The sequence below is a fragment of the Agelaius tricolor genome, unplaced genomic scaffold (genome assembly GCF_023055355.1).
Source record: "Agelaius tricolor isolate 1412-34295 unplaced genomic scaffold, bAgeTri1.0.p SCAF_8, whole genome shotgun sequence".
Taxonomy (NCBI): Eukaryota; Metazoa; Chordata; class Aves; order Passeriformes; family Icteridae; genus Agelaius; species Agelaius tricolor.
This window is the reverse complement of record NW_027269268.1, coordinates 36,749,892-36,821,980: the sequence shown is the minus strand read 5'-3', so window position 1 is coordinate 36,821,980 and position 72,089 is coordinate 36,749,892. Positions and strand designations below refer to the sequence as shown.

The 72,089-nt window shown below is 42.3% G+C and overlaps 1 protein-coding gene across 1 annotated transcript; it reads right to left on the bottom strand.

Moving 5' to 3' along the window:
• Positions 1–38,737: 38,737 nt before the first annotated feature.
• KDR (kinase insert domain receptor) lies at positions 38,738–69,175 on the bottom strand. Its single transcript, XM_071432376.1, has 30 exons — positions 68,975–69,175; positions 67,631–67,721; positions 66,939–67,135; positions 65,649–65,773; positions 65,197–65,365; positions 63,882–64,021; positions 63,514–63,682; positions 62,001–62,112; positions 61,745–61,908; positions 60,785–60,941; positions 59,565–59,685; positions 58,869–58,977; positions 57,749–58,093; positions 56,702–56,848; positions 56,427–56,558; positions 54,647–54,753; positions 54,084–54,219; positions 53,716–53,820; positions 52,988–53,101; positions 51,644–51,732; positions 49,750–49,906; positions 48,187–48,287; positions 46,709–46,831; positions 46,457–46,568; positions 45,969–46,068; positions 45,747–45,852; positions 44,547–44,698; positions 41,307–41,403; positions 41,120–41,208; positions 38,738–40,271 (listed from the first exon to the last, which is right to left on the bottom strand). The coding sequence occupies exons 1-30, from the start codon at positions 69,024–69,026 to the stop codon at positions 40,067–40,069; spliced, it is 4,023 nt and encodes a 1,340-aa protein (XP_071288477.1). The 5' UTR covers positions 69,027–69,175; the 3' UTR covers positions 38,738–40,066.
• Between the last annotated feature and the right edge of the window lie 2,914 nt (positions 69,176–72,089).

The window sequence follows — 72,089 nt, the reverse complement described above, 5'->3', positions numbered from 1 at the left end:
CTCAAGACGGTGTGAGCCACACTCTCACTGTTTTTTTCTGTTGAGATGTGAAATCTTAAAATGAGATCTTAATAGAGTTAAAAAATCTGTTAGCTATTCTTTTTCACTTGTGTCTACTTCTCGCATGGCACAGTAGCTACACTAAGGTTTCTGTGCTGCCTTACACTACCAGCTATCTCAGTGGTTATGGGGATGATGGAGAGTGATGGAAGAAGTGCTGAAATTTAATTCCTGAAAGAAAGTTTTGGTTGTTCTTATGGGAAGACAATCAGTCCAGTTTGCAGGCAAAGTGAGATGGATTTACCTCACTCTTCCAAAGTGCCTTTCTAGTGATGAGTCAGTCATGTCATGCAGAGCAGTGGATGCCCAATGCCCTTGAACCCAACTGTGTGGTGTAATTGTCTCCAAACACTTTGGGTGTGCCACATAACAGCCACGGTTGCACAGGTGACAAAGCAGGAAGCTAATCAGGGAAAGGGAGAAGTGTTGGGTGACAGCCTTGTTCTGCTAGAGGGCAGGAATGATTTGCAGAGGGATCTGGGGAGGCTGGATTGATGGACTGAGGCCAATGCTATGAGGTTCAACAAGGCCAAGTGTTAGGTCAGTCTTGGGGCAGAGTGGCTGGAAAGCTGCCTGTCAGAAAAGTACCTGTGGGTGCTGGTCCACAGGGGCTGAACATGAGCCAGCATTGCCCAGGGGGTCAGGAAGGCTCTTCTACCCTCATGTGGGATCTGAAATTCCTAACCTGCTTCTGGGAGGTGTTTTCTAACCTGTCCTTAAATGCTCCAGGATAGCATTTCCACAGCCTCCCACATTAATACAACAGTACTTGACTCATAGGCAGAAAGTGAAGAAAAAAGTTTCCTGTTTCCTTTGCTACTGCTTCTTGTTCTAATCACAAGGCATCTGGAAATAGTAGGTTTTTGGTACCTTTTGAAATGATCATTTATTTGGCTTTTGTTTGCCATTTAACCAAGATCAGCAAAAAGTCCTCTGTGAAGGAGTACAGTCAAAACCAGTGTGCACATGCAGCCGTACAGTCCTGAAGGCAGAGGGTTTGCTGCTTTTTAAAATCTGAGTTCTGTCTCAGAGTGAAGTTCCTGCCATTTCTGCATTAACTTGTGTGCTCTGGGTTTGCTATTCAGACTGGTGATCAGTCTGAGACTGCTTTTGGAGGAAAAAACAGGCATGTGACCACTGAACCCCTCCTGTGCAGCAGCAATTCCTGCTCAGCTGACAGGTTGGTGGTGAGCTGGGAGTGCAGAGGAAGGGGGAGAATATCTCACCACTGGTTGCAGCGCCTGCTCCTTGTCTAAAGAAGAAAATTATGGAGAGCATAGGAGCCAAAGGACTCTGAAGCTGTGGGCTTTCAGGATGCATTGAAGGAGCCTGTAACCAAGGCCTGACTCTCCTCAGACTATCACCAATGTGAATCTAAAATGACTTTGAAATAAATTTTACTTTGCTATGATCCAGGTCTTATAATACTGAACGTCCTTACTGGTAAATGGACATCTTGTGATTTCACAATAAATGGAGACACATGATGGTCTAATACTACTGGATATTCATAAGAATAATGAAAAGGGATGTCCAGTGCATTGCAGAAGAAAAGATAGAAGCTTCTCTTCCTCTATTTCAGTATTTATCACTAAATCAGATGTGTTTGAGTCATGTGAAAGCAACTTGCTGGGCAAGATGTAGCGTCTACAAAGAAATATCACATGACCCTGTACACAGGGTCAACATCATAACAAGCAAAGAACCCCCCCAGAATATATGTTGATATAGTTCTGGCATTTCTGACCTTTCACATGAGTGGCATGAGGCAGGAGATTGCCATCTTTATAATGCCATTTAAATATGGCAGGGTTACATGTGTAAGCTGTCATTTCAAAGCATGAGGGCAATAGGTTTTATTGAGGGACATCATCTTTTTGCAGTAAGACAAGCAAACAATTTCTCTCTTCCTCCAGACTGTTCAGGGAAAGTGACTCCCACATTGGAAAATAGCATCCCTAAGCTCATTGAAATCCAACAGTCCTTAAAACTACTGAAAACAGACATTAAAAATATACTTCTTGAATAGCCCCAGTAAAAACTTACACTATGGGCTAGAATGAATTTAGAGACTAAAATCAAGATTTCAAATTTTGGAAGAGTGGAAAAAAATCACCTTGTAACATAAGTATCATGTAAATTGGTAATTATGGCAAGAAGTCAATGCAGGTGGAACAGGAAAACCTAAAAAGGCACTAGTAAGTGAATTCACTAATGAGTTCCTTTTTCCTAGGAACTAAAACTCCACGATAAAGAAAAGTAACTCATGTACTAGGAGATTCACAATAAAATTGGTGGGGTTTTTTACATTACTTATGATGGTGGATATCTGCACTTTAGACTCCACTACACACTGGAGTAAATTGATTTTTAATAACCATCTCCTGTTTACCCCCAATCCTCATATACTCATGTGACAGGAGCATTAAAACAGCAATATCTTGTTATATTCCACCTCACACTCTGCTGAAGCAGAGCTTGCAGTTGGAGCTGTTTGGGAAGTGCTGCACAAAATTAAGCCTCTGGGCTGTTTGTTGTACACAAGCCTCCCAAAGCTGATATAATGGTTCCAAGCTTGAGAGAGGGAGCCAAGAGGGATATGCAGTGTCTTCATAAATATTTCAGTTCATGTTTACATAGTATACAACTTTGCAAATAACACATAAAACATTTTTGAAAAATCTTTGAAACAGAAACCTTCAGGTTGTATGCATTGATTTTTTCTTCATGACAACCTCCTCCTCCTCCTCCCCTCTGCTGAGATCACAGATGCCAAATACAAGATCTTAATACACTATTTACATTCCTGTGCTTTAGCACAGAGACACAGACTTTTCCAGGCACTGAGTTCCTTAGCTTCCTGAGTCTCAGACAACATGCCCATCCAAGGATCCTGTTCATGTGCCTTTCCAGAGGACATCCTTCTTACCAGGGGCTGCAGGGCAGGGTCTTCCAGGGGAGTTTTTGCTGGAGACTTGAGAATGCTGAGTGAGCCATCAGGCACAAGTGCCTGCATTGGGATTTTGCAAGGACAATTTAACTCCTTCGGGTCTTTTCTGAATTCCTGAAACAAAGGAAAGAGAAAATGTGAAGAGTTGCTGTCTTGGCCCGTCATCTGAAGAACCATCTTCAGGCAGGGTGAAGATCTATTAATGACACCATGAGGTAGAAACACAGAAAACTCTGCTCTCAACCCTTCTGATCATGAGTAAGAAATCTGAATCAAAGCCACACAGAAGTCCTAAGCCCTGTCCTGCATATTTTCACAGATTTTTTTAATGTGCTGATGCTATTAGCTAAAAGAGGAGAAGGCACATTAATAGGAGTTAGAAAGGCTCTGTTCTACTTGGGTCCTGGCCTGTAGCAGAGATGTGAATAAGCTATGTGCTACAGGAAAGCTACTGACCATTTTTAATTCCTGCTTTTCCTCTTCAGACCATGCCTTACATTTGGCTATTTTTATAAAACCCTGTTTTAAAAATAGCTGGTTTCCTTCCTGACCAGGACACATAAATGACATTTATTGGCAATCCTGTGTGGTTTACATTTTGTTTCTCTAGTCACATTATCATCAGGTAGATGTGGATGTACAGGGTGGCAGGGCAGTGACTTCCAAAGAGAGCATGCTTGGGTTTCTGAGAACCCATTTGTTCAGGTGTCCATACATTCACTTCTCTGTTAACAATACCTATTCATAAGTAAAGGACTGCTCACAAATACCTATACAAACAATTGCATTAAGGTAGATGAAAAGAATGTAAGCATGGTTGATTGAATTGTGAATCCCTGGGAAAACAATTTTCCATCCATCACCTAATTCTATGTGCTCAATACTTTGAAAGCATTTATCAGTGGACATGGTAGTGCTACACAACTTGCCCTCCTGTCACATGCTGCACTGTCAGCACCCTCTGACCACCATTCCCCAGCCTGATTTAGCAGTATCCATGCAGCAGGCTATGAGCAAGCTCCAGTACAATCCTACCCCAGGTATGAGCACCAACTGACCTCTGTCCAGGACCACCCAGGCTCATTTGTTTCATGGTCACAGGAGGATGCACTCACTATGTCACTTACAGTGTGCTCCTCAGCTTTACAGGGCTGGTTTGAAATAGGGGCTTCTCTCTGAATGCCAGACTCCCTGAGGTACAGCTCCATTTAGCTGCTCAGGATCACCCAAGTGTTCAATGTTTGATGTCTCTGTGCAGAACTGGAGCCATCCATTCTGCATGGTCCCAGCACCACCAGCTGTGGGCTCAATGGGAACTCCTACAGGGATGTCCTGACTGTCCTGTTAGGAAGCTCTACGTTTTCTCTAGACTGGAAGGCTTGTTCAGTCTGAGCACATGTAAACTCCATGATTTTAAATTCCCATACAGTGGTCTCAGCCAGAAGGGATTATTAAAACCACTCATCTTGATTCTTTGTCACTGTGGTTACTTTGCCCTTTTTGACCCTCAAATGAAGTGTGCACAGTATGCCTGTGTTCATACCCAGCTGTTAGCTGTTGTATGACATCTGGGATGGTAAGATAGTTAAGAAAGAGGATGAACTGAACGATAGCACCGAGGTCAGCAGTGAGGTGTCACTTTGGTTTTGATTAACTTGCAGAGTGACACAAGCTTGGTGCCCTGACCCAAAGAGCTTGTCACCAACGTAAGTTCAGCCCAGACACAAACCATGCTTAAAATTTGAGAGAAGGGAAAACAAGTGTAGCTGTTCCTTAAACTTGTGTATATACCTTTGATAGTTTCTAAAGTAAAATTTCCATCACAGAATAGACTCTCTATAACCTAAGATCTGTGAAAAGGCAGCATCTACCCTTGGCAGAGCAGTGCAAATCTGCACTATTCCAACATCAGATTTCTCATTAAAAAACTGACACATACCAAGAAATTTAAGCATTTACAATGGATATTGTTTACTTGTTTTTAGCATTTTAGGAGCAACAGGGAATTGTGATGGATTCAGTACAATTTGAATTAAAAAGCTAGATGAAGCCTCATAGGCCTTTCAGACTGATAGCTAATCCCTGTGAAAAGGGCTGTGAAATGAAATGATAGTTTCAGGGCTAGTTCTATTTGCTTACTTAACCCAAAAGCCTTGTTAATGCCTATTAAAATGAAATCCAGTGAACAACAGCCTCTCATGTTTATGGGCTGTCAAGTTAATTTCCATAGAGCTGAGCTGTCTTCGTTGTCATTGTTGACCAAGGGTTAATTCACTGCAGGAAAAAGTGCGACAAAATACATCACTTTAATCCCTTTCTTCTTCTAAGATGAAGCAGTAGGAAAGGAAAAGTAACAACTGGGAAAATGTTAAGATCCGGAATTTTTTATATAAACTTGTCAGCCATTCCTGACGTCTTCTGTAATAAACACTCGACAATAAACAGTGAGGACTTTTCTTAAATCTCCATAACAGAACAACTTTCAGAGGAAAAAGAAGACCTGTTCAAAGAGTTCTTCTGAATGCATTTGCATTTCCAGGCTTTGTTTGTTATCTACCTAAAATGAAGCAGTTCTCTTTCACCATTAACTCTTTACAGAATACTCCCCTGCACCAAAGCAGAGTCCTGCGCTGGGCATATCAGAATTTGGAAACTACGGTATTAGACTGGTAAAATTCAAATGTTTTTGGAAGCTTTGTACCTTAATCATCCAAACTGATTTCTTTCACCCCTGCAATCTTTCTTTCCAACGTTGCTGTACTTTTTACTGAACTGAGGCTCTCCATAAACCAGTATTTGTGATACTCCTGGAGTTCCTTATCCATTCCATAGTCCTAGCATTACACACCCAGCCATCCTCCCCTATACCAAACCTCATCATACACTATATAGCCCTGGCCACTGAGTGGTTTTCCAAGTCCATTTCCTACCAAATAAAAGGCAAAGGCTCTCTACACCAATATTTACTTTTTCTATATTATCTGAGACAGACAGCTAATGCTCGCCTAGCTTTTGCACCAAATAAACGAAATGAATGAATGAAAGGTTCAGAGGCACAGATGTTTTCAGAATAAGATGGGGCACTTGGTTCACACAATTGTTCTGCCTTTTTTTTTTTTGTTTTCCTGCATGGTTGTTTCCTGTGGAGTGTAGGATATATTAACTTGCAGCCACAGAGTACTTGAAACGCATCTACTGGATCAGCCTAGTGCATCAGTGAAAGATGGCTAACAGTCTTCCTTTTCCTGTGCAGCTGTTGTTTGCAGAAAGGGATCATTTTTAAGTTGATTTATTTACCTTAGCCTTTTTCCCCCCTTCTCTTCTTAATCAGTGATCATCAGCACGCTAATTGTTACTAGTAGCTTTGAAACAATGAGTAAACCTCATTGAGACAATTAGGAATTTAATAGAAAAACATCCTTGAAATGCAGGTGGAAAGCTAAGGACTTTGTCTTCAGAAATGTTGATATCACAGAGTTCCCAATAAAAAAAAAATTTAAAAAAAGGGACCAAGAAAAAAGTAACAAAGGTCCATATATTCAGTTAGAAAAACCTAGGAAGTCCTCTTCTTGGTCTTTTAATATAATGGACAAAATTTTGTATGGTTTTCATGGTTTTAGTAAATGCCCATTTGCTGTAAATTATTCCTGCTCTGATTTGACACTCCACTGTGCTAGGATAGAGTGGGCTCCACCAGCAAGGTCGCTTGGTTGCAGAAGGTGGGCTCAGGAATCCCCCGGCTGTCCAGAGAGGGCACAGAATCCATCAGGATAGGTGTCACTGCTGCCCCGGTCCTGAGAGACAGCAGCTGCAAAGACAGCACTGTCATTTCACACCAGATCAAACTTTTTGCCTTCACAGGTCAGGAACGCTTAACCTTGCTACTGTGTGTGAGCCACCTGGCTCAGACACTGCCTCCAGCCGCTGTACAAAGCGCAGGGGTGCCTCGGGAGGCCAGGCACAGCCCCACATCCCGCCTGTACAGCCCCTATTTTCCATTTACTGATGCTTCCTGCGAAGCTCCTCTTTCACATTCACTGCTTTGTTTTTAGGGTTGGTTTTTTTTTTCTTTCTGTCTTACTGGTGGAGGCTGCCTCTCTGTGGCAAGAGCCTGCATGGAAGGTGGTTCTGCACAATCCCCCTGGCTGTAGCTTGTGAAATGTGCAAGGACATCGGTGCACTCTTGGGACAGCTTTCATGAGATCCCAACAAAACACTGAAAAGCACCTAGGAAACTCCTTGTTGTGCTTTGAGGAGCTGAGGGCTTGCATGTTTCCTGGTTATTAACTCTTCTGCCCTGCAGTGTCATAGAAATCAGAGAAATCTGAGAAATCTGAGAAATCTGAGAAAGTATTGGCTTGGAAGGGACCTTAAAGATCGCTTAGTTCCAACCCCCGTACCATGGGGAATATAAAACTGGTAAGAAGGTTTTTTGGCAGCCTGAGATCACAAAACACATTTGTGCTCTGAGGAGGGATGGGGTTTCTTCAGATGTGGGTTTCTTCACCCACCACTGCTCATTTCACTAGCAGAAAATTTCAGAAGTAGACCATCCAAGGCCAACATTTTGTTATTGCAATAAAAACCCTCTCCTCGAACCAAAGCATTTTTTGCTTTTAACAGAAAAACATTTAACATTTGGCCTTACAGGACTGAATTTGGCTATAAACAGATATGAATCAGCTTTCCTCTGAAGTGTCTTGCATGGGAAAGTGCCCAGCAGTGAAGATGAAAGGGCTTCTGAGGAAAGGCACATGTTCTGACATCTTACTCTCTCAGTGCTACACCGCTTCTTGACCACTGGCCTCAGGGGCTTCTGGGGAGAGCAGGGTACCATGACCCATGGCTCCTGGCCAGGCCATGCACTTTCTCTCTAGAACATTAATTATCAAACTGCTGATTGTTATAGACACTGATAGTTATTGGGTTGGGGCAGGGGGGAGGTGAGAGAGAAGGCTCAGACAAGAAAATTGTATTTCTGCTGCTGCTTTTTAATGCTGCTGGTTGACCATTATTGGCACGATACAGCAACCCAAAACGTTAGCTTCTTCCACAAGCCAGATTTTGTAATTTCAAAAGGAAAAAATAAATTGGAATTAAGTTGACTTTCTTCTAATAATAGTGGTCACCACTCTGTGGCCCATAAAAAGCAGGGCTATCTGCAGCACAGCAGGCTCAAGGACTTGGCAGGAGCCACCAGGGCCCTTTATCTGTTTTCCCCTCTCAGAAGGAAAGCTGCTGTTTTTCCTTTTCCTGTTTCTTTGCTTGGGGAAATCTGTTACTTCCCTCAAGATTTACATCCTGACCTATGTAAATCTTTGAACTGCTCTCTTTAGCATTTCCCTTAGGGAGGCTCCTTGCTGAGAAACAAGGCTTCAGGAGCATGGGATAGCATTATTTATACATCTGACATTAGTAACCTACGAGGCAGTTTTCATCAAAGAATTCCTAAGGTTTGTCCGTGCTACAGGCACGCAATGTTGCTCACAATATGGGGTGATTTCCCTTAATTAAATCTCTTGCTACTCTTTAGAACAACAGCCTAAATATGCTAATATTGTCTATCTGATTCCACTTGTTTTTTAAAACAGGATTCATCCAGAACTGAATATTGGTTTAGATATACTTCTTATTGTATGATTTTTTTTTGTATGTTTGTTTGTTTTAAAGCAGGGCAGAAATTCCCTATATGTAAGAAAAAATGCAAAAAAGAAGCTTTGTTATTAGCCTGTGACCATGGAGTATCCCTGCTTCAGGTCTTGTACAGGTCCTGCAATCAATAGCAGCAGAAAGAAAAAGGACTCTTGAGAAAGGACAGCAAAGATTTCTGCTTACCTCTAAAAGCCATGTGAAAGGAAGGTGCAAAGAAGGGTGAGCTTCAATCACTAAGGAACTAAGATTCCTAATCCTGTCAGTCAGCAGTGGAGAAATAATCTCTTTCTGAAAATCTTTTGCTTTGGCACTGTTTTGGTTATTTCTAATAGCATCTTCTTAATTACTCTGGCAGCAGTTGTACCTGGTCATCTTGAGGAAGCTGAATTAGATATCTGGACCACATTCATCTTGCCCAACATTAACCATCCACCACAGCAGCAGCTGTCTGCATCTGCACTTCATGTTGAGGTGCCCATCCTGCCAGAGAGTTTTTCAGCTGAGGTGTTGTAATCCACCTGGGCACATCTAGTCAACTGCTTTAGGCAAGAGTAATTGCTTTCTACATGTCATTAACTCTGATGACTCCAAAGGGTGCTTAGCTGCCAAGCTGAAATGTAGATGTGCCTCAGAGGCACATAAAGTCAGGATAAGAGTCATCTCTCTCTCATTACACCGTTGTATACAACAACCACCTGATTGCTGACCCAAGCATTTTAAAATCTGAGCCTCTGGTCTGCTGTATTTACTGAAGTTCATTTGAATGCTTGAGGATTGTTTGTTTGCTAAAAAATGCTCAAGGACAGCACAAAACTCACCAAACAGCTCCAGCTGGCAATGTAGGAGAGGCAGTGGTGTGCAGAGTAGAGGCAGAATGCCTCACTGCCAGTTTCAACAGTTCTATTTTAGAGCTACAAAATATGCTACAGCATGGAGGAAGGTTGTGAAGGTATCCTAGGGCTTGTGTTTATCACCTTGCTGCAGAGTGGCAGCTGAAAAGCTCCAGAAGAATGGCAGTGAAACACACTTCCAATAATTCTCTATTAGTTCAGAGAGACTCAGGGCTCTGGTTAGCCATGCTTATTCAGAAACAATCAATTCAGTGTCTTGGAAGAAGGGAACTCCCACTCTGTGGGGCTGTTGGCACTGCTTGAAAGACAAAAGACGGTGTTTCCCATGTGCTGGGATTTTTACTAAAAATGAGCAATGATCTGCCACCATGTCCTCTCTCTTGCTATCAACCCTGAACCCCAAAGAGAGCAAGGGCACAAGACTATAGTCCATTGTTTCCTTTTCATGGGAAACAGGACTTTTCCATCAGTTAAACAGCATTTGAACATCTCACATGACCTACTGAGACTTCCTTGCATCGTGTGGCTGTGACCCAGCCTTCAGGTGCAGAGAAAAGAGAGCAATCTGTACCTTGGGAACATATCCAGAGGACCAAATTGCCATCCTGGTTGCACCAGCTCAGGTCTCTCTGCAGAGATTAACAACTCTGGAATGAAAATGTGTCTCAGTGAGAAGAGATGAAGGGAGATCACTCACTGCCACTGGTGGTTCTCTAAGGACATCAAGTGGAACAACAGTTTTTGCTTGCAAACCAAATGTGATTCCCAGGAAATTCCGGCGCCCACTGTGGTGAGACCAGGCTCTTAGTGCCTGGTAGGAACAGCAGACAGATCAAGCACAGCCTGACCTTTAGCAGAGGTAGGAACTTGGCCCTAGATAGAGTGAATGGTGGTTATATTACCACTATAATCTCAGTATCTTCTTCCAGCTCCTGCTTATGTTTTGACAGGTATCTTCTCTATTAATTCCTGAATAAATTTCATTCATCTCTTCATCTAACCACTGTTGCTGAAAAGAAAAATGTTACACACACCTCTTTGCTGCACATGAATTGATGGGTTAGTCTAGCCAGCAATGGCAGTAAGACTCCTTAGTGCTACCTGCCTCTATTTTATAGACAAATCCAATCCTGTCCTCATGTCAGGCTATGATACTGGTGGAGATTTTTTAGGATGAATCAGTTCCTGTTTATGACCAAAGGTGCTAGTAATTACTGAGGAATATCCCAGATGAAAAACCCTATTGTTTATAAGAGGGCTGATGACTGGTACTGGCCTGAGTTCAGGCATTTTACCCTGCTAAGATCTGCCACTTGGTAGGAGGAAGCTGTAATTCAAGACATAAAGGAAAGCTACAGACAGGGAAAAGGCAGTGTGGGTTCATTGAAAGGTAGACAGTGCCACACTCATTCAGTGTCTTCCTTTGACAAGACAGATGACATTCCCAGCAGATTTGCTCTGTTATGGTTTCAATAAAGCATCCACCATGGTGCCAAACAAGAAGCATCAATTAAGAGAGGAGCTATATCAGAGCTGTGACCTGCCAGAACTAAAGGGCAATGAGACACAGGCTGCTGAGATGGGGAAGCACAAGATCACAGAGCAGTCACTAGAAAGTCTCATCAAGGATTGGTCTTTAATTAGTGGTTGCACATTCCATCAGTGTGGGAAGGCCACTGCCAGTGCCATCAAGAACTCCAGAGCTTTGAGCTTTGTTAAGATGGGAGGTAGGCAAGGATTTGGAACTGACCAACAACGTGTTCACAGAGGCATCTGCTGTGCCACCAGTTCCTGCACCACCTGTGCTGGGCAGAGCATCCAGTGAATGTAACTGCACTGTCAGACCACTGCAGACATTCTGTATGTTGATCCAAATACCTTTTCCACTGTGGATACCACAAAAGCTTCCAGCTTCATCAGCATGGGAAGATACCAGTGAGCCAAGAGCTGACAGTGCTGCTGGCTGCAGAGATCTCCCAGCCCCTGGCTTGCCCAACAGCTGTGTCTTGGAAGATGGAGAAGGACCTACTGTCTTCTTTGAAAGTTGGGAATGCTCAGGTGATCACATAGGGCATTACATGGTTACATCATAAACACAGAGAACCAAAGAAGGCCCAAGGAGTTTAAATGTGTGTTTGCTATACACAATGTGCAGAAATGGAGGTTTTACATTGATAAATTGCCTTTCCCCTCATGTATGTCACAGCACTAAGGATAGGAAAGAGTAAGAAGGAAAAAAACCACATTGGTTGTGAGGCAAATGAGTAGGTTTTTTCTTCTTAAAGTAATCTCCAGTTAATATAGTTGTTGATTGCTGGATAGCTAACACAAATAAAAGCTAGACAAATGTTTTATTTAAACAAATTATATCTTTTTGTAGAATAGCAGAGAAAGAAACAGATGTTTTATGTACTGGAGAGGATCTAGTATCTTCCACTCACCAGCAATAATAAGTATAGCTCATACTCTATGAGTAAGAGCTCCCCTTTGCAGTGTCACCATCTGTTTCATATTTCCACTTTTCCCCTGGGACACCCCATTATGTCCTACCAGCTGGACACAATAGAGTCCCAAAAGACAGCAGGCAGTGCTCTGCTGTGCCTGGTTTTGCAGTGTGTGTGCATGTATTTACTTACAGACTACTCAGTATCTACTTTGGTAGACCAAACTGTACCAAGAACAGCTGACTTCATTAGATGACTTGTCTCTCTACAGAGATATTCATTCATGTCTCTTTCCATCTCCCAATGACTGATTTTCATGGGGCATACAGAAATTTCATATCCTTGAGACTGCTAGTCTTCCACCCAACCTGCCTAGCAGGTTCAGAAATTACTAGTGGGAGACAGACAGTGTGATCACACACGCTATCTTTCTTAACAAACCAGCCTAAAAATAAACCATTTCAATGGAAATCCAAGGTTGCCCATCTCTTGTTGAGTGCTTTTGAAATTCTGTTGGGCTTGTTATTTTCAGATCCTAAACAGAAGCATGGATGATAAATGCCTTTCTTTTTCTAACATGGATATTCACATGTTTAGGTAGCAATATTCCTCCTATCATCAGTCCCTTTCAGGCTGTCATTTACATTTGCCTCTGTTCTTGGATAGCAGCTTGTCTAACATTTATTTCTTCATAATTTTCAAAGTAGATCACTGAAATCTGCTCTAGCTGGACTTGAGTATCCTCAAGGATACTCAAGGACATCCCTTTGAGGCCGTGTCCTGTGTGGGATAGACCAGCCTATCTTTTGTGGGTCACATTGGATAACACATACCACCACAAATATAAATGAAACACGGATTAGTAGCCAAATCCTATACAGTCAAATCTAGTTTTGAAATAAGGAAACTTTCTGGTTGCAAAGTTTTATTTCTTTTTTTAATTGTTAATTAATGGACCCAGAACAGACATCTACATAAACACTTTCTGTTGATTTAGAGAAGGATTTTGGTCACAAACTAAAAGTGCACCTACATTTAGCTGACCTGTTCTTCAGCTAATCTGCAAATTACACAGTTTTCATTGACCTCTAAAATAGTTGTTATCTTGTATCCAGTGACCTGGAATTTTTAGTAGAAAATGTGCATGTTTATACACAATTTACATATAGTACTCCTGACCCAGAGGGCCAGCAGTGTTCATTAGCCAGCTGGAACTGAAGATTATATTTCCCATTAGACCCTTGAGTCCTCTTTTTCTGAGCATCCTGCACTCAGATGTTCCTTTGCTTGCTGTGCTCTGGGTTGTCTGCAGCCCTTCAGACTGTGTCTGCCCTACCTGAGGTGGTCACCCAAGCTCATTTGTAAGGCACAGGCTGCCCTAAAGCTGCACTAACACAGCCTTGGCTGAAGCAGTATCCAGTCCTGCCACATCTCTGGGGGTAAGAGGTAAGATACAGAGACAGGTCAGGAGGCAGCAAGAAAGCATGGCAGAGAGGTCCCACAAACAGCCCCAGACACGGAAGCCTGTGAGAAAGACACTTGCTTTGCACAGAGAAAAAGCAGAAGAGGAAGCACATCCACCAACAGGCAAATGATACAATAAAGACAGCATCAATCAAGTGGCTCCTTTCTTTCCAACAAAGGACAAAAAGAAGCCACCGAAACTTGCAAGAAACAGCCTGAACCTAGAGTTGAGAGCAAACTTCCCTAATGAAAATGAGCAACCACAGGGGAAAGGCTGGCCAGAGAGAATATAAATTCCTACCTTTGGAATTTTGTGGATGTTTTTAGGGATGGGACAGATGAACATCCACAGGCTAGGGCTAGCTAAGGCATAATTGACCCTTAGGTATTGCAAAGGACTCAATAAAAGAATCCTTGGTGAGGTCCATCCCTATATTCCCTCGGTTTGTGTTCCTTCATCTTTTCTACCCTAGGGAAGAAACAAATACAGGAAGTTGGATGTGCCATAATTTGTGTCCAGGTATAGCATAGTCCTTTCATGCTGAATTTCTAAAGACTGAAAAGAAAAGGAAAAGAAAAGAAGGTAATGCAGAGAACTAAAAGAGGCCTGAGAAACAGTGATAAAATCTTCAAGATATGGAATGACAACATATTCAAGGAATTAAATAATAAATGGAAAGAAATTATTTATGTGAGAACCTTGTCCATCCGACACTAGATGGCTCTGCAACCCCGAGGAAGGCTTGCCTTGCTGGATATCACTCCTTTAACTCGGGGAAATAAAAGCAGCAAAGGGAAGCAATGGTGGTGAGAATGCTTCCAGTCTGTCTTTACAGTAAAAAGGAGCAACACAGCAACTGTAGATCTTCTAGATTAAGGAGTTCAATTATGCCATTCTTTGATTGTATATGCTTTGTGCTTCCTAACAGCCTTTAAATTACTTACTTTGATGTTATTGGATGCAGTGTGTAAAAGTATACATTGCATTGCTACATAAGCAATATAAAGCCGGCTTAGTTAAAGTATGTGAGAAAATAGGGTTTAACTATTTGGGCTCCTAACATAAGGATATGGACCTGCTGGAGCAATCCCAGAAGAGGCCACAAAGATGAACAGAGGACTGGAGCACCTTTCTATTAAGGCAGGCTGAGAGAGTTGGGGTTATTCATCCTGGAGAGGAGAAGACTCCAAAAAGATCCAGTAGCAGCCTTCCAGTACTTAAAGGGAGCCTACAAGAAAAATAGAGAGGGACATTTGACAAGAACATGCAGGAGTAAGATGAGGGGTAATGGCTTCAATAGGAAGAAGGCAAGCTTAGATTAGATATTAGAGAGAAGTTCACTGTGAGGGTGGTGATTCACTGACATAGGTTGCTCAGAGATCATGTGGATGCCCCATCCATGGAAGTGTTCAAGGGCAGGGCAGCCTGATCTAGTGGAAAATGTTCCTTACCACAGCAACGGGGGTTTGAACCAGATGATTTTTTAAGTCCCTTCTAATCCAAACCATTCTGTGATTCTGTGATTTTATGGCCATGTGGATCTTATAGCATGGTTCCTTATAGTACTGGCACATTGAAACATTTTAGTTAGAATCAGTAATTTAATATCAGTAATATCAGTAATTTAATATCAGTAATGGCCAATTTTACAGAAGGACAGTGAGCAAGCAGTTGTTGAGTAGTACAAGAACACCAGGAGATCTGAAAGAAGTTTGGGTTTAAGGAAGTTAAAAACCTGTCTTTGATACAAAATTTTTAAACAACAAACAATGCAAAATAAACATGTTAATTACAAAATAAATATGTTAATTACAAAATATTTATATGCTTTTTCTTAGTAATCTTTTTATCAGAGCTGTAGAAGAAGATCCACTGAAACCAGGGTTTTCTATAATATGTTGTAAAGCATCAGTACTCAAAAAAAGCATTGGCAGGAAGGTAATTTAATTTATAAGGATTTGGTTTCACTTGGCACAGAGTCTGTCCTTATTTTAGCATGCTATATTAAGCTACTAAAAATTCCTTAGAATTTTGTCACTTTGAGCGTATTTTTCTTGGTCTCCTAGTAAGGAACTACACCTTTATCAATCAATCCAAAGCACTGCTTCTGGGGAAGGTCACCTTCCTTTTCTTCTGTTCTCCCTTTATTACTTCACTCTGGAAGCTGTCATTGGCTTCCTGTCAATTGGTGCATCATACATATATATCTTCATTTTCTAATTTTTAGGGGTGTATCCACTGTTTTCTCTATGCATCCAAGTTATTAAGAGAAATTACACAACCCTGCATAAATGGCTTATTTTTAGAAGCTTATTAAAGCTCATAATGAAAATATTTGCTAATAACGTGAATTACATGCATGAGTGGCACCTGAACATGGGGGTTTTTTATATTGTGACTTACAAACCAAAGTTGTTTCATTGCACTCCTTTGGCATCTGGTTGAGAGAAAAACATTTCTTCAGACTGTGAGGTTTGAAATCTCTATGATAACCATATCCAAGTGGAGTTTATCTTAGTTTCACTCTCATTACCTGTTGCATTCTGAAATATGTATTAGTAATGGCTTAATTTAAAAAGACTTTTGATGCTGTGTAGCAGAGTGAAGAAATGCGAAATAAAAGTCGAGGAGGAATCTCTGTGAAGGTGTTTCTGAGAGGGCAGAAGGCACTGGAGGTGAGGCAGGAGATGAGTGTTTGTGTTGGTATGAGACTGTTATGACTTCTCCAGAGTTCCTTCACACATCTGAATATGTATATTTGAGCGTACAGACCCAGAGATCGAAGCCAGTGCCTTTTTTCCATGGGCTGAACACAGCCCAACAGACAAGAGGAAGGAAAGGTGCTGCTTTACTGCCTTGAGCTCAGATGGTTCAGTACCCTGGAGTACCATAGTAATTATTGTGCATGAAAAATAATCCTGATCTGAAGCAACCCCATAGGTTCAGTGTGAAGTCTGAAGTCATATGTGAGGGAGAAGGAGCAGAGACCATTTCTTCCTGTGCAAGGCAGAGATGGGCAATGTACAGGTCTGTGTTCACATTTTATGAGAGATATTGCAGCTCATGAGAAAAGTGCAGAAGAGGGAGAATAGAAAAATGAAAAGTGGTTTGATTACACTGAATTTACCTTGACAAGGAAAAATATTTAAGGTCTAGAGACAGAGCAAGAGCAGCTGGAAGCCAAAGTCATACGTGTCTGATCTCAGTGCTTGATCAAGGGCAATTCTCTAGTGAATTCTCCACCTCTTGTTGATTCCATAGTGTGCTGGACCTCTTCCAGAAAATGCTGAGACAGGAGCACTCTCAGGAGAATAAATGGTGATGCAGAAAGAATGGAGGTGAACATGCTTCATGACAGATCCTTGTTTGTCTGAGCTGTGCCAAGGGATGCTGTGGGTGAAAGGGAGAACCCCAGCAGTCCCCAGAGGCAGATGGCACATCATATCCCACCTGCATGGGTGCCTAAGTCCTCACATAGGTCATCCCAACTCCATCCAAACACCCCTCAGTGAAACCTGAGGTTCTCATACATGTATCAAACCATTATAGTGAAATAATGACCCTCTCTGGATGAGCAGGAAAGCCAGGCTGTTTACAAAAGAGTTGTGGAAGGTCCTTGAGGCATGCCAGCCCCTGCCTCCTGCAGAGCAGGCAGGAGAGCCAGCCGGACAGAGGTGACATGTGTGTGTGACAAGAGCCTGAGCTGGTGTGTGTGGTGCTGGGCTGGCCCTCTCCCCGCTGCTGGCACAGTGCACAGCACACTCACTCACTCACTCACTCTGTGTGCTGAAGGAGCCTCAGCCCAACAGGAAAGGTAGTTTAAAATTTTCTTTTGAGTATGTAGAAGTTGTTACTAACTGTTTGGTTTTTTTTCTCCTCTTGGGCTTTTTTTTGAATAAAAACTCTCCAGCAACTCTGCATTTGAGAGCTGAGCCAGCTGCAGGTCCAGCTGAAATGGCCAGGACAGACCTCATTCTGTGCTGAGAGCTGAGGGAAAAGAAACGCAGCAGGTTTGTTCCGAGCCAGGCTGTTCAAATAAAGCTGCATGAGCTTTCACACTTTATGCTATTTGTTATGGTGTTTTCCAAAATGAACCACAGCTGTTTTACTTTGCTGAGTTTTTTATCCCTGGTTGAGTCACCTATTATCCAGGCCACATCTGGGCAGCTCAAACAGGAGTCTCAATGAAGAAGTCTCAGAAAGAAAGTCAATACTTTATTTGATTTTTGGATAATCCTCTGCATATACCTAAAAACATAATGAAATAAACATAATTTCTACTAATGACATGGTGTAAAATATTGGGAACAATGAATCTTATTCAAACTGCTGGTGCTTCCCATCACTTAAATTGAATCAACGAGGATGAGTTAGGATTAAATTTTGTCTTTAGCTTGCAGCTTTTCTTTCAATTTTCTTCTCTAATTACAACATTAGTTGGAGTACAGCATTAGTAGGAGTAGAGGAGATTGAAAAGTTTCTGAGAAACCTTAGATCTTAACTGTATATCTTCAGCTCTCTTGAGCAAATGGGATCCAATGAATGGATGTAAAATGTCAATATGTTGGCAAATGACCAAGGTCGTCTTCTGAAAAATGCCAACTGTCACAGCAGGGCATGGAAAATGCCCTTATTTCTCCTTTTGAAAAAAAAAAATTAATCATATCTCTTCTAACAAAACATGTCAACAGGTTATGGCAATATCCTTTGGAGTTGATACTGATGTGCAGGAATAAAAGATTATCTGGCAAGAATTAATGTAACTCAGTCAGTAGTCTCCTGAGTCCTTCCTAGAAAGGAGAACAGAGACCTGACTGTAGAGAACATTTTGAGAGTAGATGTCAATCCATTTGAAACAAATGTTCCCTTCTAAACACATCCCTGTGATTTTTTACTGAGTGCTTCATTTGGTTTATTGTTTTCAAAGAGTTGTGTAATAATACATTCATATCCTCAGAATACATGTTATAGTTTTAACAGAGCATTGTCCTTGGAAAGTTTTCAAAGTGGTTCTGTATATTTGCAATATCTGTAGTTAGCACACTCAAGTCAGAGTGATTCATTTCCTATCCAGTGGCCAGTTGTCATTTTATGCTGCTTTTTTTTGGTTGTTTTTTTTTTTTTTCCCCTGGCTATATCTTTACAAATATAATGGAAAAATCACTACTTGCAGATAATGAAAGTGAAGGAATTAAAAAATTAAGACATACAGCAGAGAACGTCAGCCACAGAAACTTGTTTCCAAATGCCAGTGCAGAGCAGTATTTTGTATTAAACAGCTGTGGTAAGTGCCTACATGCTTGCAGTTTGAGAGTCAGTAGTTTGAAATCTGCTAGAGCCTTGGGTTACTTCTCCAGTGTAAGTCCCTGACTGGTGAAGAGAAAAAAAAAGTCCATTTTAGTATCCCTAGTATCTCATCAATCATTTTTCTTTGAAGGTGCAGTCTCTCTAGAGATTGTCAGATATTATTCCAATAGGTGAGGTCTGAGGAATAGAGCTTCACTTCTGACATATTTTTTGGATCACCAAGTCCAGAGTGTGCCAAAACCAGGTCCATGATAATGAAGTAAACCTTATTATATGTTGGATTACCTCCCTAAATTTGGTCTATTTTTACTGAAGAAAAACATAAAGAATCCTTTGGGCTCCTCTTGTCAGTCAGGTCAAAGCAGCTGCTGGCAGAACAGGACTCCACAGAAGGCTTTAACCAAAGCATTCATGTATTTCTATGGCTCACATCCTATGTTCTTTGTTTGTCCTAGGAAGTGACCTAGCAACGCCAAGGGCCACTGGGAGAAAATGAGCAGAAAGGCAAAAGATTATTAATTAATACTGGTACACTACACTATTAGGTACTAATTAATGAAGATACACTGGCAGTAGATGCTGAAGTGTCACTGCCTTCAGAAGGAGTTGACTGGAAGAATCATATACTTGTGGAAGGACTTTTGGGTACAAAATCTGATCTCTTTTTTATTTGAATTCAAGAAAACCCAGAAAAAAGAGGAAATGCATCTCTGAGAGAGTCCAAGATTATATCTGAATCCTGATTCTATCCCCTGATTTTATCTTCTTGGGAAGATATGATCTTCAAATAGCATGAGCTAGTGTCAAGGACTTTGACTGGTTTAATGTGGAAAGAGAACTCCTGAAACGTGAACAAACAGATAGTAGAGGTTCTCACATACCTTAAAGTTGGTCCATGATGTATGAATTTAAATAATCTGTTTAGCACAGTTTCAAACAGAATTTTAAGGCTTCACAAAAATAGCACATGAAAGGTATTTTGCCTGGGATGCACTTTTTTAAAGCATGAATAAAATCAACCAACTCCTAGGGAAATGGGAACTTTGCAACACTCACAGTGTTGCACCTTGCAACACTCACAGCTTAGAAAAACAAGGACAGCAGCCCATCTGACATGGAGTAGAAATTTAGAGGCACCAGGAAGCCTCTGCCCAACTTGGCTCTTGCTAGCAGAAAGGAGCTCCTACAAGGACTCAGGAAACAAACACAGATATTTCCCAAAAGCACCAGATACTTTGCAGGATACTGTAGAAGTCATCCACAACAATAAAGGGTCAGATCAGGTTTTTTATCATTATGACTGGTTTTTAATCTGTTTCTAACCATGGAAAGGGGAGAGACTGAATCATCCAGCTCCAGATACTGCAAAGATCAGAGAATCACAGGATGGGCAAGGCTGGCAGGAACCTCTGGAGTTCACCCAGTCTAACTCTTCTGCTCGGGCTATTTTGTTCACAGCCATGCCCAGTCAGGTTTTGCATATCTCCAAAGATAGAGAGTCCACAGGTTCTGTGGGCAACCTGTACAAGTGTACAGTCACCCTTGCAATAGAAAGTGCTTCCAGTGTTTCAGTTTGTGTTCTCTCCCCACTGGGTACCACTGAGAAATGCCTGATTCCCTCTTGTTTACTCCCTCCCCTCAGGTATGTACACACAGAGCTAAGACTCCACCAAGACTTCTCTTCTCTGGGCTGAATGAAGAGTCTCAGCTCTCTCAGCTTTTCCTCATTTGAGAGATGCTCCAGTTCCGTAATTGTCTTTGTAGCCCTTTGGCAGACTCACTCCAGTATGTCCATGTGCTTTTTGAACTGGTGAGCCCAGAACTGGACCCAGAACTCGAGATCTGTCTCACCAATGATGCGTAGAGAGGTAAGATTCCCTCTTCAACCTGCTGGAGATAGTCTTCCTAGCACAGCCCAACAGGTTGTTGAACTTTTACACTGCACAAGCTCATGCCTATCTTATGTTCAACTTGGTGTCCACCAGGACCCTCAAGGCCACCTCTTCCTCATTTCCAGACCTTAAGTCCCCAGCCTGTACTGGTGTCCGGGGTTACTCTTCACAAAGTGAAGGACTCTGCATTTCCCCTTGTTGAACTTTATGAAGGTCCTGCCAGTCCATTCTTTCAGCCTGTCCAGGCCTCACTGCATGGCACCACAATGATCTGGTGTATCAACCACTCCTCCTGATGAGTACTGCCTTCAAACTTGCTGAGTGTGCGCTCTGTCCCATGATCTAGGTCATTACTGAAGTTGTTAAATCTGCTCTTCTCTATTCATTGTTGGTTCTGGGAGATGAACAGAAGCAGGAGTGCCTGTCAATGCCCTTGCATGAATGGTCCTTCCCTCCCTGTGTCACAGAACAGTCTGAGTCACCTGGACTGTGGACAGACCGTCAGTGATGGCCTGGAGACAGCCAGCAGTATGAACAGCCCAGGGGAGCAGCTGAGAGGGGAGACAAAGGCATGGGGGATTAGGGCTGGGAGGGCATTGGATGACTCCACCTGAGCTGCTGGAGGACCACCAAAGTCACGTATTTAAAGCAGATAAGAAAGCTATGAAGGATTTCCAGGATAAACTGGCAATGAACCAACTCACAGGTCTTTCAGCTGGTCTTCAGTTTGTGGACCAAGGTCAGTGGAGGGATGCCAGATGACTGTGAATGGCTCTGGAATTTGCCATATTACTTACATTTTTTTGTTGTAGTGCATCAGAAAAGGAAGCAGGTGCTAGCAAGGAAGATGGCTGCAGATCATTATGAGCCTAATGACTCCAGCTCTGTGTCTTGCTGAAAGTCAGCAGTTCTGGTGTGACTCATGACAAAGCATGAAGCACCAGAAAACAATTTAACTCAGTTTGCAATGGCAACAATTCAGTTCCAAAACTAATGAAAGGGTCAGACAGAAGAGGATGGAGCAACACAAATACAGATCACTCTGAAGTGGACACTGAGGAAGCTTATGAGTGTATGAAAATCAGTTTTATGGTTAAAAGTCTGGGTGCATAAATAACAATTGTAGGCTTTTCAATGTTGAGTACACATTGCATAGGATTAACAAACAGTTTAGTCACAAGACAAAACTTCAACGATTTTCTGGAGACTGAGGGATTCTGACTGGAGTTAAAACCAGACATCTCATTACTCAGTGAAGAGGTAAACTCAAACATCCATTTGGACATCATTACAGCTTCTGAATTTGCAGTAAAGAACTGGAGTAGTATAACACACAGACAAATCCAAACATGCTTGTTTTTAAAAGTGTTTTGAGGGACATTTGGGCATTTTTCAGCAAAAGCAGTTAACAGCTTTCAGGAAGTTATAAGATCCTCTCACTCAGAAAGGTACCTTGGAAAGGAAAATCAGGGAACTGTCAAGCTGCATCCTGACACCAGCATCTTGAGTGGCTTTACTGACTGAGGTTCTTGTCAAATTAAAACAAGAAATGTGATTTTCTCATAGATATTCACAATCCAGCAGAGGCAATCAGCTCCATCACTGGATTTTCCCACACGTTGTCTGACCATCCACATGAGTACCTGCTGTACATGCAGCTATGTGTATACATACTTCTCTTTGCTCCCCTGGCACCTCCAGACTGTGCTGCAGGTGCCACAGAGAAAAAAGCCTGCAGAAGTCTCTCTAACACACCTCACTCCCTGCCTGCTGCAGCAGTCTGCACAAGAATTGGAAAAGGATGTTCTTGCTGTTTCAAGTTTCACCACCAGAGCAAACTGGGCTGTGCTTACCCTGCTTTTTGCTGTGTGAAAAAAACATTGTTTATCACTGATCTCAGTTGGAGCCATTTGATGATTTCTTTTTGAGCTCACTTTGCTTCCAATTCAATAAGAACTAAAAATAATAACATGGATAATCTAATTGCAGATCAGTAGATATCCTGGCTGCTCTCAGTCTCAGAACATGTATCCCACGTACACTGGATGCACACACAGTGCACGAGCTTTCTAGCAGCAGCAGCTTTTCACCTAGGACAAGGGTGACATTTGTGAACCATAAAGCCTATCAATGTTACCCTGCTCAGCTGATATAGTGCAGAGGCCTTCTTAAAATAAATAACAAATGTTGATAACTCTTTGTGATTGCATACCACAGCCAAAGGGGAAAAAAATATTTAAACCCTTGAATTTCATATGCTCTGAAAAAATCTCAGATAAAAGAAAACAGGAAATCATTTGTAATATTAAAAATAGATTGCTTCCTGGAAGTAACAACCATGATGTTCTTGTTGACTTTTTTTAATGTTAAATGCCACATACAGAAGCAGAGCCAGTCAGATCCTACTTTTATTTCAAATTCACCAGAAATTTTTATGGTAAATTTAAAACTTTGTTTTGAGTTTTCAGTATTTATTTTTATGCTATAACTTTTTATTTTAAATGTATCATTATAGGCTGTGATGTGAAAGACTAACTTCAGAGCCCCCAGAGAAGCATCCTAACCTTAAATGTCAGAAGTAAATTGGATAAATATTCTGGACTGTTACCTCCATTTTGGTAGGTGTTGTTGTGGGTAAAAACTAAATATCAGAGCACAAAAATTGTTACAAAGATAAATATTCTGAATAACATTAAAAATTCTAGTAAAACCCTTGTCATAGGCATTCTGAGTTTCAGTGGCAACTTGAAGCCCATTGCACCTTGCTGATCCCTGTTGATCCCTGAAATACAGACTAATTCCCCATGAAATTAACTGTTTATACACACTTAAGTTGTGTCCCCGTGTTTTGCCTTGGATAAACAATGGCCAAAGTGGTTTATATGCTCTGGATGTTTTCCTTCTGAAAGGTGATTCCTAAAACAACTTCAACCAAAAGACGTGCAAAGATGAATGATGATTTTCTTCTTCCAAGGCTCTTTCAACCCTTGTTTAGGGTGCCTTTTTTCAGTCAGGCTCAGGTTTATTATGAATGAATCCCTGGTTTCTTACCATTAATTGCAATTTTTTATTCATCAAGGATCCTTAGTTTTACTATGTAAATATTACACCTCAAGATTAGGTCATTGCCAGTCATCTTGTTAACTGGATAAACACAGTGCCTTATTTTAAAAGCATGCAGCTTAATTCCAGGACAGATGAGTGTTGATGACATCCAAACAATGATAGTAAAATTACTTTGTCAATGTGCAACCCTTTTCCTATTAGTGCTTGGGCATGGCTTGGTGTTAAAGCCTTGTCCCTCCAAGCACATCCCACTTCACCTCTGTGGGCTTGTCCCTTCTGGTTAGATGTGAAACCCTGGCCAGCCAGAGTGAGCTCCATCCTGGTCACACTTCTCAGGTAATTTGCTAAAAGTGCTGTGTGGAAGTAGATAATAAAGGCAGAAGAAATCGAGGCTCCCAACTACCCAAACTGTCTGCATGAAAGAGAGTAAAACACTCTCTTATAATCTTTATCTCTTCCCAAGCCTGATCTCTTCCCAAGATCTGACTATAACATGCAGCTTGGCCAACTCAAAAGTCATCCTTCACACCACTTATTTTTCACTCTTTTTTACTGCACTCCTCCAGTGTCTCTGGGTAGCAGGGCCAGCTGGGCAGAAACATATCTGCTACCTGCCTAGTCATCTTTACCTGTTCTCACTTCATTCAGGAGCTGATGGGCATCATTTTCCCAGGCCAGTTGTCTTCATCCCTGAGCCCATGACCAATGACTTCTCACCTTACTCACCAGGGAGAGAAAAGGGAATGTTCAAACATGAATTCAAACTCCATTATCTCCCCACAAATGTGAGTTGAGTTATTGCAAAACTTCTCTCCTCTTATGCTCCCTTGTAAAATCTCGAAACCCTAATCAAAATAAATCAAAATTACCACTAAGAATAAAAACACCACAGGAACTTGACTTAGATGATCAGATAAATGCAAGCTAATAGGAGCAGAAGGAGAAGAAATAGTGTTTACCTAGTGAGGAATGCAGTGTTTGGAAATATCTTAAACTGCTTACAAAGCACATCATTCCTTTTAAGGATGGATTCAGGGAACATCAACACCTGATGCAAAAATAAGATCCAATTTTTTTTGGAGAAACTCAGCAAATGCTTTGAAAAGGGGTCTAGCATAGCCTCTAATCCATGAAGCAGAAAAAGACACAGGACACCTTGGTTCTTCATAGGTATTTGTGGGAAGTTTCTGCTAGCCCATACTAGCTCTTTCCTCCATCATCTCAGGATCTTGTTTGAAATGGCCTGGAATGGTATGACCTTCCCAGCACTTCTGTCCAATACATCTCTCTATTATATCTCAAATTCCCTGTGACACAACTACATTTGAATGCACTTGTGAATTGTGTGCCCTGTGACTATTTTCAGGCATGGATGTCTCCCCAAAGCCAAAGAAGTGAGAACAGAGGCCATCATTATTCAAGGTGATGGTGCTGACAGGTCCCTGCCTCTTTCTTATTCCTTTTTGGAATGGTAGGTTTTAAGTTTTAGGACTGATTTAAGTGCATAGTCCTAACTTTTCAATTCTTTCTTTCTTTTTTTTTTTTTTTTAAGAAGGGAAATGCTATAATATGTCTTTCAGCACAATTAGCTTGATAAGATGCTGGTGAAATGACAACACTTCCATTACTTTCAAGGAGTAGAAGCTGACTTTCTTATTATCCTCATTTGCTGATCATTATGATGGGAAGAAACCTGCTTAACTGATATACTAACTAATGGATGAGCAGAGGGTTATAGAAAAGTAAGCAGTAGGAATAATGGTTGTAATGGTAGCAATCAGAAGCCAATAAAACACATCTGATGCTGACCTCAATTAACACCAACATGCTCTCTCATTTTAGCAGTAATATCAAGTGACTGCTACAACATAGTTAAAACCCAGAGCTCTGTTTTCAAGGGATGCTGGTGACAGTTCTGTTTTCAAAACAAACAATTAGAGGCCACAAATCAGGATACCAAGTTGAAACATGGTCTCCTGAGGATCTCATGATCCTGAGCTTGAGCTGTCAGATAAACACAGTACTGCTACAGAGAGAGTCACATTGCTTTTCTCATTCCAGATGATAAACAGGTGTAACCTGCAATTTTAAAATCCTACCAGGAGTGGAGCAAACATCTACAGCTGGGATGACACAGGCATTCTTCCAGTATATTATGGCAGATAATAGGAGATACTCGCTGAGCAGCAGGCTTAACCTTTGAGGTTAGAAAGTTCAAACCAATTTGTTGAGAAAAGCTAAAGGCTTATATTTACAAGTTGTAGAAAAGGTCTGGACAAGGAGAGGAACCTGGACTAACAGTGATATGGAAACTCCTACAATCAAGACCAGTATTGTACTGGTCTTAGCAGGTGTACTGACCTTAGCATTTTGTTATTTTTTTAAAGGAATATTTTGAAAGCAAATCTTCCACTCCTGCTCATGGCTGAATTCTTTGATACCATTATAGCATGTGTAAGCCAGGATCCCTTCAGATGATGCCAGACAAAAGGATGAGATTGAGAAACACAATGGACATGCCCCAGCCACCTAAGGGCATGCGGGCTCCGAGTCAGATTAGAAACTGTTCAAAGCAACCTCCTTCCCCCACATACAGTTTGGTCACCAAGTCCTTGGTACCAGCTCATGAATCATGCTGCAGAGTTGCATTGATGCTAACGCTGACAAAGTTTTAGAGACAATTCCTGTTAGTTGACAAATCCAAGAGTACTTATTTACAAAAAATTACTCAGATACAATGGCAAAAAACCAAGAGATATTCTCCAGGATGATGAAAGGCTTACCCACCTTCCAATAGATTAAATTTGAGCCTGCACCTTTCCTTATGCATCATCGGCAATTGCAAAGGAGGATATTTCCCACACAGCAGAATTTTTCCCAACATGCCTGTCCTTCCTAGGATAATATCTCTGCAAAAAGGTTCTCAGAAAAATCTTGAGCCAAATAAAACCAGGCATGCCTTTTCTACGGGTCATAACTACATGGGGAAGCCCTAGCACTTCTAAGGATCCAGGCATTTTTTCTGAGCTTTCCAAGGAAAGAAATATGAAATTACATGTACTGGTCTCCTCCCAGTACCTGAAAGGCAATAGTGTCTGTGTGATGGGGTAATGTATGTAAGGATGTAACTGTGACTCTGGCTGGGCTGGCTGCTGCTTTCTACACTGACTGCAGAAGAAAGTTCATGAAGGTCAGTGCAGAGTCCAGACAGAGTCCAAAGGCAGAAAATCCAAGAACAAACCATTGTTCATACGAGTGGGTGATGAATAATCCAGCATTAATTGGTAAAATGTTACAGTCATCTATGGATGGAAAGAGGAGTTTACCCCCAGGCACATGGTGTGACTCTTTGGGATGGTCCTGCATACGGCCAGAATTTGAACTCAATGATCCTTGTGGGTCCCTTCCAACTGAGCATATTCTGTGATTCTGTGATAGAGACATTTTTCACTTGGGTTGTGAATAGCTGCACACCTCCTTCCTTAGGATATCCCACTTGTTTCCCAGTTATTCCTGCTGGAGATATTTAGGCATATGTAAGTGTATTTCCTGTGGTGTGGATTGAGGCATCTAGCTAGCTTTTAGGTTTTAGTATTGAATTGTCTCTAAATGAAAAGATCATCTCCTTTGAGTCAACATATCACCCGGACAGGAGCAACATAAACTTAAGAGTCAGGTGTCATGTACAGTTTGTTGCTGCTTGACATCTATTAATCATCATAGCCAGAGCCTTTATTTCTCATCTAGTATCATATAGACATACTGAATAGAAAATGTAAGAGATTAGACCCCAGAAGACCTCACAGGGCTGGGGACAAGCTACCTCAAAATATTTTCTTGGCTTTTGGGGTTAAAGGATTGAAGTAACTGGTCCCTCAAGAAGCTGTAGCTCAGTCCACTGAGATGCAAGGTTCCCTCTGTATGAGCTTTGAAAAGGCAGCCAAACTGGGAGAGGCCTCTCTCTAGTGATGGGGGAAAAGCAAACACTACACACACACATGGTCAGAAAAGACCAGAAAGGACAATCAAGTGCACCACAGAGAGTCAGTCTCACTTTGATCCCTGGGAAAACTTTCAAACAAATACTCTTGGAAGACTTTTTTTGGCATATAAAGGAATGAAGGTGATTGGTATCAGTCAGCATGGGTTTAAGAGTGGTAAATCATGCCTGATCAACCTGATTTCTCCTGTGATAAAATGACTGGCCTTGCAGGTGCCTTTGGTGAGGCTTTTGAGGCTGGCACTCACAATGATCTTGTATCCCATGTTAGAGCTCTACAGTCTGGATGAGTTGGATAACTAGAGGGCTGAAAAAGTGGTTGGATAATCAGGCTTTGAGAGTCAATGGGTCATCCTCCACCTAGAAGGTGGTAATAAGTGGGGTACCACAGGTGTCCTTCTTGTAAACTCCTGTTGTGTTTAACATCTTTATCAATGTCTCAAAGAGGGTGGTGAGGTCCACTGTCATCTAATCTCAGAGCTGGCCATGCTTCAGCAGGATGCTAGAGGAGAGACCTTCTGCAGTCCCTTCAAACCTCAGTTATTCCAAGATTCTGTGGGAAGACATTAAATGCAATTTATGCTCTTCTTTCAGAGAGTATTAACATTTAAAATGTAGCATGCATCAGCATTCTTTGAGCTTCATCACAGTGCCTGCTGCAGGCAATTTCCTTTTCTGTTTTTCCCTGTCGTGGGTATGTCCATCACAGAAGACCATGATGGGTCAAATGTCTTTGTTGCTTACAGCTCACATGCTGAAGCTGTGGTTTGGTTTTCTCTCTGACTTTACTCAAGCAATGAATTTCAGCACTCGGCTCTCATTTCATATATTCTAGCTGTCTCTATGATTTCAAATCAGCACAAGGTTTTCCATCTAAAGGGTTAAAAAGAGAAGCAATATTCCAGCACTAATGAGTCAAATACTATAGCTGAAAAAGGGTTGTGTGTCCTGAAATAGACTGGAGAGGATCAGTGCTGTAACCAAGTTTCCGTGTGAACCTCTGGCTTTTATAAATACCAGAGACTCTTTCCTTTCAGATCCCAAGTTTACCTTCCTCATCTGGCTTGTTGCTTCCTTTAGCTGCATTGGGAGGGGACTGCTGTTTTGTAGGGAGAAGCCTGGGTTATTGTTGTCTAATTGGCCTTGTTTTTTTCCACAGATACTGTCCCATGGGATTCAGAAACTGTGAGGCCAGTGAAAGGTGATTTTTCTATGCACAGTTCTTGCCAAGACGGCAACACTTAAAATATTGGCTGGTTTAAAATCCAAGGTGAAACACTCTTGGGTTTCAATGAGGACAAAATTTCACCCAGTTCTTTCTGCGGGATGATGTTCCTCCCAAGGAGGAGGTTTATATGAGGGCAAAAATCCTGTGAACTTCAGAGAAAACTGGTTCCCTGGACACTCTAAAAAATGTATTTGGTTGTTGTGGTATAATATGTATGGTGTTTAACTTTTTGCATAACATCACTCTGATGGTTCTTGCAGACCTTGGGCAGGAAATCACTCTAATATGATCACACTGTCTGCCTGTCCTCCCTTCCTGCCCCCTGCAGTAACCTTTTGGTCAACTAACTACTTGAATATATTCATTTTCCATTTTATTATTTTATATATAGTCTAGTGGTGGGGAAAGACTTCAGATGGAGTTTGTGACTTGATAGGCACTACAAAATCTGATGGCAAGAGCAGGAGCCACAGCTAGTTCAGCTTCACTATTCTAGGCTTAGAGGGCAGACCTGTCTGCTTTCTCCTTTTTTTTCAGTCTCAGGTAATATTAACATATTCTTCATGAGTTTTATTTTAACATGTCCTTGTCTGCAGAAAGCCGAGTTGAGAGAAAATCAGATGTAACTGGAGTTTTCTCTACTGCCTTCCTGGCAGAACAGCAAATGTTTGTTCCCAGGGGCTGATTATTCCTGCTTTGACAATGCCAATCACAGCCTTGCTGGCATCTCCATCTATTCCCAGCAATAACTAAGAAAAGCTATACCAGGTTTCTACAGTCTTGCTCTAAAGCTAGCTGGGAGAATGACTGAAATGTTAAGGTGTCAGAGAGTATGTGAAACAGGAATAAGGAAGAAAAAACCTATTTCAATAGTTAACACCTACGGTCTAATCTTAAAGTCATAAGGTAGAGCAATTTTAAGGGAGAGTAAAGTAAGTTGTGTCTGAAATTTCCTGTGGCCCCACACCAGATTTACAGTGATATTTGCAGAAGAAACTTGTTTACAAGCTCATATCATATATCTCACATGGGAGAAGACTTAAAGTGAGCCAGTGACTTGCTGGAAAAGGACACAGATAGTAGTGAGGTGTCAGCTGAAACAGGGAGCTGGGTTTCCCAAAGGGCAGCTTTATCAGGCTGTCTGTTCTGTTTTTTCCCTTCCCTTTCTCCCCTTGTTCAGCCTTATGGGAAAGGCCTGGAAGAAGTCAGACAGGTTCACTGCTGTGTTACAGCCCTGTGAAGGTGTCTTACCTGTACTGCCTGACATGGTTTGACCAGCCCCTGGATCCAGATATCTCACATACCTGCTGTGCATGGGCTGACAGAGCTGTGGCTGCACTGCCAGATACTTGGTGCTTGTCTGCACCAAATACCAAGCTGCAAATCTGACAGGTTGTTTCTGCTCAGGCTCATGTTCAGGGCAGTTATTCATTTGTTTGCAGAGAGGCTGTGGATGCACAAGTCCCACCAGCTGTAGGGCTGAGCTCAGTGTATCTAGCTATGTTTTGTCACTGGGGATTCTCCTAAGGCAAGAATATTGACTATCTCTTAAAGGGTGATGCCACAGGGCAACATCCAAAGACACCAAAGTAAACAGCCTTTACATGTCATGGACTTTCAGCAGTTGTTGAGAATTTCCATGCTTTAGCCTTGAGGAAATTTTTCCCTGTAAAGTTACTAGGTACACAGGCATCCCAATGGTGTCAATGAGCTTTCCCTCTCTGTGCACTGCTGAGCATGGTCTCGTGTTGTGTTCAGTGAACTTTGAGCTAGAAACATGGAGTGACAAGAAAAATATAATTTAGTTTTTCCTTTATGAATTATCAATTTACATTCACCTTTTGGTTTTTTCCATCTTAAAAGAAATGGTAAACAGGTTGACTTCTTCACCAAGATTGTGTGGAAATACAGGATATATATATTTAGCACCAGTCAATCTGTTCAGAATGAGTCGGAAACCCATCAGTTCCTGAGGCTGTAATAGATTTCCTCTGCACAACATGTCAGCAGCCTGATGGAGCTGAGGATATTCTGCCTGTGTACTTGAAATGTCAGGAATGCAGTGCTTATTTGCAGCAAAAAGGCTGAAAATCAGGGCCTAAAGTCTCTCACCCAGAGGTTACATGACTCTTCAACAAGCTGCTGAGAGAGACACAAGCTGTGTAGCTGGTACTTGGTGGGGTGAACATCACTGAAATCAAACTGCAGGGTGCAGCCACCCGTGTGAGGTGTCTGTGACAGTGTCTGGTCCACTGCCCTTCACCCTCTCTTTAGGGACACACTCATTTTCCAAGGGCTTGGAGCCACTTAGAGCAATTTTAGCAGAATTTGTTTTACCCATGCATACGATGCTCTTTGCTGAGCACTTTAAGCGTGTGTTGGAAAACACACATTTATCATCTTTTACATGCAGCTCAGAAAGTGTAACTCTTGCAGAGAATTAGTGTCAAGACACTGTTTTAGTTAACAATAAGAGCTTACAAGTTCACTTATAAAAGCTTCAGGGGGTCATATTACAGTACACCAAAGCACCCTTCTAGGAGCTTTAGCAGTCGACAGTAGAATCCAAAGTAACAGTAAATCAGCAGGATAAGGACATAGAAAACTTCTCCCAAACACCCTGTCTCAGTTTCCCATGATTTGCAGCTCAGAGATTTCCTGAACTTGTGATGTGTTTAATATATTTAGTACCTCTGAATGCTTTCTTCTTCCATTAATTTGCTTAATAGTTTGCTCAACTGATGTAATTTTTTACAACCTGTGGGAAATAATTTCACAAGTTTACTGAGCACAGATGGAAGCTATATTAACATATTTGCAGCTGATGCTCCCTAGTTCTTATGCTGGAAGAGACAGAAAACCAGTTTTTCCCTACAACTTTATTTCTGTAAGACACAACCTATGTGAGGTGTGAGCCAAGTATTATCTATTCTCTGTATTATCTTATTCTCTGTAACACAAATAAAAGGAATGCAGAGAACTCTTTTGATGAAGACTTTTACACATCTGAAAGAATATCTTCAGGTTTACTTGAAGTTCTTTCAGCTGCTGAAGAAAACACAAGAACAGAGTGGAGAGAGGGAAATGTCTTTCTTACCATTTCAGAAAATGGCCCGGATGGGAGCAGTGGGTGACTCCCCCATCTGCAGCCCACAGCCACATAGACACACTGTGCTACATCTGAAAAAGGTTGCAGTGGTTTTAATTTCACAAGCAGTGTTAGCTAGAGGAAGGACTGAAGCTGTGCCTCTCCACTACTTCCAGCATCCACAGCTTTCCCTCCTGCAGCTGTCACATCCCTTTTCATAGCTGTGATACTCAGTAAACCATGTCCTGGGAGCTGAGTTCCAAATAACCCGAGAAAACCAACCAACCAACCAACCAACCAACCAACCAACCAACCAACCCCATCTCAATTTGTTTTTCAGTCAGGTCTATCCTCTGCTGGAACAAAAACCCCCACAGAACATGGGGTAAGGGTTAAGCTCAAGAGTCTTAAGCCAAAGTTAGAGAGTTTCTTCTGGTGAAGAAACTGCCCAACTCTGACAGTTAATGTCAGAGTAAGCGTCAGAGAATTTTGGGTTGAGCTATACTGAAAGTATATAAGCTTGTTTCACAACTACAGCCTGTGAAACAAGAGCTGCCTAGGATGTACCTTGCATTTTTTTACCATGATATTTAAGCTCTGACGAACTCTAATATGCCCAAACCTAATAATATGCTCTTAATAAAGAAAAATAAAAAGCACTTCATCAACTCAGATGAGAAATCTATCACAGATACTTCTGTGGCAAAGTGTTCTTCATTAGGCTAGTGAATTTTTGGAATAATTGACAAATATGTTTATGGTATGGTGATTTGAATATACATATTTAGATTAATATATTAATTTGCTTGAAAGCTATGTAGTGGTCAGGAATTTTAATGATATTTAGGAGTCAGAAGGGGGGGAATTTTTAAACATACAGCGATGTTTTTCTACAGTCAACTTGTAAAACTGTTAATTTAATTCATATTAATTAAATTAATTTAAGACTGTGGGCAGATTTTGCAACCTTTTCTTCAATGTCTAAAACATCTTTCTCATCATGCAAAGACCAGTTTCAGCAGAATTATAAAGATTCCTCCTTATTTGCTTTCAAAGCTGTCCCCATAACAGACTCTACAAACTACAGCTATTAAGGGACACTGCATGATACAATATTGATTTCTCTAATAGCTATATAATTATACTGAGAAGCAAATTGCTAATAAAACTCAATAATCCTCCTGAAAAATTAGCAACATTAGCCCGGGAGCAGGCTGGAAATGACTAAAGCCATTGTTCTGATAGCATTAGCAAACATACATTAATAATTGTATTGCTTTAGCTGCACACTCCCTGCTGTTTTAGTACTTAACTTTACTGAAATGCTAAATAGTTGTTGCCAGTTTAAGAAGTTTATCAGACAATATAAAGATGTCTTTGTGATTGCAATACAAAACTACACATAAGTGCACCTAAAAAGTTCTGCTGGTGAAGTTATCTCCTAAGAGCTCCGTTTATGGGTATTACCCAGAGTTTAAAGAGAGCTTTTATACCCCTGAGTCTTAACTCAGTAAGTAACTGATAAGATAGTCCTGGCTTTCCCCATCTTTGGCCGGTTCATGGTGCTGCTGTTTGTGCTGCATTTCAGTTATCCAGCCCCTGCCTGCTGCCTCTTATCCCTCCCTGCAGCCAGCCAGGAGCCAGCACAAGCAGCCTGGGAGCAGGGCGACGCTGCCCATGGGAGACCAGTCCAGCCCAGCCCCTGGAAACCTTTCACCAGCCAAAAATAGCAGCTCTGGGAAGGTGCCGGCAAAGCCGGGTCTTGACATTGACTGATGCTCCCTAGTGCCGCCGTCCGTCTGTCCGTCCGTCCGTCCGTCCGTCACGCAGAGCGCTGGACAAAGCACGGCCCGCTGATGCCTGTCCCACAGCCTCCTTCCTCCCCACGGAAACCACAGATCTTGCAGAGTCCTGCTTGGGAATCATGCCAGACAGATGTCACCCTCTCACCAAGGGGCCCTGTTTACAGGTTTGGGGAGATGCAAACACATTTTACAGGAATACTCTGACTTCAAAGGGAAAGACTGGGGGATAGCTGTCCATAAAATCCACGATGACAGTGAGTGGGGAAAACTTGATCAATGTGCTGGAAAGTAGCTTGGGCCATCAAGTGAAAATGGGCATGCAAACAGCTCTTGCTGTGGGATGTTGCAGATGTTAAGGGTTACACACAAGTTCCAAAAGTGGAAAATCCATTACAGATATTAAACATAAGGGTCCACTGCTGGTTCAGATGCCTTGCCCAACTGATCAGCTCTTAAACCCTAGCCTAAACATGGTAAACAGAGAAATAAATGGAGCAAGTCTACAAGTGAAAACCTGGAAAACTTCAGGAATTATCCTTCCTAGGAATAAAGGGGCATATTTCTGCATGAAATATGCCCCTTTATTCCTAGGAAGGATAATTAGGATAATTATCCTTCCTAGGAAGGATAAAGCAGCCTCTACATAACTAGCAGAAAGAAGTGCTGGTCTTCCAATCCAACAGTGCAACCTGAAGGTATCTAACAAGCAAAACCCCTTTGTTCTTTCTCAGTTCCTGATGCTAAAGCACAACTCTCCAGGACCTATGCATATTTGAAAAGGATATACACAGTTATTAAAACTTTCTTTAGGTCCTCTCCTCTGCTCCATGCAATGCAGCACTGCCCAGCCCAGGCAGAGTGTCAGTCCCCAAACCAAGGTCACTGCTGCCTGCTGGCCCCCATCAGCTGCAGAGTTAACCAGGGTCCAGTACACTGGGAATGAGTGGTGGAAAACAACCTGCCATCTTCAGCCTCAAACAAGTCTGATAGAGGTGAAACATGACAGATAACCTTTGCTGCTGCAGTACATGACACAACAGGGGAATGGAATACACCAAGAAGTGCAAGAAACTCCAGCAACCAGACATGACTTGCATTCCTCTGGTTATTCCCAGATGGGGAGATGCTGCAGCTGAAGGTGTGCCTTCAGCACATACAGAGGCTACCCTGTGGCTGACATCCTGCTAGTGAGCTTGGTTCCAGCAGCACAGACTTTGCTGTGCCCCACTGTCATGGCACCATCACAATAATTCTGGGCCAAGCAGAGGTCCAGGCTGCCAAACCTTCACTGGTACTGCTGCTTAGCTGGGCAGAACGAAAACTACCTTATGTTTATCTACAATGAGTGGCAATCATGCTTCTGACTGTAGTGTGAAAACAGACCAAGAGAAATAAAAATAAACTCTCTTTGTGAAACCATTGCTAACCACACCATTTAGCATGACTATACTGAAAGAGACAGCAGCATGGAGCCCAGAGAAACAGCTTTGCAGGATGGTGAACAGATTCAGCTTTCCTTGGAAAAGATAACTGAACTTCATTTCATATGTTCCACCCTTTGAGAAAGTCTTTTTTTTTTTTGACCAGGACTTAGGAAACCACATGGCACTGCCATTTAATGTGGCACCAGAGGCTGCGTCTAACATTAAAGCTGGGTCTGGAAATTGAATTCATTTCCCCCCTACTCCTCCCCAAAACTTACAGAGCAGTAATCATTCACCATAACATGTCATCCCAACAAGCTGCAGGGCAGAGATACCTCACATTTGAACCAACTGGTGACAGCCAGTGAACAATGTCTATGTAACCAGAACACCCTTCATCATGGATCTGATATGTTTAACAGCTAATTAAACCTGTGTAGGAATTAGGCTTTACATTGTACAGTTTTATGGCAACAAAACCTGAGCTTCCTAAGATTACACTGAGCAGCTCCTTATCTCTGATGCTGAGATGTTTATCAGCACCATATGTTACAAGCCCCTGCTATGTTTCCCAATGACCTTCTGGGACTTAATCAGCCTGAATGTCAGGGGTTGAGGAGCTGAGGACATATATTACGACACAGAATGCAACACTCAGCCAGGCAGAATAAAAATACAGGGCAGAAGTCCAAAGAAAAGGTCTTTGTTGGTTAACTTCTGTCCCTAATAAATTTGTCAATTAGAAAGAACAAACGTTAACTTTGTTTTCCTTGCCCTTGCTGTTGCTCTGTGAGGTCCCACACTGCGAGGTAACACAGGGTGTGTACTCAAGTACCAGTGATGAGGGGAAACCTCAGATGATTCATGGTTTGGGAATGTTTTGCATAAAAATAGCAAATTCCAGCTTTATATCTGGAGGCTATCCATACTACCCAGTTATGTTTTCCAGTCTTGGAACCATAAAAAGAGATGCCATGGAGAGGAAATTTTTGTCCCCAGTGTCAGCAGCTCTGATTGTAGTGATTTTAGTCACATGCTGCTTTCAATAAGCACTCTGAATTAATAAAAACTTAAGAATTAATAAGCATTCTGTCCCAAAAGTATCCAGGCATGGTATTTTGGGATGACCACATCAGAAGACATGCAGTATCATCCTAACACTTTTTTTCTCATGTGAAATGCACTTGCTTGCAATTGGAGAGGCATTAATAAGAAAAGCTTAGGCAAGGACTGGATTTGCCAAGACATTTCCATGCAAATGATGAGATACATGTTACAGTATCTCTTGCAGGGAGAAGGGCCTACCTACTATTCTTGAACACCCCTGCATTCTTCAGGTGGGCTGTGTTTACATTGATAAGGGCTGACATGAGCCATCTCCAAGCCATGAAGCTGCCTATTTCTGGCATGGCTGTGCTTGATTGCCCACATCCTAACCCACCAGCAATTACTGCTCACTCTGGCAGTTCCTCTGAACAAGACAAGTCAATCCCGTCACTGTTTCTCCTCACTCCAGCCCAGCTGCTCACAGTGATATGTTTGGATACATAATTTCCTAAGTGTCCCTTCTATTTATTCTAGCTCACTGGGCTCAGATCCAGGCTGAATTTCATGGATAAGGATGCTGATCCAAATATTGACACTTTGCTGCATGGCTGCAGGATAGAGATAAAGCTGGGACTGGTTTGCAAGGCATTTGCAAATCTGTGCATTATATGTCTGTTGTTTAATTGAAAATATCCCGTTTGGAATTTAAAGCATCTCAAAGACAGATGTGGCATGACTCGGGTTTAGCTGAATGTGCTGTATTCAGAATACAACAAAAAGTCCAGGTGTTTTAAAGGATGTAATGGCCATGGTTCAAGAAAAGAATTGTGTTACTGGATGCCAAAGATATGAACACATTTATAGAACCTTTGCTTGCTTCTGACAGTGATTATATGGTTGGGATTGAATTTTTTTTTTAGAAACTAATTTCCTTTCCCAAAGCAGGTGTGTGCTAGTTGCCACATTTTGCAGGCATATTTAAAACTATTTGGACCCAGAAGAGAATTTAATTGGTTGACAAGGATTGTAAGTGTGAACTTAGTAAATGACATGGCTATGTCTTGAAACTTCATTAGTCTGCATTGTGGTGGGAGGCGGTCCCAAAGGTACCAATAGCACACAGATATCTGACTGTGTGTATGTGGCACATATCGTGTGTTACACCAAGCTGGAGAGGGAAAAAACTATGAAATGAGATGTCTAAATTGAACATCTCAAACCTTGAGGAATGCAGGTCTAGGGCAGATGGATACCAATGACACATCTTCCTCTCCACCTCAGTGTCAGGACTCTCCAACATATGGCTCGTCAAAGTCCTGCCGGTGTCAGTACTTCATGTCCATTGTGTAATAATACACAAGAGAAGAGCACTTTCATTAAAAACATTGAAAAATATTGCAGAGGGGGGATGTTAAAGGATGTAGCATTGTCTGTTGAGCATACTCTGCTGGCTAGACTCTTGCCCGGGAAGCGAGGCAAATGTCAAATATATTTGTGAAATCCTTCCTAGAAGCCCTTACACATGATCTAGGAAGCCCCTTCCTTTTTTTCTGTCTGACCTCCCTGCTCCTGATTTCCTGGCTATAAAATGCTTTACATTTAGGGGGAGGAATGGAGAAACATTTACAGCTTAACATCTCATAGCCTTGTATTTGGGTAATGCACATAATGTGTAGAGAGCATTAGCCCCATGTTCAGCCTGAGAAGAATTTAGCAGCCAGATCTCTCACTTCCTAGACAAATGTTCTCACTATGCAGTAGCCTGTCTCATTTCAAATTGCAATAAAGAGAAGCTGAATTAAAGTCTGCAGTTTGTGGCTTAACTTCCCTTGCACTGTTTTGTAGCATAAGCTGTTATGTCCCTAGCAGTGGACAGCCTTGCCCTCAGAACAAAGGCCGACACAATGCAGAAGAGTAAGTCAAAAATTGGACAACAGAGTGAAAAGGTAGGAGCTTTAAGTACAGGTTTAAAATAAAGGAAGACTTCACTGCACAAGAGCAGGGACAACATTTAGTCTGTGAGAAGTGAGCTAGGAGAAACAAAAGTGGGAAAAGACGAATAAGGCTTTAAGGGAAAATGCCACTCCTCAGGCAAAAGCCACAATACAATTAGATCAACCATCCCCAAAGGAACATAATAAACTTTCTCAGGGGAGATTCAGGTCATACAAGCAGTCTCTTCCTCTGACCATTTCTCTAAAGGTATTTATTGCCAACTGCTAAAAATCACTGAAGTTCCTTTACTACACACGCCTACTACATGTTTGTAGACTTGAAGCAAGTAGTACTTTAGAATCTTCCCCATCAACAGATGTAACAAAAGAAAACAAACCTACTTGTAGCCCCCAGGTCTAAATTTCCAGTCCCTTTTAATAAAGCGAAAAGTTTTAGCTATTAAAAAAAATTGTGACCTTTTCAATGCTACAGAAGACAGATACAAAATGTGAATAGTAAAATATCTGTTATATAATATATATTTATATTTTAATATATTACATTTATTTCTACATAAAGAGGCTATAAATACTGTATATGCCTTATATTCATGGTTCCCAGCATTTGACATTATAGTAAGTACAAACAAAAAAATACTTATAAAAATACAAAAAGAACTCAGTAGAAATAGCTTTACATTTTAAAATCTTGTAGTCCTCATTGTGTCTATCAATAGAGTTCTGGGACTACAAGAGCACAGGTAAGAAGTTGTCCAACAATTAGGCACAATTTCACCACTCGGAGAAGATCAGAGCTGCCATGAAACCAGTCACGGATTCCCAAGGCTACATAAACTGAGATCTCTGCCACTGCAAACAGACTTTGAGTTTTCAAAGTGAAAAAGTCAGATCTAAATCTGAGGAAGGGGGAATGAGATGAGAAGGTAGGGTGCCCTCAGGATGCCCCACCAGAACCACAGTGCTTCCTGTGGTCCTGGAGTAAATGACATTGCCTTTTCTACCTGTTAGAGAGACTGCCCAAGTGGTGATCTGAGGGGAGGAGAGTATTTTCTGCAGCAGTTTCGGGCAGCTCAGAGGCAGGTAGGCATGAGTGAGGGTGCTGGGGATGAAAGGGGAGCAGAGCCATCCTCAGAGGTCAGGCATGGCCCTGCTATTTGAGTCCCATCCCTTGGCTCAGTGCTCTGTCTTCTCCCTACTAACAAACTTCACTGAGAAAATGCAACTCATGAGGACTTGTACAGCAGCCTTTTTCCTCTGCCAAGGACAGAGACCATCACCCACACCTATATTTAGCCCAGCCTATGTTTAGTCTCAGGCCCTCAGAGTGCCAGAGCCTTGAGCTGGAGGTTCCTTTTTTTGTTTGTGAAGGTACAAGCAAGGAATAACTCTGAGAAACAAGAAGCCAGTGCCGTGCTGTTTCCTTCCTGGAGTCCAGCCACAAGGGGAAAAACAAACAAAAAAAAAGCCCCACAAAAGCAGGGAGGTGCCATTATTTCGTACAAGTAGGAACAGTTAAGTCGAATGCCGTGATGCCACCCGCATCAGGCAGATGCTCGACATCACCAGGCTCAGCCTGTGCCATGGGGCTGGCACAGCCCACACACCACGGCCAGGGCTCTGCTGGCACCCTCAGCCACCAGTGTCTCTTGAGGAAAGAGCCCCAGCCTGGCACGGCACAGTTTTGCTGCCGGATGCTTCTGCATCATCTTCAGGAAAAATAAGTGTCTTTTCTAAGTCCCATGGATGCCATCTTTCAATACATCAAACCCGAATACCACCAGCCCAGGCAATGAAGGCACATCCCAGGGGGAGCTGGAGCTGCCAGCTTCAGCCTAGAGCGGCGCGGGGCTCTCGTAGGGGAGCCCGTGGGCGCGGCAGAGCACGGGCGACGCCTCCTGCGCACACAGGAGCTCGGTCTCCTCGCTGGAGTACACGGTGGTGTCCATGTCATCCGAGTGGTATCCCGACTGGTACCCACTGGTCTGGTTGGAGGCCTCGGACATGACGGACTCGTTACTCTTGCTGGGCACCAGTGTGCTGCAAAAAGCAATCAGAAACAGGGCTGAGAGAGCTGTGTCTTCTGGAGGGCAGGTGGGCGACTCTGGATGGCAGCTGCTTTCCATCACAGCAACAACCAAAGCAAGAGGCTGTACTTAAACCTGGCTTCAAGCCTTTTTAAACATGCATTTGATTACAAGGAAAGACCTTTTCATATGCCCTAACTTCACTAATGCATGAAAAAGATGTTTAATTTTATGATGATACAAGGAGTTAGATTGCGACCACAGATGAAATGGAGAGAAAGCTTTTAGAGGCTTTACTTCAGCTGTGGTGCAATTGTAACTGCAGTATATCTTCATCTGCACTTGAGTTGTTCTGGAAAAAAATAATTCCTGAGAAGCTCTCAGAGAGCATATATGAGGTCTCAGCTTCATGAATGCCACTATGCTTCCTGTGAACTGCACAATGAAACCCCTGTACTACGCTCTGAAAATACACCCAGGTACATCTTGAAAATTGAGTCCCAGCTATTAGGAAAAAAAAAAATAAAGCAAGCAAAAAACCAAGAGCTGTTCATCGGTTCAGACATGCTCAGTTGTGTGCACCAGCTCAGTACCTTTGAGGGGTGGTTGATGCTATTGCAGGTGATAAATACAAGTCCTTTCTGGGTCCTGACTGAGGCTTCCAAAAGCTGCATTACCTCCCCTCGCCTAATACCAAATCCAGATGACCAGGCATATTAGGCATAATTTTGCTTTCTGTTTTTGAAAACACTTTAAGAAAAGATTTTTTTTCTTCTGGACAATTTTAGAAACCAATCATCAGTCTTCTGACATACTGCAGTAAAAGGTCATATTGAATTCTATGTTCAGCCCAAGCCTTACCTAAAGGGTATTTTCACTTGGTTTTCACTCTCTTCCAATGCCTTCAGCTCTTCAGATGCAAGAACCATCCCACTATCTGTCTGGTTTTCCTGTAAAGGTGTTGGAAATGCATTGAATGGAAAAATATTAAAGCCACAAAAAAAAAAGCATCAACAGAAGGACAGTATGTATAAATAGACAAACTCACCTCCTGAACAACTTTTACAGTGGTTACCAATGGGACATCTTCAAATGTTTTCACACTTGCAGGGCGGCTTTTTCTCTTGCTACCTTGTCGGTACTGACTGCAAAGAAAACAAAATAAAAAAATCTTGTGTCTGCTCTCCACAACTTGGCTGCAAACAGCACAATGATATCAGAATCCTTTTATCTCTCTTCAGAGAAGTTAATCCTTTTGTCAAAACATATTATGCAAACTTCAAAATATCTATTTATTGAAAGGGATGAACAGCCTAGAAAGTGGCATATTTCTGACCTTTTGCTCCTGACAATATTGATCTCTGAGCAAATTCTAAGAAATGGCTTTGAGAAAACAGCTTCTTTCCTCATTTACACTGGAGGGCTTAACTTCCTGCAAGCTTTGCTTAGAACTATAATAAACAGAGAAGCCTGGAGCACAGACGTGTGTCTCTCTCTTTGGACTGCACTTCTGAGACCCCTGGCTGGACCTAGGACAACAACAGCAGAGTCAGCACACTGCTGCCCTTAAGCCGTGGGGATCAGGACAGGGAGTGCTAAATCTCTCTTGAAGGCTCTTCTCCAAAAGAAGCTCTTCAGGATGACATCCATAAAAAATATTGGACAAAAAAATAAAATTGACTTTCATGGAGATACTAACACAGCAAACAAAACGGCACCCTCAGCTTTCTGCCTAAGTGAAAATGGAATGAAATGGATGGTGTCCCAGTTAAACGGGGCAAATTTATGTTCTTAACAGCTAATGAAGGAAAAGCCATGGAGTTAGTAGAGTAACCTGCATCCATTAGAAGTGCAAAATTGGAGACAATTAAAAGCATCATTCCCCCCTTTTCCCACTTTAGCTATGCTGAATCCTGCTTATCTCCAATAGACATATATTTAAATTGGTGTGGATTTTACAAGTTCCTTGAGTAGCCTGCTCCAGTACTCAATCACAATTCAGAACATTTTTCAAACATTAAATATTATTATTTATTAAATTTAAAAATATTAAAAGTATTTGCTCAAATAAAATTTGTCCTAATGCTGGGGACACAGAACAATTATTTAACACCCTCTTTGGAGCAATTTTCATATACTGAAAACGGTTACTATATTCCCTCTCCATTTTCTCTTCCTAAACTTAACAAAACCAGTTCTTTCAAGCTCTCTCCACTGGCCATGTGTTCTGCTCCTTTGCAGTGGTATCTAATCTATTTCCCATCCAACACTTCCAGGACCAAACCCTCAAATGGACAATCTAGTCCATGCAGCCTCCTGGACACCCTGATCTTGTACAACTAGAAGCTCATTCCACAAGTTGCCTTCTGTGTTTGGAAGCTCCCTGTGTGCCTGCATTAAACGCACACATATGCATAGAACTGCACGGCCAGTTTTCCAGTGTGGTGAGGGTTGAGAAGCCCAGCCTTGATCTGAATGACCTCCCAAGTATGGGAGACCCACCTCTGCTCAGCCCAGACAAGATTACTGTGACTTGATTTTTTTCTTGACAATTCCATGCTGGCCATTTATAGTTAATTTGTTTTCCTGTAGGCATTTACCATTATTTATCTGAACATTTATTCCAGGATCGTTCCTAGAATTCAAATTAAACTGATTGCAGAATTACACTTTTTCTGTTCTTTCCAAGAGTAGGCATTATCTTTACACTTTACACTAACTCTTCTATACCTCACCTGACTGGTTTTAATGACAATCTTTCAAGAGTCAGAAATCACATATCTCTTTCCTATGCCAAATAGGGCAGATGTTAGGAGGTCCTGCTGATTTTAACTTATATCAACAATTTAAAGATTCTTTAATATTCTCCATGTTTTCCCTGCGCTTGCTATCCTCCGCTAGCTTTGGTCTAGAGATTATATTTTTTCATAGTTAGCACTTTTGTGAAGATTGAAAACGACATCTCTGAAAAGATAAATCTTTTCCACTACCAGCATAGCAAGATCCATGCCTACAAAATAATTTTCAGCTACCAGAACATAAGAATAAAGCCCCTAAGCATGACTTGACCTCCTCACTTTGCCTCTTCTAGCATGGTAGCTTTCACAATCCTGTCACAATGTAAGATGAGAGAAAAGAGATTCAAAGTCTCCTTAAAATGTCAAGAGAGTGCTTTACTTCTGTTCGTAACAGGAAATGGGGACAAGAAAAGCCTTATAAGAAGTACTAAAAGTGGAAAATAAGTGTGATGCTTTCAGTGCTAAATCATGCTTTTTTTTTTCTTTTAAACACATATAGTTTGAACTGCCCCACAACTAAAACATGGGGTTCAGAGTTCAGCTGCAGGACGGTAAGTTCACCCAAAGTGTGAAATGCATTGTGCCTACGTAGTCTTTTCTAGGACGACATAAAAATGTTATCCTGTTCTACCCCAAGTCTGTGGTGGTTATGATACACGCAGTGAGGCAGAGGGCTCTGCTTCATGGAAGCCCCATGAAACCTGTCAACAGAGTCTGTCCCCACCCTGGTGTTCACATTGCTCTTTCTACCCTCCTTCTTCTGAGGTTGCATTGAACAATCCAGGGCTCCCAGCATCTCAGTGGCTGCATTGGATGGGAAAATTCCTTTCTCTCTTACATCCCATGCCAGAGGTCCTCAAAGGGTCCAACATAAGCCCCTGAAGTGCCTTAGTACAAACTCCTTACTGGAAAGTCATCTCTGCCATGATACCTAACAGCATTTACCACTGAGGATGCCCCATGAGCCCACCAGAAGGAAGCAGTGGACAAAAACAGTGACAACACTATTTATGTCACATTCTCCTTGGCCATCAATTCATGAGCTGTTTTCCAATGTTTCACTTTAGGAGGAGAAATGCCAGAGAGGTTATTAATGATAGCTCTATCATCATTAATGTTCTTGGCAGCTGCAACACAAGAACACTGTGACCACAACTGAATTGGAACAGTAAAACTTTCTATATGTTCTGGTTCTTGAAAAACAAACAACAGATATTTTCATGGGGTTTACTTTTTTTGTTTGTTTGTTTTTGAATGAGAATACCAAGTCTTGAAAGGGTAGCAACAATAAAAATAAATAAGAAAATCACTAACTGGGAAGGTAAGAAACTAGCTTTTGCCTAAAAAAGCTTTACAAATTCCTTCTTATCCCTATGGAGAAGGTTAAATATGGACCAGGCAGCTGAAGTCTCTTCCTTTCATTTTCCCTTCCTCCAGCATGAACAAAACCTTCCCAGAGGCCCCAGTAGGATGTCCACCATATAAAATACCTAATTCCTGCTGTGTTGTCATAATGGAATTTAGGATCACAGACTTCCTCTTCCTCCCTACAGGAAGCAGGTGAAGTTGGGAGAGAGAGACCCGAATCCTCTTCCATATTCAATGACACTGACAAAGGAAGGACAACGTAGTCTTTACCATCCTGTAGAACACAGTGAAAAAACACAAAAATTAAATAGGCTACAGAGACACACAGACATAAACAGATACATGCACGTACATGGAGCATGCATCAGCCCAACAGGGTGGGTGTCTTATTAAACTATGAACATTATAACACCATTGCAGGAGCAGCTACATCAAAAGAAGGAAGTGGTTCTTATTAATCTTCCAAGTAGTTTTACTTATTTTTTAAATAAATTCTTATATTATATACTGTAACATAATGTATAAACTGGACTTTTTATTGATGTCTTTGAAAAAATAAAAGTAGATCTCATTAATGTTTGAATCCCAATGCCACAAAAAAAATTAACCTGACAGTTTAGAAGGGCAGTGTAATTCCCATTATCACAGAGGTTAGAAAGGGAGAGTCTGTCTAATATAGAGCACACAGCCAAATCCATCCTCTTTCATTCAGTGGGTTCATATCTATGGAAGAGGAAACCACAAGATGGAGAGCTTGGGAGCGAGGCCCATGTCCCCAGCTGGTCGCAGTGGGCTCTCGTACTGCAATGCCTGCACACAGGTCATGTCTTACCACATTAATTTGCATGGAGCTGCTCACAGGCAATGAAGTTCTTATATCCTTGTTTTCCAGGATAGCCATTAAAAGCATTGCAGCCCACACCCTCATGTACGCAAAGATAACCATCTTTGGCACAGTAAGATCAACAGGAGCTACCTGCTGGAATGCCTCTGCAGCTAGCAGAGAAATCAGCAGCAGAGCAGGGAACCGAGCCTGTGCCAACAACTGCCCAGCAAAGACAGCAGTAGTGTCACGGGAAGCTTTGCTGGCAGGGCAGGGTGGCTTTTGGTTACCACAACACAACCTCTGGGATCCCTACACCACCAGTCACTCTCTGCTAGTCAGAGACCCAACTGCTGGTCAGTAATGGGGGCAGCAGAAGAAGCCCAGGCTCCCTGACAGCTCCAGCAGACAGTACCCAGCTGTGATGTGTTGTGATGGCAGGCAGGACAGGACAGATTCAGCCAGTGGTTTTAGCCACCAGAGAATACAGGTCACATACCTGACGGACATTGGCTTGCAGTAAGTTCCCCAGGTGCTCCACCAGCTCTGAAAAAGTTGGTCTCTGCTTAGGATCTCCATGCCAGCAATCCAACATTGTTTGGTACCTGGAATGACAAAACCAATTAAAATACCAGCGTGAAGAAGACAGCACCCATTTCTTGCTCCTGCATCTGCTAGTAGTGTGGGGTAAATGTGGGCAGATGGAAGAAGAGTTTCTCACATTTCTGGTGTTGTATAGTCTGGTGCTCTCATTCTCGTTCCTTCTTTCAGTCTTCTGCAAAATTCCTCATCAATTTTCACTCCGGGGTACGGTGATGCGCCTAAAATGAAAGCAACAGTAATTTTAATGCATTAGACTCTTAAATTCTAGGATTCATTTTCAAGCAAATAACTTGCTATGGTCTGTGTTAATAAGACAATTTGGTGTATTTGGATGTGTAAACAATTTATATTTATGATGGAAACAGCAACTGACTGAGTAAATGAGGCACATCATCACATACTGAAATTGTATGAAGAAGCATTTCAAGCCCATGTTCCAACATTTGCATTTTAAAGAAAATTTGAGTATTTTATTTTGATGGAGAAAATATACAGGAATTTTTCAAGAAGTAAAAAGAACATGCTACAGAGGTTCCAAGAACACTTTGACTGCTTTCTTCAGACTCTTTTGTTCAGAGACGGCTCAGTAAAATTAAAGTGACTCACCTAATGAAAATATTTCCCACAGCAGAACTCCAAAGGACCATACATCACTCTGAATGGTATATACTCTATCAAAAATGGTTTCCGGTGCCATCCATTTTAGGGGTAGTCTGGCCTAAAAGCATTTCCATAAACAAAATGGTATCACAGTTTAGCAAAACACCGAGTTTCCAAAAATCTCTTTAAGGGAAAAAAAGGAAAAAGAAGTCCTGATTTCATATTAATTCTCTATCAAACAGATAATCTGAAACTTACATCTCCTTTCCTGACGTAATCTGGGTCTTTGTAGATGTCTCGAGCCAAACCAAAATCACAGATTTTGACCACATTATTGTCTGACAAGAGGATATTACGAGCAGCCAGGTCCCTGTGGATGCACTGCAAAGAGAAGTAAACAACTTCATGTGCTGCCTGTCGTCACAGCTCTGTACACAGGGCTGATTTCTTTCACATATGTGCTCTCTTACCCTCAAAGGCCAGATAATTCTTAAAACCTTTTAAGAAAAAGAAACCTCAGCATCAACAGTTGCTGATTTTTAAGTGCTTTTTTGATGGTCACAACTGATTTGGCTCAGGGAGACTTGTGTTCCCAAGTCCAAACATACGTCTGTTTATCCACTGAGCAGAGAGGGCCTTTGAAGTTAGCTAATTAATTATCCTAAGAAGCTAACACAAAACAGGTTCAGATCTGATTACCTTTAGATTTACTTAGGTTCACTCAAATCTGTGTACTCCACTATTTCTCTGAAAAAACACCACACTAAAATGCTGACTTGATTCCAACACAAACTAATCTTTACTACAGAGAAAGAAGTCCACATCTCTCCTATGCAGAACAGCAGCTTAGTTAACAACCCAAACACTTCAAAACTCAAGACTCAATAGCCTGAAGTAAAAAAAAATAATCAGGCTCTGAAAGTGGCTTCAGATTTGCTTCTACTATGGACTGAAACTACAGATTCTGGAAGCAGGTATTTTTACATTTGCAGGTCAATTGGGATTTATATGAGAGGCAGACAAAAGTATGTTTTTAGAAAAACACTCTGATGCCTGCTCTTGAAGACCGAGCCTGCACTCTAGAGCAGTGTTGTATTTCCTGCTTCTATTTTCTATTCCCATTTCTAAGTGGTTTTTGTTTCTATACAGCTGCAGGCAATTCCTCACTCTTGCTGGAATTGTCATCCTTTGAAACATGTACTCTACATATTTAGCCACAAATCACAGAAAAATACTTCTAGAAGGAGAAAATGCAGGTGAAGTGATGTTGACTGCCAGGGTGTCCTTGGCAAGAGATTCTCCAAAGAGTCACCCATACAAGTTTCACAGCTGAATATTGTCTCTCCTCACATTGCCCTTCCAATCCCAGTGCACAAGGTACAACCAACCTCCTCAGAGCAAAATCCTTTACTCTTTTTTAGCTCCTCTTACTAGGGATTTTTCCCTAATTCCTTCAATTGTCCTTTAAGTCAGTTCCCCTCCTCCAACTACTTAACCATTCCTCTATGAACTGGTGGCCCATAAACCTTATACAGATCACTAACATTTGTGTCAATAAATGCATGGGCTGTTTCACTCTGTAGCATTAACGATTTGGGAATGTCTTAGAGCAAAAAGAAAATGTTGCGGCTGACTGCCAGTCCAAAGATGAACATGCTGTTTCCTTCTGTAGACCTACAGCATTACTTCCTGCAGTCAAATAAATAACATGCCACTCTTCCTGAGAAGCTCCTTACTTTGCGTGAAGCCAAGAACTCCATTCCTCTTGCCACCTGGAAGCTATAACAGATGAGGTCCTCCATGGTCAAAGGGTTCTTGCAAAGGTCTTCAGGACCAGCTGCAAAGAATCAGATGACAGTCAAACATGCCCTTTGTCACTGATTTCACCAATAACTGCTTGTTAGGTAAAAGTCCATCCGAACCTTATGCCACACTGGACTGAAAGAGCAAATCAAGCACTTTTTTTTTTAGCTATATAATTATCACTAACAACCCATTTTCCATCAAACTAGTCTTGTGCAAAATAAACTTTGAGACAACGGGTTATACCCTAGGCGTCCTTGCTTATTTCCAGAGGAAAGATTTGCAAAACAATCTCAAAAGAAAAACAACTGAAATTCAGCTCACAAATTCCTACGACAGTAAAGTTTTCTCTGGTTTCAGCAGATGAATTTAGAAACCAAGGAGAGGGAGGCCCCACCTAGTCTTTATGAGAAAAGAATATGCCATTGGGAGAAGGACTTTGATTTGGCAAGAAGCCCTGCTAATTTAATGTAGAAGAACCCTAACCTCATCATCTGGTGACCTGGAGGAATAATGTACTCAAATATCCAAAGATACCTAGGCATTTAGTTCCTGCTGAGATAAACAACTCTGTGACTTTGTTCAGCTTTTGATTTTAAGCAGACATCTACCAAAAACTACAACATTGGTGGCTAAAACCTTCACCATAAGGGCTCCTTCAGGTCTACATACTTCTTGTAATGCTCCAGCTCAGAGGGTCAACGTTTACACCAGGGCATACTGGAAAGGGACCGAGATGGTGTGGAAATGCATGAAGTGCATGCCTGACATTACCTATTAGATTGGATTGAAACTGCAAGATCATTCTCCCTGTTCACATAACTGATGTATTCTTTGCACTAAATGATTTTTAGTAGCAGTAGAGGTACAGGAAGTAGAGCTTTCCTCCTAACTAGTCTGATCTCACCCCTAGGTGAAATTAGAAGCCTCTGAAATGACAGCACTGAGAATTTCATGCTGCATCTGCCAAAGGAGAACATGGCAAATGCATCAGTGAAACCACTGCAGAGGATATGTGCATCCCGGAGAGGCTTTGAATGACTGGATAATTCAGGCTTCCTGTTCCTGACAGACCACCTGGGCAGGGGGAAGGCAATGCAAGCTCTCTGCTAATAAGCAGTGAATCAAATAGCGTTTCACAGTATTTAACTTTTGGGTAGACATTAAGGAAATTCAGTTGGCGTGCTGGTGCATCTCTCTCTGCACTGCCTTTGGAGTTCGTACTCTGCAATTTCCCCTCAAAATATTGGGGTATTAAATAGACATATCTCCAAAAACTTCACACTAAAACCAGACCCTTTTCCTACAGGACATTATCTGGGGTTGGACTGAGGGGTTTGGGATGCTGATCTAGATAATCCACACTCAGGAACTTTGGACATCCAGAGAATACCACACACACAGTTTTGAGGGAGCTTTGGAAATCACACAGTCCCCAGTGTCCCTCATCAGCCCCACCAATGGCACATGCTCCAACACCAGAAGATGTGTCCTACCATCCTCCTCTTCCACGTCACTCAGGGACCGCTCCTCTACAAAGCCAGAGCTTGCTGAGCTCTGGCTGCTCGTGATGCTGTCCAACCGCTGCTTCAGGTCAGAAGAGACATCACCAACGTAGTTCTCCTTCCCCTGCCTAAATCTGGCACACTTGGTCTAGAAATATGAGAGGAGGGTGAGAAAAATCAGAAGCTGAAAGCATGCTAGAAGGTTCTGCTGGAGAGGCAGTGATGCTCCCAATGGTCTGTGCCAAGGTCACTGGGGAAGGCAGGGAGATCAACCAGTGAAGGCATGATCAGCTGCCCTGCTCCAAGGCACCTCTCTCTGGTTGGGGCACCAGGCTAGTGCACTGATGGTACCAGCAAAACCCAACCCATGGCCATGCAGGCTCACCAACTGGAACACCCTCTGCCACTCCACAGCACAACTTTCTCCTGCTTTCACAATCTCCCAGCCAAACCCCAGCAGCATCTCCACATGCAGGTGACTAAATGCACACTGAAGAGCTGGTGTCCTCAGCCCCTGGTGCCCCCCACTTGTGAAAAACATGTGGATGGATGCTGCCAAACCCTCTTGTACACTCCAGCCTCTCTGTACTGCTATGGCTTTACCTCCTGCTGCTGCAAAGGTCCTTTGCTAAACCTCTGCCTTGGCCAAAACCCTAATAGTCATCAAAACCTGACTTATTTCCTTCTTCCCCTAAGCCACAGCATGCCTCTAGGGAGGACTCCAGCCCCACAGGTATCCTCCAAAACATTTCCATTTTCTCCTGCTTTGGTTTGGTGATGTTTTCCCTGGCAGGGCTGGTTTTTAACACTGCCAAATCCAATTCCCACTGCTTGTGTAAGCAAGGGTCAGCACTCTCATGAAGCCCTGTCTCTTGCTTCAAGGCCTCTCAAGATACTTATTTCTCTTTTTACCTCACAAGAAGATGCAGTGAGTTGCCCTTGCCAATACAAAATAGTAAACAATGTCTCCAAGGATAAAGAAAAATAACCCCCTGGAGAGCCAACAAGCAGTGGGAAGAAGCTCGGATCTAAACACAGCAGCTGCAGGAAGGCTCAAGTCCACCAACACAGCAGAGTACAACCCAGGGGCCTCCCTCTTGGCTGGGGGTGGAAAAGGGTAGGGTCCCCAGAGTGACCCTGAGTGCTGGGTACACACAGCCAAGTTCTTCACACAGCAATCTGACCCTCAGAGAGCATGGATCCACCAGATGGATGCCCTCCATAAATAAGACTTCTCTCAGAGGTGCCCAGAAATGAGTTTGAAAATGCCAGTTCCCATCTTCCCACTTCTTTCAAATCAAGGTGCTGTAAAGGGGCTCCTTTTTGCAAAGGACTCAGGAGGTGAAAAGCTGAATGTAAACTCATGAGCTACATCAATTATCCAAAACTATTAACAGCAGAAGAAATGTGAGCCAAGGGGACAGTAGAACAGATAATCATGTCACAGCATATACCTATGGATATCTGATGGATATATACACTAAGCAAGGAGTGCAGTTATTTAAGGTGGTCTGGAGCTTAACTAAGAAAGGAAAAAATTCAGGCTGATAATCAGAAAAAACTTCCTGAAAGATACAGCCAAGTGTAGAACAGTCTGCCAAAGGAAATAGTGGAAGCCCAGTTCCTTTGCACATTTTAAGCTAACAATAACAAAACAACTACATTGCAGGGGCCAGGGGAAAGACTAAATGACCTCTGATGTCTTTGCCATCTCTCATTCCCATGGGAAGTGCTAAGACATTCAGTGTCCCCAGGGACTGCCGCTGCAGTCTGCACTAGAAAAAGAAACATTGTGTGTGGAAAAAACCCACCAAACCAAACATTTCACTGTCAACCTTGACTCCTTACCAAACCAAACATTTCACTGTCAACCTTGACTCCTTACCTTGTACGGGATAAATTCACTCCTCTTGCTCCGTAGGTAAGCAGACAGATTTCCAAACTTGCAATATTCCACAATCACCATGAGTGGTCCTGTGCAACACATAAAGCAATTCATTAGACCATTTATATCCCACCTTATCTCAGAGCATAAATTCTGCCTAGAAATGCATACAGTTCAAAGAGAATTCCAACAGCCAAAGGTTTTTTAAAATATCAGTAATAATAATAAAAAAATCTAATCAATGCATCAAAATTATTCATTTTTCTGCCGTTACCTGCACATAATTTTGAAAATCATGGGCTTAATTTCATATGTCAAAAAGTATAGTGGTGTGCTTATATTTGAAGTGCCAATAACAGCCAAATTAATTAACATTGTAAGGATACAGCATAAATATTTGAAAGAGCTTCAGTGCAATTAACCTCTGCAATAGAATACACATGTGATTATCCATGTATTTTTCTACAGGTGATAAAAATACTAAACATTTAAAACAGGAAACTTGGTTTCAGACATAGATGCCTTAATGTACAATCTAAATACCGTATTTCATGTTCAAATTTATTTCATATAGGCATTTGCTATGGTGATAAATTTTCATCCTAGGTTCCACATACTGGCCATCTCTATTTTATTATGGAATAAACAAGGAAATAAATATTTATGGATTATGTTTCCTTCAACTACTGACTTCTGTCATGGAACTTTACAAATTAAATTTTCATCCCACAGTAAGCCAACAAGTCAGCTTCCCTGAAAAATTATTACTGAGTTACTTTACATTGAATTTCTTCCAAATTAGTTTGTAGTACTGGATTTGCTAAACAAAACATCTGTCTCTGATTATAAAGTGAAATAGATTCATCCACCCAGAGCTGGACTCCAAATTGCAATCTCCCCTCCTACACACACACACACATAGGCACCAAGAGCCCATCCAAAGACAGAGAAGTCCCAATTTGCAGTCCCCTGTAGCTGGTGACAAGAGTAAAAGTAACTTGTTAAATCAGTTATTAGTTTGGAAGTCTATTACACATGGGCTGCCCACTATAAACATGGATTTCAAGTATAGAAAAGCAAAATGATAGAATAAATAAGGGATGGAGCTGCATGGTCCTTATTCCACCCTTACTTCACCTTTATTCCACCTCCAGACCTGCTCACTCCTATCAGACTTGGGTGTTTTTGAGTGTGTGTGTGTGTGTGTGTGTGTGTGTGTGTGTGTTTTAGAAAGAACTACTCTTTCCAATCCTTAATTTTGAATTTCAATTGTCTATGCAGCAGAAATAGTAGAAATAGGGTTTTCATTCGCACCTCCTTCTCACCCACTAAGAAGTCACTCACCTCCTGGCTTTGTGCAAGCTCCAAGTAAATTGACAACATTGAGATGATGGCCAATATGAATGAGTATCTTCAGCTCTGACATGAGTGCTCTGTGCTCACTATGGGTTGCCCCTTCTGCAGAGGTAAAGCGACACAAGTCAGGAGCATCACAGACAGAATGGTTGTGCCCTCCTCCCCACTCCCTTCTGGTATTTAACCAGCCCAACAAGTGAGGAGCCTTGCTGGCTGGTAGGCTGTGTCAGCTATGCCAGTACAACGCTGGGTGGAATACAGCCCCCAGCTGCTGGCAGCCCTATTTTGCTGCCCCATTACATCTTCTTTAGGAACAATGTGTCTGGGAACCACACATTTCATTTTTCCTGTGGCCAGTTTGAGGCAGTAGAATATGATTTAAAGTGAGGAGAAAGCTATTCCAAACTACAGCTCAGTTTGGAGCGTGCCTAAGCCATTGTCTTGAGACTTGCAGAAAGCTTCCAACAAGGATGCATAAGGGATGCATGAAAATTGATTGCAGGAGCAACTTTACATTCTGAACTTCAGTAGAATTATAAAGCAGTGGCTAGGAAAGCACAGCTGCATTGCTCCAGTTATCAATGAGGGAAAGGCATGTACTTTTCCTGATAACAGCCATTAAGCTTAACTTTTACAACAATGGGTACAATGGTTATAGTGTTGACAAATATCCCTATATTGTATATTCAAGCTGAAGTTCTAGTCATTATTTTTACCTTTAAGCATTTTCACTGCCACTGTTTTGCAGGTAGCAGTTTTGTCAATCCCAAATGCATCTGCTTCTATGACCTGGCCAAAAGCTCCACGTCCAAGAGGTTTACCTTGAAGTGAGAACACAAACATATCTGCTTGACACAGCAGGAGAAAGTTGTAGAATAAAAAAGCTACTCCAAAATGAGTTAATGAAGCAGAAATTAACAAGAGCACTTAAAACGTCGATAGGATGCACCATATCCTATGGGAACACAGAGCCCACCCAGGGATCATGCAGCAGAGCAGTCCTGTGGGGAGCCAGGACCCAAAACACCCTCCAGCACAGTGCTGGCTGCAGGATCACTAAATGGCTCATGCCATGAAAACTCACCTAGCTTGAGTCGGTCTCTGGGAAACTCCCACTTGCTGGCATCATATGGGAGCCGCTCACAGTGCTCATCTATAGGGACTTCATCAGGATCCATGATGATTGACAAGTAGCCAGTCTTCATGTCCCCTCCATTGGCCTGGAAAATGGTATTAGTTGCAGTTGCACAGTTTTTTGCTGGCAATGTGCAGGCAAAATGCCATTTTCTCACTTAAGAGTATTTCATCAGTTCCCAGAAACGCCAGGCTACCATTTCGCTACTCCATGTCATCATGAGTGTCATCATTGTTAATTACTTGCACTTTTTTTTCCTGTCTCCCTCTTTTTCTTTTTTTTTTTTTAATCAACAGAACCAGATTAAACATTTTTCTCTTGCAAGGGCCTGTTCAATTAAAAACAAATTTCTGCGCCCCCGGTTCCAGGCAAGAATGTTATGGCATGGAGAGAAAAAATGTGTCTGTTGATTTAAGAACAATGGAAAGAAGCAACACAAAAGGCCTCAAGTCAGCTCTCATTTGTCATGCAAGACCAGTGCTGATAGGATGGTATGAGAATTTTTTCATTACCCGCTTAACGGTCCGGAGGATGATTACAAGAAGCAACCAGAAGAACATGGCAATCACTGCAGTGCCAACGAGGATAATGAGCTCCAGATTTGTTTTCTCTTCAGCGCCTGGGAAGAAATAAATGAATATTTGAGTGATAGTTGGAAGCATATTTGTTTTGTTCATTCATTAAAGTAAAGAATAGAGGTCCTTGTTCTGAAGGTTCGTTTTAAAAGTGCAACATGGGGCAAGGAAACGAAAGCAAAACAAAACAAAAAGCCTGGGGGTTTATGTTGGAATATTACAGTTCCATGCTGTTTTACACACCATCACATTTCTCAGCATCAACTTTGTTCCAAAGACAGTGTCTGGGCATTTGGCAAATATAAAAAAGTAAAATTCACATTTTGGAAAAAAATAATTGTTTTAGAATACCAAAAAGTAATTACTCTTTCTTTAGAAATCAAAAAACCACCCTGATCATATAGAAAATAAAGAGCTGCGAGAATGACCTAGAGAACAATCTCTCTCTTGTCTCTTGACATCATTCAGCTGGGGCATGAGAAACGTGGTTCTACAAGAACACATGATAATAAGGTCTTATTTACAATGTTCCTTTTCCCTTAAAATAGTGGCCAGCAGATATCATTTGAGCACCTTTCAGTGCACAGACACGGGTCTCCTCTTCAGCCCCTCTTTGCCACATCTTGCTCCTGTATTTCATCCCTTGCACCACTGAGATTTTCCTACACAGCAGCACACTCCATTGCATGACCCCCATGAGCTGCACTATAAATTTTTTTGAGTGAAACATGTCCTAAACAAATTTCAAACTTCTACAGATATGCCCCAGCCATATTTACCACATCAACTGAAATCTTCATCGACGTAATCTAAACATCTAAACATTTAAACATTTTGAGCAACATCTAAATATCCTAAAGGGACCTATAAGAACAACATGATATTGCTTTAATTAACTTAATGGTACGGATCAGACAACCACCCTGACCTTTAAACGCAGAAGGGTGCAAAGGGCTCAGTGACTGAAGTATGCAAATGTACTAATGAATGAATGAATGAAATAATATCAAGAGGAAGGAGCTTTTAGTTTGAGGCTTCTTGCTGCAACTCTTAGTGGAAAGTCCATAGTCCATCATGGTTCCAGCTACTCACACTTCAGACTGACCTCTTACTACCATTTACTGTTTGTCATTGCAACTTGTATTTTGGTATGCCACAATAGGACTAGAACAAGTGAGAGATGGGTCTCACAAATGCTGCTTTCAGATAGACCAAGGCTGGAGTCCCCTAACTCATAATCACTACCTGTTTCACTGAAATGGGACAGCAATCACAACAGACTGCAAAAAGTCTTCACCATGTTTTCCTTAGATGCCGTGAAAGCAATTACATAATTTCAAAAGGTACAACACACTATGCTAAAAAATATAGTGCGACAATTATGTTACCTAGACGACAGAGATGCCCCAGGATATCTGCATGTTTATGTAGCTCTGTTGTATGGGTTTGCATGTAATATAGATTGGCAGAGTTTTCTTTGCAACCACAAGTAAGAGAGAACCAATTTTTGTTGAAAAGCTCTAAGCAGCATAGTGGTGAAGAAAGCATCAACCTTAACAGCTATGACAGCACCCAATTTCAGCTTGATAGGAATGGTCAGGACTTTTCACAAATTTCACAGTATATTTTCAGATCTCCCATCAGGATAGCCAGTAGATTTTCCCTTCTAGTTATTCTAAAGATTTTGTGCATAATCTGGAAAGAAGCTAACACCAACCTTCCACTGAAAAATAAGCCACTGCTTTGCTGCATCCGAGGACGTTGCATGCAAGGCAGGTGTACAGCCCTCCATCTTCTTTCCTCACCCGACGGATGGTTAGTGTTTTGTTTCCATCTTTCAAAACAATACCTGGGAAAAAAATTATTCTTAGTTTTGCTATTTTTATGCCACTTTTGTTAAGAATTCAAAACAAAACTTTTCATGGTGAAAATCAGCTGTCAGTCTCACAAAAGAAAGCCTTTTAATGATAATAGTAAATGAGTAATCCTCACCTGAATCTTCCACAAGTGTCTCGTTATTTTTAAACCACATGATGCTTGGAGGAGGAATGCCATTCACTGCACATGACACTTCTATTGTTTCACCAATATTTGTTGTTTGATTTTCCAGATTTCCAACCAGTGTGGGTGCCATGGGCTCTGTTTGTTTGAAAATACAGTAAAATTACTGTTTATTAAGAAAATGATCCATTTTTTCAGTAGTAGCAGTTCATGTCCCAGTAACAAAGTCTCAAATCCTTTTATTACACCAAGAGCCACAGTGTTCATGTTAAGATCATAGTTCAACTTCCACATGACATGAAAAAATTATAATAGCCAAAAAAATTTCAATAGTGTTGATATAACCTGCTTTAGCTGAATTATTTTTCAACTGCTCAGGCTGCTGAGGGAAGAGGGAGTAGTTGAGAAATTGCTTCTCTTGCATTTCTGTGTCCAGAGCCCTTATGAGAGGTTTGACACTCTTGGTCCATTAAATGTCCATTCAGGACAGGCCATGAACATGCATAAGTATTTTCCTGAATCTGCCTAATCAACCTAGATGTCTAGGTCCCAAAGCAAAGTCATCACTATTTGTGTGGAAAGCTGACTGATTATCAGCTTGCATTGCTTGTGCCTGAATACCAGTATCACTCATGGCAGTTTTAAATTACAGGCACTACTCCAAACTCAAGAGCCAGTCACACAAAGCAGCAGCATTAATGCTAGGAGTACACACGTGTGTATATAGCTACAGAGAAAAATGTGTTCTGAAAAGTAGAGAAGTTACTGAGCTAAACACATTACTTCAGCAGAAGCCAAACACATCTCCTTGCACAGTACAGTGGCTCAGTCAGTGTTTCCTCACTGGTATTAATGGAACAGTGCCTGCTGCCTGGACAAACCCCCGAACAGTGTGCTACAACAACTGTAAATCTATTTAACAAACTGAGTACACCATTAATCAAACACATGCAAAGCCTGAACATACCGAAACCTGCCACTACTGCAATTGTTTTCATACAGAATCACTCATTTTGCTTCAGAGTAAGAGATCTGTACCTTGGACGGTGAGGTGCTTCACCAGGCAGTGCTGTGTTTTAGCCTTCTTGTCCTGGGCAATGCAAACATAATCCCCTCCATCTTGGAGGGAGATGTTACGAAGGATGAGCTCTAAGGTGACGTTTTCACCATTGGTATTTGAGACTGTCTCATTCAGCTTCTGGAGAGCATTGAGGTTCTTGCAAACAGGCATGGGCAGCCCTCCGAAGGGAGTCTGCGAAACGTGAGCACTGAGCTTGTACCATGACAGCTTCTCGAAGGTGAACTTGTCTGCTGTGCATTGCAAGGACATGTTATCCTTCTCTGTCAGCTGATTCTGAGGCTGGACATTAATTTCAAGACCCCCTGAAAGTTAAAAAAGTAAAATAAATTCCTATTTGATTGTGCATTTTGGGGCTAACATTAACTTGGAAAAGTCATTTTGAAAATACAGATTTTCCTATCTGGTTGAAAATAAGGAAAAGAAACACTGAAATAGATCAATCAAATCAATCAGTCAGTCAACTAATCAATTATCTAAGGAGTACAATCTCGTTAAAAGTGATACATTTCAAATGGATCAAATTGTGCAACAATTGTGCAACAAATTGTGCAACAAATACAGATACTCTTCCTGTAGAAACTTACAGCAACCTAAGATGATTCTCAGCACTATCTTATAGTTCATTTTTAGATTTGGATTAAAATAAAATGTTGGCACATGAATATGGGGACTGATTGTTAAGGAGACAGAAGCTCTTTGCCACTGGTTTGGAAAATTTTAGCCTTAGCTCTTACAGTAAATCTTTACTCATTTTGTGACACTACCATAATTTCTCTGTTGCTCTTTTAAGTGACTGCTAAAGCTCAACAGTAGTCACTTGTGGAACAACAGTGCCCATCTTGCATCACTTTCACTGGCCTGCCACTCCACTGATGCTGGTAGAACTAATCACTTGGCTGAAATTAGTGGCAATTTTAAAGGCTGCCTAAAGAAAGCCTTAAGTAAACCTAAAATCCAAAAGAATTAAAGGATTTAATAAAGGTCAGGAATCAGGTAACATCACTGAAGTGCCTTTCATCAGCAAACAGACAAAATAACATTAATTTAACATGGCTGTCCTTGGCAGGGGGCACTTACTGGTCACATGGAAGGAGATCACTCTCTCACTTGACCCAGCCCTGTTCGTGGCCATACATCTGTACAAAGCAGATACATTTGCTGCTTGAATCACGAGGGTGCTCACAGTCTACAAGAGAACAATCAATCAATTGCATACCACATCAGTGCAAAGTAATGCCCAACCTCAACAGCTCAGCAAAGGGCTCTGCAGATATCTGCACAACCAAAAATCCCTCCAAAGCACAAATCCATGGCATGGCAGAAGCACAGTCCCCTTCTGAAGTTTACATTTTTGTCCCTAAGTGTGTAAAAATCAGGTAAAAGAAAATGGGAAGAAGCAGAAGGTGGACGTTGGTATACGTATCAAAAAATGCTGCACCCACAATTTTTTCTGCTTTTCAGTCTCTCCAACTTCTATTACAGTTAATTTGCAATATTAACTCATCTAACTTTACACCACTAAAAGGTAGTTCTTGAAATCTAAGTCAGTTGTACTCCTCAGTGGAGTTTCACCTTGGATCAGTGTTCAAAGGACCTGAAAGTGTGTATCTCTGCCTCTTGGCTTCAGCAGGAGCTTGCTCATCTAGCTGAGAGTAGATCCCCAAGTTTAACAACAGGTGGTAAGGGTCTCATCTCTAGTGATGTATTTCCAGGCATGCGGACTGCTGAACAGGGTTAATCATCCCCAGCCAAGAGAAAAGAAAATGTGCTCACCTTTGTTTTCCCAGCAATAGTAACGACCCGGTGCTTAATTTCAACCTGATTCCCACCCTTTCTCTCGGAGATCACTTTCCATTTCTTGCATGCATATGGATTGGCTCCAGAGCGAACTTTCCTGAAATGTAAGTAGAGACACATGCATTAGATAAGAGGAATATTCCCCCTTCAAGAGAGGTATTTTGGGTTCTACTTATAATATGAACATATTTAAAAGTCAGATGCATCACTGGCCACAGCTTGCATCTATGAGGGAAGTGTATGCTTCTGGAAATATTTCTATTAAATATCACCCTATAACCTCCTGAGACCTTCATGCTCTTTAAAGTAAAGGATCCCCAAGCCTAAAGGTGAATTTCCTAATTTATCTGCCTGTGTCAGCTCAGTTGGGATGGCTGAAGCAAAGCAGCTATTCTGGGAACAAACCTCCATTCATAAGTGGATGATTCAAGTTGATTTAGTTCAAAGGAAGACAGAGGGACATAAAAATCGCTGAACTCCCTAGAAGAATTTCTTGAGGACAGTAGCCATTGTGTAGGAAGCAACCAGGCACCAAAGGAAGAAACTAGTGGAATCATTTTAAAAACAACAACAGGAAAGAAGAATGCCTTTTTTTTTTTTTAACTCTGGACTTTTTTTTTGTTAAAGGAAATCTGGGCTTATGGCCGCTCCAGATAAGGGAAGCTGCGTGAATCTCAGTCAGGCACTCTCTCTATCACTCCCCACCATCAATCACTGCACTTCCTCTGAGATACACTTTCACACAGATAAAGAGCACCATCACACTCAGCACTTGAGCACAAGGGAAAAAAACACCGCAAGGACGCATCATTAGCATAAACAGCAAATTTCCTCTGTTTGGGATGGAGTTTTGGGCCTGCAGCCCACAGGGGGATCTGAGGGAAAGGCATGCAAACAGCTGCATTTGAGACCCCATGCAAGTCGAGATGCCCTTCAAGAGAGCACAAGAGCAACATGCCAGCACTGCTGGATCCTCTCTGCGGGTGGCCCTCGCCTCTGCCAACAACAATGACCTTGGCAGAGCCTGCCTGCAGCAATCTGCAAATTAAGTACAACAACCTCTTTCTTCATTGGCCATTGGGTTTGCACTCTGTAACGAGCCTGGACGAGGGAGGCACTGGACAAACCCCAACCCAACCCAAATATCCCTCAAGACCTACATAAGCTGCAGAAGACAGCAAGGGCTTGGCACTCACTGGGGGCTGAAGGTGCACTCCTCCTCCAGCTGCCAGTGCCACAGCACGGTGCTGGGCGGCGGCACGGCGTACACGGTGCAGGTGAGCGCTTGTGTCGAGCCGTACTTGTAGGAGTCCACGGGGGCCATCAGAGCATTCTCACCGATCTGGGGGGGCACTGCAGGAGAGAGCAGCAGGTCACACCTCCTGCTGAAGGCTCCAGGGTGCATGCTTTAGACCCATGGAGACCAATTCACACCATGCCCCAGTACCAGTGCAACAGAGCATCTCCAAGGACATGTGGGGAAGCACTGAGCCTGCCCAACGCTTTGAGGATCAGGATACTTAGGATCTCCTACAAAATCCCCCTTCATTACTCCATGGTTTAAAATGCAGTTCCTGGACTCTCACCACCATTCCCAGCCATTAAATGCACATTATTCCCCAGGTCTGATCCCACTGCACGTAGCCTTGCTGCCCTTTCCAAGACCTGCTGTCTTCAAAGCATAGGCTGTTTCCTGGGGAGCAGAAAGGAGGAGGCAGGGGAGGAGGAGGAGGAAGGTTGTAGAGGGCAGGGCAGAAGAGGATGGATAGCCTGTGTGGGGCAGGAAGGATGGGTGAGGCGGGACAGGGCCAGGATGGAGCGGGGTGGAGGAGGACTCCAGCAGCATAGCCAGCAAGAAGGGCAGGAAAAGAGCAGGACACAGAGGCAAAGAATAATATACAGAAAAAAACCCAAAACAAAACAAAAAACCCCACCCCACACAAAGGTATCATCACAACACCAACACCCGGAGTCTGCAGCCTCTTGACTGACACATCCTAGAGCCAGGAGAGACGAGCCACCCTCCCAGGGCTGAGGCTCAAGGACTGTTCTTCTTCAGGACTTAAATCTTCATAGGTAGGGGATGAATTAAGCCTAAGGATGGTAATATACCAAATCCAGACATGAAAGAAAGGCACCTCTGTTACCCCACTTACCATTTACCAGCAGGGTAAATGTGTGTCTTTTCTGCATCTTGTTAATGGGGTTTGTAAGGACAACCGTGTAATTCCCTGCGTCCTTTTCAGTTGCTTCAGTGATCACTAATGCGTAACCAAGTTTTACTGTGTGATTTGCATTGATGGCTTTTCCATTTTTATACCTGAAGAAAATACAGAGCACTTTGAATATTTAATGATTTGCTTTAACTACGAATTGCTTATTTTTTCAAACACACTATATCCCAGTTCTTACCATTTAGCCTCTGGTGGAGGATATCCTTTAAACTTGACAGGAATTTTGACTGTGTCGCCTAGCCTTGTCTCAACAACATTCTCCATTTTCTCCAGGTGAATAAAAGGACTTTCTGGGGGTGGAAAAAAGGAAGTAAACTAAACAGTCTTTTCTCATGGACCAAAGCAAAAGTACTTTCCATTTTGGCTAGCACCTAACAAGATGACAAACAGGAGTTAGTGACAGGACTATGGGTCATTGGTAAAGCACAGCTGGCTCCAAACTGGGCTCTGGAGAGATGCCACCATGAAAGCCTAGTCCTTTCCTTCACACAGAGGAACAGACCAGTTCCCTCACTGAGGACCTCTGGAAAGCAGAGACAAGACTCAGCTCTCAGGATAGTGTGCCAACTGTCAGACTTGTATATACATATCTATATATATATACATATCATAAAACTCTCTCAATATACTTCTTCCAGGAAATTAGGCTATTCAAAACTTCAGTGTGATAAAGTTAAATACTCAAGTATGTTTTTCAACCACTGCAGTCGGAGTACCTTAAAATTATTTACATTACTTGCTATAAGTTATAAACTTGCATTCGGACAGAAGACAGTGATTAGCATTTTGACTAAATTAGCCTCTCGACTAAGATTTAGGATGGTTTAGACTTAGTATCTCGTATACCCAGTTTAGCACATGATCTCATTTTGGCTCCTGAAGAGCAGAACAGAAAGAACCTAGGAGAAAACTCGGTATATCTTGAATCACTATGCCCACAATAAGTTTGAAAGTCTTTTGTTTTGTTTTAAAAGTGCCATGAATATTCTGGCCCCTGAAATCAGACCTCAGGAAAATCAGTCTCCTTCAAAATATAAATCTCTTTGTCTAACTTGGTGATTAAAAATGAGCCATTCTCATGCTGGTAATTTTTTTCTATAAGTAAGTTAGCGGAGCTGGGGCCGTGCCCAAGAGGGGGTTGAGAAAAAGCTGTAGGATGTGGCCTCGTACTTATCTATTCACTTAGCCAAAGCTGTTTCCCTTGCATCATTTCCGTACCACCAAAACTCCATTTGATCCATCTATTCATAATGCAAAAGCTGAAAGTTTTATTTTCTTAGCTTCATTCATGCTGACCCAGACTCTCATGTCACAGAGCCACCAAGATCCAGCCTAAGTTCACCAAGACTAAGAACAGGCAGGCCTTGTACAAAGCCACCTACACAAATTGAGTTGTACAGGACCTTAAGGAGGTCAATGCAGAAGAGGGTCAAAGGCTTACATCAGTTTATTTTACCGCCCACTTTCCAGTGGGATTCTACAGCTTTCAGTAAAATACAGCATCCTTTAAAATCTTATTATTAACTAAGGCTGTGGTATAAAAATAACCCCATACTAGTTGCAAGAGAAATACTGTAGCTGCAGTTTGGTTCATTTCTGTCATTTGATTCATCATCGAGATGCCTTCTGCATCCCAGCAATTAATCCCAAATCTGAAACAACCAACAAAACTGCAGTGGAAAATGTCATACCATGGATAAGGAAGTAACTGCTGTTTTTCATGTTCATGCGACCACTGGATGCTGCACAAGTGTATCGACCATTGTCGCTTAAGGACACGCTGTCAATGGTAAGGGTGCTCACAAACTTCTTTATTTCTCCTGCAGTGGTTTTTACATCCCTAATAGTGGCACGTTTTTCCTGCAACAGACAAAAGACAGAGATGGTTGGAAATGCCATTGTTATTCCTTCTGTCACCCTTTGCACATTTTTATATACCAGAAATTTTGTTGTGTATCATCATCTTCTTTCTCAATGTGTTAAAGGGGTAAGTGACATTATACCTAAATAAGTCAAATTGCTTTGTGAGGAAGGCACCTGTAAGTTAGTACGACTTTACCTTGATGGAAGGGTAGTCCCATTTAAAATCTATTCCCACATTCAGCTCTGTCCTTACAGTGCAATTGAGAACAAGTTTTTCTCCCACTGCCAGCTCTACTTCGTTGTGTGGGTTCATTGTCAGGTCATAAATTCGGTACCCTAGAGAAAGACAAAGGCACACATGAAACTTGGGGGTAAGCAAATTTCCCAGGTGAATTCACCACAACTTCCACCAAAACCCCAGCTACAAAAAAGCCCCTTGATACCCCAGTGCAGCACAACAATGGGTGTAGAAAGGAGCCTGGAGAGAAGTGACATGCCTGCCCTGAGCTGAGACCCATGTCAGACAGCAGGATGTGTGCTCCTGATCAGAGCCCCTCCAGTGGTGGGAGCAAGCAAGGGACAGTGACTCACACAGTTCCTCTGCCTTAGACACCTTCTTCTTATCTTTGTGAGACCGAAGCCAAGGGAGATTGTACACCCATTCCTAGCAGTAAGCAGGAACTTTATAGAGAATAATGGTGGGGCAGTAGCAAAATTATCCAAAGTTTATTTTGTGCAGTAAAATATTTCAAAACAGAATATTCTGAATGCAGAAATTCTACAGATATTCTGAAATTCCTCCAAATCAGAGTGAGGATTTGTGAATAGGGTGGAGAAGTAAAAGCCTTCTGCACAGAGTAAAGAGGGAAGGCTATGCCTTCCTGAGAAGCCAGGAGACACTGCCTTGGTGCCATTTGGATATTTGAAATTGTCACTATGTCCTCAGCTGAAAGAGAAAGAGCTGCTAAGTTTCAGTTCAAGCTTAAGCCTCCACAGAATTATCACATTATTTCTGGGGTATGATGAACAACTGACAAAATGTAGCAGGAAAGCACAAAACCCCGTGAGAGTTGAGACACAGGTCTTTAGGGAGACAAGACAACCCAGCTCACAGTGAGATCTTCAGATCCACCCTTCCCTTGGTACCCACTCAGAGCAATTTCTTTTCATCTGCTGCTGATGGTTGCTTGCCTCTCATTTCCTTCCACTGTGACTGAGATTGTGGATAAGTGATTTTAGGAAAAAGGTTTGCATTGTCAGAAAAAAAAAAGAATTAAAATCCCTGGCATCAATGTAAAACACTAAAAATAGAAGCACTTATCCAGTGATCAACCAGAAAGAACACAATACATTGCATTTAAAAGAAAAGTGATATAAATCTCAACATCCATTTTGCATTAGCTGCATTGTCAGTATTGAATAACCTAGTGTCCAACCAAATGTAATTGGTTCAGTATGCTGTAGAAAGCAAAAGAACATTGGTTATAGAGAAATAAAAACCTTTGGCTTACCTACAACTGCAACTATGTATATCACAGACTGGTAGCTTTCATCATCTATTTTAGCTTCGCAGAAGACCATGCCTGCATAGTTGATTAAATGACTGGGTATAGTGAAGCCTTTTTTATTATTCCATGAAATGGATTTACCATCAGGAACAAATATCTTTTCTGGATATTTCTGTTTGGAATATTGATAAAACACATAGTCAGAATTAAAAAATCAAACAACCCTGAATTTTCACTTCCAGCATTTTCCATAATGGCAGGGCCCCCATTTCAACATTCTAGCTCAGGGAATTAGTTCATGCTTTGAGAGTACAGGTACAGCACTCATCTTGCAATCACAGGCTATAAAACTCACACAAAGGAGTTTTTAAGAAATGTATTTTTACTTCAAAAAACATATTTATGCCAGAGTGACTTCAACTAACTCTTGAAAAAATAGCAGGCTTTTTCCTTACCGCATGTAGAGATACATTGAGATTTGACACGGTTCCAAGGCACGGCACTACCACAGTTTTGTTCTTAGTGATGTATACAATGCCAAGCTGATCACTAACTGAAGTCACAAATGGTGATCTGTAATCTAGAATAATATTCAATTGGTAAGTGGGTATTATTCATCACATGACTATGGAAACTGGAAACCTTTCCAGTATTTCTTATTTCTATATTTTCACAAGTCAGTTGTATTATTTTCCATGTCATAAAGCACTGAAACAATGAGACTAAATAGGGGAGGTCCATGTTTTTATAGACACCCCACCCCCCAGATTCAGAATATCATTATTCTCAAAACAGTTAGCAGCAGCAGAGTGCACTTTGGAGAGTGGCTTCCTGCTACAGCAGTCCTTTTGTAGACAAAAATCCGATTTACCCTAGTGTGACTTTCTTTGCATAAGCATTACAGGAAATATCAGTTTAAAATTGTGACATGTTACACTGACTCCCCTGATGTCAGCATCCTTTTCAAAGTCAGAGCAGAACACCAAAAAAATAGCTCCATGATATTATAAAACAAGCTAAGTCATGTACTTAATTACATGTCATTTCTCAAAATGGTAACTATAAGTTAACAATAAAGAGGAAACAGGATGCATATGGAAACGAGGGTGAAGCCATCAGTGCAGAAAGGCAGATGCCTCAATGAATGCACTTATTGAAGCTGAGTGTATAACTGGAGGCTTTGCAGTGCCTGTGACACTCAGCTGAAAGCTGAGCTCTTACAGCCTATATAGATTTTACCACCAGAATCAGCAAATGTATATGAAAGTTTATGTTTTGGGGTTTGGGAGGGTTTTGGGTTTTTTTAATGGTATCAGTACAAATCATACACGAGATCAGATCTGTAATTTTTAACAAATATAAAACCCCTGTAATCCTCTCTCATATGAAACTCCTGCTGAGGTCAGTAATAGCTCTGCATTCATGAGGACAGGCTCAGAGCTCACAGAGATATGTATGCTAAATTCTGGGTGGAATTTAGCTATGCTAAATTCTGGGTGGAGAACAGCAGACCATGTACTGCATATGGCAGGTCAGTTCGGAATTATAGGTACAAAGGCTTTTATGTTGGTGGCAACTAGCATACCTGAATTTAATTAGTCAACATGAAAACAAGAAAAATGTTTCATAGGATCAAATATTCTAGGATTAATAAATTTTAGCATCAAAACTGTTTTGAGACACTATATTCCTTTCTTCTCTTGATGCTAGGGAAAGAGACACCTGAGAGCTGTGTAAGCACTTACCTTGAACATAAACATAAATGGTTGTAGCTGCCTGGCTGTCCCTGTAAAGGCACTTGTAGTCCCCTGTGTCATTGCCAATGACTTTGCTCAGAGTAAGTGTCTTGCAGTAGGGGCCATCACTGCATTCTGTCACGGAGATACGCCTCTCAGCATTGCTCTGCTTGCTTGGCCACGACCACTCCAGCGGTCTCTGACCTCTGGGAAAGCAGATGTTAGAGCAGCAGACACTTGTGATATGAACCCCATCAGCCCCATCAGTCTCTGTGGCTATGGAGAGGGATGGGCTTCACCCCATCACACAGAGAGAGCATCAAACCATGTAGGACAAATTCACACACACAACCTACTGCCAAGAGCTACACTGAAGCTACTTGAGATTTACATTCTGCTGAATCTAAGTGACAAATCACCCAAAAGAGAGCATTGAGAGTATGGCTCACCAGCAGGATCCACAAGGACACAGCCAATGCTTCCTCCCCCAGCCACCCTACACTCCCCAGCTCTCTCTGGCCACAGCCCTCCCACATAATTTCTAAAACTTGTTAGGGAAAAGTGAGGCAGAAGGCACAAAGGGAATGGAGAGAAAACAGGAGGCCTGACAGGAGAGAGATCACATCATGTGTGATTCTGTAGAAAAGCTCACTACATAAATTACCAATCATCAAAATCATGCTGAACAGACTTGTCCTTACCTGCAAGTAATATTTAGTGTGTTGTTTGCCATTATTGTGAGGACATCTTTTTGGATGCTAAGGCTTGGCTGATCCAGAGACATACATAAACCTGCAAAAACATGTATGAAACCTCTCTAATAAACCAAATAAACAAGTAAATGCTAGTCAATCAGAAAAGTATTATATACAGGAATATATAAAGTATATATATAAAAGTATTATATACAGGAATATTCATCAGGATTTAAGTGGACACTTTCACATCACCTATTTAGCAGTGAAGGGTAAATCATGATTTTTCACACATCCCAAAAAGTTCAAACATTCTGTCATAACAGGAAGCAAAGGCAGATGGTCAGGAGCTAGCTGCAGAGCACTACAATTCAGCAGCCAGGGTGGAGTTCCTGTTTTCTTGCATTGCCAACTTCAAGGTCTAACAAGAGGATGTGGGACATTGAAATGAAGTGAACCTTCATCTGATGATCTCACTCCCTTGGGGATTACCAACTTTTCTTATAATAAATCGAATATACTTCTTTGAGACTACTGATCAATGAATTATGCAAAGACACTATTTTTATAGTTTGTCACAAATCTGAAATCCCATTAATTTATTTTATGCCACGATTTTCTAAGTTTCTCTTTCCTCCTAAGAGGTTAGGCAAAACTTACTCCCGGACCGTGGGCACAGCGGCTCGCATCGCACGCAGCCGGAGCCACTGGCGCTGGTGAGGGCTGTGATCTGGGTGCCAGTGCTTGCTCTGAGGCACCAGCCCAGCTTGTGCAACATTTCGGAGTACCACAGGGAAAGATTTTCACTCCTCCCTAGCTGCTGCCATCACCTTCAGGAGTCCCGGCTCCCCGGGCCGAGCCGCAGCCCCAGCCGTGACAGCCGGGCCAAAGAAAGCGTGCCCAAGCGGGACATTCCCCGCTAGCGTTTCCCCGGGCTCTAATCACTTGCATTCCGAGCAGGTTCTTCCGATGACAGGTTTCCCGCCTTTGGCTCCAGGGACATTTTGCTCTCGGAAACGACAGCTGATGCTGGAGCCAAGCGGGCAGGACACTCTGCCGTGGCAGGCAGCGCTCTCCGACGGGCCAGCACCGGCCGGCCGGACAGGAGGGGTCAGCAAGCCCGCAGCCACGGGCGTTCGGTCCCACCCGGGGACTCGCCCTGTCCCAGCCGCCCAAGCAGCCCCGGCAAACCCATAGGAAACCCATAGGAAAGCCATAGGAAAGCCGCACCGCGCCCTCCGCGGCACCGGGCGTCCCCGCGCCCCTCTCCTCGGGGTCCCGCGGAGCTGCCGGCCCCCGGGGGCTGCCCGGCAGGCCGGAGCCGGGTACCGCGGGGCTCCCGGGGCTTACCTGGAGCCAGGCACAGCAGCACCGCCAGCAGCCGCGCCGCGCCGGGCTCCATCCCGCGGGGCTGCGGGGCGCCGAGGGAACCCTCTGCCCGACGGCAGCCGCGCCGAGTCGAGCCCAGCCGAGCCGAGTCAAGGCAAGCCGAGCCCAGCCGCGCCGAGCCGAGCCGAGCCGAGCCGAGCCGAGCAAGCCGCTCCGCACGCCCCGCACCGCCCGGCGGGGATGCGGGACCCCGGCGAACGGTGCCGCCCCTCTTGTGCCCGGGGCGGGCCCGGGGCCGAGCCCCCGCCCTCCCCAGCACGATCCCGCCCCCTTTGCCCTGCGCATCCCGCCGGGATGCTCCCCTTCGGACGGGCGGCGGGAGCTCTGCCTGTTCCCTGCTCGGCGGCAGGAGGGCCTCAGCAGTAAAATTCAGCGTCGTCTGGTGCTTCGTCGTGCTTTTTTGGGGTTTCTTAAAATGCCCCCCAGAGAAGCGATCCCAAAGGCCAGCCATATGAGGTACTGTCAGTGAGACATAGCCATGGTCCTGCTGGCAGCGACTGCACCCCCGGGTGTGGAGTGCCTGGCAGCGACAGTGCTGAGCTCACAGCGTGGAGTCCACGAACATGTACCCAGCCACCCCAACTGGCCACATCCCAGCTATGCGATCCAACAAGTGGCTGCCGCAGCTGCCCTTCCCACCTTTCAATCAAAATTGTTAACTAGTGGCTGCTAAAGAGAAGTTTGTGAGGTATTCCGTTGGGAAAAATAAACACACATCATTAGTGGTGGTCATTAATGGTCATTAATGTGTTATCCATACACACAATATAAATCCTATGGGCTAGATAGATCAGTAAAGAGATGTATAAAGATAAACAGGTAGATAATCAGGTAGATAGAAATACACAGCTGGGTACATAACTATGCATGCATATACATATGTGTACCTTTACATGCCACCTTTTCCTCTTTCCCTGCAAATTGCATGGGAGCTTGTCCACAAATGACTAAGTTAATGAAGCAGTGATTTTATTTTGCATGCAATGCAATTCCAGCTGTTTTACTGTACTAGGGAAAGAGTGTAATTTCCTTTGAAATTACACCCCTGTTGCTCACAGAAAGATACAGGGAATGGGAGAAGCCAAAGTTTTCCTAGAGATCAAACAGAATCCATGAAAAGTCAAATAAGACTCATGTGATTCAAGTGGCAGCAAGTCAACACCATGCAAATAAAAACTGCACTTGCTATTCTTATGAGTTCTTAAACCAGAATATTGGCAGCCTTCATTAATACCCCCATCTCCATCATACTGGTGGGTCAGGTCATTGGTATTGCTGAGTGATTTGGGGAACTCTGGCTGTGAGTTAACTACTGACCTTGCTGAAACTAGGCTGCATGTAAGTGCTAGTGTGCTAGTGACAGATACTTAGTCAAAACCAAAGGTACCTGCTGCTAAAAAAAAAGCCAGTTTTAGTATCTTTATTTGTGGTGATGCTGGTTTTGTTGGGTTTGAATACAAAGAAAAAAAAATTTGATGAGGGTTGGATGACCTGCAAGAAGTGTTTGCCTCAAAAGCAGTTTAGGCAGTCAACAAAGAAAATTAAATTATAGGGGTAAGTTAAAAACTATTCACATGAAATTGTTACAGGATCCATGGAAAACAGTAGAGTCACTGGCAGCTCGCTTTAATGCTTTCTGCATTCCTACAAGAGCTTCCAAAATGGGGCAGCTGTAGAAAGCATGCCCCTATATTGATTTTAATATGTTACTTTTCTAAAATTTAGTCAGATGATGTGCAGCTACAGCTTGCTGCAATACCACTTGGGCTCTGTTTTCATGCACAGTCATTGCTATTAAGTGAGTGGTTTGGAAGGGGGAGCTGCATTCATTGTTGAAAATTATTGTGGTGCCTGAGCTTTATGGAAACAAATACCTACTGTTTGCCCTGAGCACATCTAAGCCAAGATAGATGAATGCTAGCCCTCTCCAGGCCCTTTGGCATTTGCCATGTCCCCTGCCTCCTCCTGCCCTGCAGCATGCTGAAGAAGGGAAGGAGAGAGAGGGGCTGACCCCTCAAACACACAAACCTGGTGAGTGCACGCATCGAACTGAGCAGCTGGCAGCAAGGAGCTTGCACGTTGTGACTGTAGCTCATCCACAGAGAACTCTGCCTTTCAAAAGCACAAATTGTTTTTATCTCCCTGAGTGATCCCAGTGAGATCCCAGTTTTAACACTATGCTTCCTAAATGGGACACAACCCTTCAGCACTTTGCTTGGCTGTCAGTATAATCTTGGTAACTAGAATAATTCTGCAGGAACTGCTGCTTCAGTGCATGAATTGCCATCCCTGCAGTACCAGGGACATTTGTGGTGCCAATTAGAACAAGAAGGCAACTTCTTTGAATGGGGCCCTAACCCTGTAAACATTTAAACACAAAAGTAACTTTATTCTGAAGAGTCAGTCAACAGATGCAGGATTTTCATCTGATTCAAATTACTTACATGGTGTTGGTGAGACTAATCCTCTAGGAAGATCAAATGAAAACTAGAGCCAAGTATCATTGAAAATGGTAGATGTTTGGGGAAAGTGAGAATTGGAAAAGATGTGAGGTAGCTTTACCAATATATGGTGTATGATGTCATATGTGTTTTGCTAAACTGATTTTTCTATTTTGAACTTCAGTGAGGCTTTTACAAGTGGATTTTCACTGGAAGATGCCATGGGGAACCTCTGAGAGAAAAATCAACCAGAGCACAAGATAAAGACAGTCACCTAAAATCCAAGTGAAAGATTCAAGTAAATATATTGTTGCTGTGATAGCTATGGGACACAGATGTCTGGTTACAAAATCAAAATCCCAGTGGTTTAAGGGATGGCAGCTTCCTCATCCAGCCATTTAGGCTGTGATCTCTGCACAGCCTTTGTGTCATCCTTCAGACTTGTGGAGTATCTAGTATAGTCCAGATTGCACCAGAGACTATCAGTGCTGAAGCACAGGGATCTAGTGAGAAAAACTGAACAGATTAATGTAGCTCAGTGAGTACAGGATGGGATTTCCTCCCTCTCCAGAGAGAGTGTGAATGTAGAGAACTTCCTGGGATCCAAATCCAGCCTGCAATGTTTTCTAAAGATA

What these genes read in the sequence shown, in the direction of transcription:
- KDR (XM_071432376.1), bottom strand. Translation starts at nt 69,026, where the DNA reads ATGGAGCCCGGCGCGGCGCGGCTGCTGGCGGTGCTGCTGTGCCTGGCT. An exon ending in CAGTTACTTCCTTATCCATG is followed by an intron (nt 62,113 to 63,513) that starts GTATGACATTTT and finishes TTCCACCCCCAG; the next exon opens with AAAGTCCTTTTATTCACCTG. An exon ending in GGCAGTGAAAATGCTTAAAG is followed by an intron (nt 53,102 to 53,715) that starts GTAAAAATAATG and finishes TTACCTCTGCAG; the next exon opens with AAGGGGCAACCCATAGTGAG.